Here is a 72,089-nt window from a genome sequence, read left to right as displayed (position 1 = left end):
GTGTGTGTGAGATTCTGGATGTGTGTGTGAGATTCTGGATGTGTGTGTGTGTGATTCTGGATGTGTGTGTGTGTGTGAGATTCTGGATGTGTGTGTGAGATTCTGGATGTGTGTGTGAGATTATGGATGTGTGTGTGTGTGTGAGATTCTGGATGCGTGTGTGTGTGAGATTCTGGATGTGTGTGTGTGTGTGTGTGAGATTCCAGATGTGTGTGTGTGTGTGAGAGGTTCTGGATGTGTGTGTGTGTGCGAGATTCAGCATGCGTGTGTGTGTGAGATTCTGGATGTGTGTGTGTGAAATTCTGGATGTGCATGAGATTCTGGATGTGTGTGTGTGAGATTCTAGATGTGTGTGTGAGATTATGGATGTGTGTGTGTGTGAGATTGTGGATGTGTGTGTGTGAGATTGTGGGTGTGTGTGTGAGATTCTGGATGTGTGTGTGTGATTCTGGATGTGTGTGTGTGAGATTCTGGATGTGTGTGTGAGATTCTGTACGTGTGTGTGTGAGATTCTGGATGTGTGTGTGTGTGAGATTCTGGATGTGTGTGTGTGTGAAATTCTGGATGTGCATGAGATTCTGGATGTGTGTGTGTGAGATTCTAGATGTGTGTGTGTGAGATTATGGATGTGTGTGTGTGAGATTGTGGATGTGTGTGTGTGAGATTGTGGGTGTGTGTGTGAGATTCTGGATGTGTGTGTGTGATTCTGGATGTGTGTGTGTGAGATTCTGGATGTGTGTGTGTGAGATTCTGGATGTGTGTGTGTGTGACATTCTGGATGTGTGTGTGAGATTCTGTACGTGTGTGTGTGAGATTCTGGATGTGTGTGTGTGTGAGATTCTGGATGTGTGTGTGTGAGATTCTGGATGTGTGTGTGTGAGATTCTAGATGTGTGTGTGTGTGATTCTGGATGTGTGTGTGTGATTTAGGATGTGTGTATGAGATTATGGATGTGTGTGTGTGAGATTCTGGATGTGTGTGTGAGAGATTCTGGATGTGTGTGTGTGTGTGAGATTCTGGATGTGTGTGTGAGATTCTGGATGTGTGTGTGTGAGATTCTGGATGTGTGTGTGTGTGACATTCTGGATGTGTGTGTGAGAGATTCTGGATGTGTGTGCGAGATTCTGGATGTGTGTGTGTGAGATTCTTGATGTGTGTGTGAGATTCTGGATGTGTGTGTATGAGATTCTGGATGTGTGTGTGTGAGATTCTGGATGTGTGTGTGTGAGATTCTGGATGTGTGTGTGTGTGAGAGATTCTGCATGCGTGTGTGTGTGAGATTCTGGATGTGTGTGTGTGAGATTCTGGATGTGTGTGTGTGTGAGATTGTGGATGTGTGTGTGTGTGAGATTCTGGATGTGTGTGTGTGTGTGAGAGATTCTGCATGCGTGTGTGTGTGAGATTCTGGATGCGTGTGTGTGTGATATTCTGGATGTGTGAGAGATTCTGGATGTGTGTGTGTGAGATTCTGGATGTGTGTGTGTGTGAGATTCTGGATGTGTGTGTGTGAGATTCTGAATGTGTGCGTGTGTGAGATTGTGGATGTATGTGTGAGATTCTGGATGTGTGTGTGTGTGTGAGATTCTGGATGTATGTGTGTGTGTGTGTGAGATTCTAGATGTGTGTGTGTGTGTGATTCTGGATGTGTGTGTGTGAGATTCTGGATGTGGGTGTGTGTGAGATTCTGGATGTGTGTGTGTGTACCAATGATGGTTCGTATCCACAGACAAGGAAGCTGCCGGTGTTGGGCGCCAACACACAATGTCACATCAACACAACAACAACAACCGCCATTCGCCACCAAGTGGCGGTGACATCACCACGGCGCTTGTGCCAGGCTATGTACATGTTAAGGCCACGTGAAGTGTCGAACGCCCGCTGGCAGGAGGTCACGGGACAGACCCAGCAGGTGACATAGATGGACCGACTGAGATGACTGGTAGATGCAGACCAGCTGTACCCCCAACTGTGCCAACTTGCTGCATTTTATCCATCCGGCGCTCCGCTCATTGTTGTGAGCGTCGCCCCTCTGCCCTCCGTTGTTGCTGAAGGGCGACTGCCTGCAACTGCCTAGTAGCAGCATCCTTCACGAGCCTCCTTCTTAGAGGCCGATGTTGACACCGCTGGTACCAGTCGTCGGCAAATTCACTCCGCCCCACATCCTCTCGTGCCGCATCAGTCCATCTCTTCTTCAGCCCATGCCGTGACCGTTTAGCCCCCTCTATACAGCCAAACAGAAGCTGCTTGGGCATGCAGTTTATATGACTCAGCCAACGCAGCCTTGCCTGCCGGAGGGGCTCACTCAGGAATGTGTCCAGATATTTCAAGGATTTGTGAGCTCCTCACACAATCCAGCCTGATTAAACCCCGGATGGATCGTAGGCATGCCAGCCTGAATATTTCTAAACGGCGGAGAATTTTCATTAGAGGGGTCCACGTTTCATAAGCATAGAGAAGGGAGGGCATGTCTGTGACCGAAGAAGCTTCCACACAACATTGCGCCGCCGATGAAGAAATAATGCCGACTGAGTGATTCGGATAGAGACTTCCTGCTGCCAAACCGAAGCTGGTCATAAACATACTGCCCAGGTATGGGACATTCTCTCCATAAATGCTCCATTACCAATGGGGAGCTGAGGGGGTGGAGTGTTTGGTGGCACCAAATACCCAGGCAGGTGCTAAGTTTTGGTGGGGCTGATGGTAAGACCCCACCTCTTGGTGGCACACTCGAGGTTCAGCAGCAGCGCCTCCAACTCCTCCTCTGATCGACACAGCCACACGCATACCATCACGCCAGCTCACACCATAAGGCCGATACACAATCAATATACACACGATCATGCCAGCTCATACCATACGGCCAACACAACAACCGTGGTGGTGACGTCACCACGACGCTTGTGCCAGGCTATGTGCACGTTGAGGCCACGTGAAGTGTCGAAGGCCCGCTGGCAGGAGCTCACGGGACAGACCCAGGTGCCACGGGTCGACTGACTGAGATGACTGCCTGATGCACCACCTGTGCTCCCTAATGTGCAAACTTGCTGTGCTTTAGCCACCTGGCGCTCCGCTCGTTGTTGTGAGCGTCGCTCCTCCGCCCTCCGTTGTTGTTGGAGGGCGACTGCCTCCAACTGCCCGGTAGCATCATTCACTAGCCTCCTCCACAGAGGCCAATCTTGAAACCACTGATACCAGTCATCGGCAAGTACACTCAGCTCCACGTCCTCCTGTACCAGATCACTCCATCTCTTCTTTAGCCCGTGCTGCGCCCATTTAGCCCCCTCGATCTGGCTGAACAAAAGCTGTTTAGGAATGCGGTGGCTGGGCATGCGGGCTACATGACCCAGCCAATGCAGCCTTGCCTGCCAGAGGAGCTCACCAATGGGACTTTGTCCAGATCTTTCAAGGATTTGTGAGCTCCTCACACAATCCAGCCTGATTAAACCCAGGATGGATCGTAGGCAGGCCAGCCTAAATGTTTCTAACCGGTGAAGATATTCCATTAGGAGGGTCCACGTTTCGCAAGCGTAGAAGCATAGAGAAGGGAGGGAATGACCGTGGCCGAGAAGGCCTGAAGCTTTGTGTGGAGCAACAGACCAGGTAACTTCCACACAGTGTTATGTGACCGATGAAAAGATAATGCCGCTCGACTTATTCGGAGTGAGACCTCTGCTGTTAAATCGGAGCCAGTCATGAGCACACTGCCCAGGTATGGAAACTCTCCACTCTTTCCACAACTGCCCCATCACCAATTGGGAGTTGTGGGGGTGGAGTGTCCGCTGGTACAAAATACCCAGGCAGGTGCTTAGTTTTGGTGGGGCTGATGGTTAGGCCCCCACCTCTTAGTGGCAAGCTCCTGGTTCAGCAGCAGCGCCTCCAACTCCTCTTCTGAGTGAGCAGCAATTACCAGATCATCGGCATACATAACGTGGTTGAGCAATAGGGAGCCATCCCTTGACCGCACCTAGGCATCGATCAGCTTCCCATTGTATCTGTCCCAGATGGAATTTCCTCCAGTACAGCCATCGACGGCTTCACGAACTACATGGTCAAAAAAGATGTTAAATAATGTGGGAGCCAGAGGACATCCCTGTCGCACCCCAAGGTGTACAGGGAATGGCTCCGACTCCCGGCCATGTAGTATTACCTGGGCCCGCTCACCATCATGAAGGTCCTTAATGATCGTGAGCAGAGGGTCAGGGACTCCGAAAGCACGAAGAACAACCCAGAGCCCAGGCCTACTGATGGTATCATAGGACTTGACCAGGTCAATAAAGCAGAGATGTAGGTTTTGTTGGAATTCCCTACACCTCTGCTGTAGCATACGGACAGAAAATATGGCATCTGTGTAGGACCGCCCTTTCCTGAAACCACATTGGGGCTCCGCAAGCCTCTCCTCAGCGGGCCTGGCAAGGCGATGTTGAATAATCCTTGCCAGGACTTTTCCCGTCATGCTGAGGAGTGAGATGCCCCTGTAGTTGTTACAGTCTGTGCGGGGGACCACCAGGGCATCCTTCCAATCCTGCGGAACTCGTTCAGTGGTGCAGAATGTTGTTCTGATGTCATGTAGGGCAGTCTGTGCACAAACGCCACCCTCCGTCAACATCCATAATAGAGGTTTTTGGGTTAGATCGCGTAAATGTATAAATGTGTTGTTTAAACCCGCCACCACCCGACACAGCCAACTAGTAAGGGTTACCAAGTAAAAGAACATACCAATTCGTCACTAGTACAGCATACCGGTGTGTTGGAGAGCCAAGCCACAACATTTACAATCCCTCAGCATGTCGCTTGGGAGATCATCTCTGTCCGGTGCCTTTCCTGGTCTCAGACTCTGGATCGCCTTCCGTACTTCCTCAACAGATGGCACCTCAGCCAGCCACTCACAGGGGGTGACTTCTTCCAATATTTGAGACACCGCAGCCTCAGCAGGGTCATCCCCACTTCGTCCCTTAATGTTTTCCAGGCTGAGGGATTTCCCCTCCCCCAGGACCTCACAGAAATGCTCAGCAAATCTGCAAACCTGTTCCTAGGGGTCGGAGATTGGATCACCGTTCTTTCCCCTAATGATGGTAATAGGCGTGGCGCTGCAGGTTACTTTTTATGGAGTTAAATAGCGATTTGTTATCGCGAGCCATTGAGGCAGACTCCATCTCCTCAGCAACCCACGACCACCGCCCATCCTTGCAGCACCTCACGGCTCTCCGAACCTCCGAGCAAAGGCTGCGGTAAGCCTCCTCATTCTCTGACGTGGGATGCTGTAGACAATGAGAGTGGGCCTGTCGCTTTTTCTCAGCCAGCCTGAACATCTTCTCTGTCAGCCAGGGTCTCTGGGAGATCTGGACCGTGTACCCAAAACTGCATGAGCCACAGTCCTAAACCTCACCTCTTTCCCTTCAACATCTGGAGAAGTGGGGGATGATGAAATTCTCGCTTGCAACTTTCATCAGCTAGCTGAGACCATACCACTATGGATTTAAATGGGGTCCTGGGTGTACACCCACCATCGGAGTGGAAGAATGGCAGGCGCATCTTTTAGATGACAAGTCGATGGTCAGTGGGCAGATCAGCTCCACGGTAGGTCCTGGTGTCAAGGACATGGGCCGGCATTCGCTGTTCTGTCACTATGCAGTCCAGCAGATGTTCTTGCTTGGACCCGACATGCATTCATGATGTTGTGTGGATGCGCTGATGCTGGAACAGCATGTTGGTAATTACAAGCCCATGGGCTGCACAAAAATCTAGCAGCCTCCTACCGTTGTTATTGAGCTGATCTAGCCCATGCCTTCCAATCACGCCAGACCAGGTGCCAGCATCATGACCAACTCGGGCATTGAAGTTGCCCAACAAGATGACTCTAGGAATAGGTTTTACCCTTTTAACTGGCACAAAAACTGACACCTTTATTCAAGGCATCATGTTGGTTTTTGCAAACATAGGTAAAACCTATTCCTATATCTTGTTTCTGGCAAAGGAGGTCTCATAATGTAAGATGACTCTACCAGAGGGGCCACTTTAGCTAGCACCTGTGACAGGAGGTCATAGAAGGCATCTGACTCATCAGCCTTGCCTGCATCCCTCCACGGATGGTTCGTCTTCGGTGGTGGCATAAGTAACCACGACCACCACTCCTCGCCTCCGGTTGATGGGAAGGCGAGCCCAAAGTAGCTTGGGGCTTACAGCTTCCCCCACCTCACCACCACACTCCTACGCCCCCTTCATTCTTTTATTCAGAAGAAGAGCCACTCCTTGTTGTTGGCAGCCTCCTGCCCCGAATAGAGGACTGTCTACCCCTCATGGTGGCAGAAGCCAGAGCCGGTCCACCAGCCCTCCTGAATATCACAGAGATCCAGGCGGTACCGGTCCAGCTCCCGACAGAGGAGTGGCAGCCTCTCCTCCGCAGTGAGCGTTCGAACATTCCACGTGGCCACCCGCAGTGGTTTTTTCTTGTTTCTGGAGGAGCCCCCAGTGTAAGGATTCAGTCTCCTGGCTCCGCCAAATGGGGCTTGGCCAGGAGACGCCTGTCCCCCGGGGCCTCCGGCACAAGCTTAATTAGATATTTTTGACGTGTTTTGTGGTAATTAATTGAAGGTGGAGGGGTTACAGTGAGGGAAAAAAGTATTTGATCCCCTGCTGATTGTGTACGTTTGCCAACTGACAAAGAAATGATCAGTCTATAATTTTAATGGGAGGTTTATTTGAACAGTGAGAGACAGAATAACAACACAAAAATCCTGAAAAACGCATGTCAAAAATGTTATAAATTGTTTTGCTTTTTAATGATGGAAATAAGTATTTGACCCCCTCTCAATCAGAAATATTTCTGGCTCCCAGGTGTCTTTTATACAGGTAACGAGCTGAGATTAGGAGCACACTCTTAAAGGGAGTGCTCCTAATCTCAGTTTGTTACATGTATAAAAAACATCTGTCCAGAGAAGCAATCAATCAGATTCTAAACTCTCCACCATGGCCAAGACCAAAGAGCTCTCCAAGGATGTCAGGGACACGATTGTAGACCTACACAAGGCTGGAATGGGCTACAAGACCATTGCCAAGCAGCTTGGTGAGAAGGTGACAACAGTTTGTGCGATTATTCGCAAATGGAAGAAACACAAAAGAACTGTCAATCTCCCTCGGCCTGGGGCTCCATGCAAGATCTCACCTCGTGGAGTTGCAATGATCATGATAACGGTGAGGAATCAGCCCAGAACTTTGTCAATGATCTCAAGGCAGCTGGGACCATTGTCACCAAGAAAACGATTGGTAACACACTACGCCGTGATGGACTGAAATCCTCCAGCGCCCTCAAGGTCCCCCTGCTCAAGAAAGCACATATACATGCCCGTCTGAAGTTTGCCAATGAACATCTGAATGATTCAGAGGACAACTCGGTGAAAGTGTTGTGGTCAGATTAGACCAAAATTGAGCTCTTTGGCATCAACTTGGAGGAAGAGGAATGCTGCCTATGACCCCAAGAACACCATCCCCACCGTCAAACATGGAGGTGGAAACATTATGCTTTGGGGGTGTTTTTTTGCTAAGGGGGTAGGACAACTTCACCGCATCAAAGGGACGATGGACGGGGCCATGTACCTTCAACCCTTGGGTGAGAACCTCCTTCCCTCAGCCAGGGCATTGAAAATGGGTCGTGGATGGGTATTCCAACATGACAATGACCCAAAACACACGGCCAAGGCAACAAAGGAGTGGCTCAAGAAGAAGCACATTAAGGTCCTGGAGTGGCCTAGCCAGTCTCCAGACCTTTATCCCATAGAAAATCTGTAGAGGGAGCTGAAGGTTCGAGCTGCCAAACATCAGCCTCGAAACCGTAATGACTTCACGAAGATCTGCAAAGAGGAGTGGGACAAAATCCCTCCTGAGATGTGTGCAAACCTGGTGGCCAACTACAAGAAACGTATGACCTCTGTGATTGCCAACAAGGGTTTTGCCACCAAGTACTAAGTCATGTCTTGCAGAGGGGTCAAATACGTATTTCCCTAATTAAAATGCAAATCAATTTATAACATTATTGACATCCGTTTTTCTGGATTTTTGTTGTTGTTATTCTGTCTCTCACTGTTCAAATAAACCTAGCATTAAAATTATAGACTGATCATTTCTTTGTCAGTGGGCAAACGTACAAAATCAGCAGGGGATCAAATACTTTTTTCCCCTCACTGTATCAGCCCCTCGCATCGGTCCAGAGCCCACATTTGGCCGCTGTGGTGGTTACAAACGCCATGAGAGGAATGGCCAATCTAAAGAGGACCTCCTCCCCACGGCACTGCTCACCACAGCATTGCCGTCTGGCACCAACGAGGAGATTGGGGGTTGTTTTTTTGTCGGCCAACACACACACACAAACACCATCATGCCAGCTCAGCCCATAACGCCGCCACACCCGCACACACACCACGATCATGCCGGCTCACAGCACGAGGGTGATACGTGTCACCACAGTATTTGTGCGGTCCCGTGGCATTGTTATTGAGGGCGTCCAGCGAGAAGGGTCCCGTTGGGCGTTCAACGATCGGGATGAAAATGAGAACCAGAAGCGCGAGGAATCGCTCGGGACGCGTTGCTCGCCGCATCCTCCCCGGGCTTGGTGGCAACGGCGAGGTCGCGCTGACGCGGATCAGGCTGAGAGAGAGAGAGATAAAGAGAGAGCTCACAACAACGCAGACACCACAGACAAAGATTTCCCTCCCCCAACTTATGGTAGCCTTAACAGACTGTTGGGGCAAGTGCTGTGAGCGAGTAGCACCTATGAAGGTCGGCACTGTGGCACAGGAGGAAGGGAGGGAGGGGGGTTGGTGTCCGGCAACACGCCACGGCCGCTTTTGTCTCCCCAGTGGCGATGTTTACACACTCACGCCAGGCACTCATTTGAGGATGAGTCGATCTAGGGAATGCCCAGGACCGATTCAGATAATAGTCACTGTTGGTGTTGGCCGTGAACGGGAATCGAGCTCTGGTTCCCCTGGTTAGTAGCGCAGTGCGCTACTCCTCCATTCAGTGGCGGTGACGTCACCACGGCGCTTGTGCCAGGGTAGGTGCACCTTGTCGAAGGCACGCTGCTGGCATAAGGTCACGGGCACAAATCCAGGTGCCATGGGGTGACCGAGATGACTAACAAGATGCGCCACCTGTGCTCCCCACTGTGCAACACACACACACAAATGTAAAGACAAAGATCACCCGTATAGCCCTAACATACTTTCGCGACAAGTGCTGCTCACTCACATCTCTACGTGGTAAGCGTTCACACGAATATTCACTGAACCTCCCCACTCATTCCTCTCTCTGCTTTGTGCTTCCAGTGTTCAGGGGCCTGCTCAAGGCGCGGCTCCGGCTGGAGCAGGCATACCACACACACATGTCGGTGATGTGCAGCACGTCTTCTTCGAACGCTGGGGAGCCGGAAAAGCCCTCTGTACTAGCGTGGACGGCACCCTCATGTTCACCTTCTGAAGCACTCGCTCGTCACCGTGGCGTGCGCGATGACCACCACCACCACCACGTGACTTTTCTTTCGTGTGTTGCATGTAGCGCCACAGCGCGTGGATTTATAGCGTGTATTCGTTTGTTTGATGGTCACTGTGTATTTCATATCGGAATCGCCGCCAGTGCTGTTGCTGCTGGCGGCAATAAAAGTTGTTTAAAAGTCAAAAGTCTCTCTGCACTCCGTCTCTGCCTCTCTGTTTCTCTCCTCTCCCCCATCAGCTCTCTCTCCCCACCCTTCTCACCCCGCTCCGCTTCCCCGCATCTTGATCCCAGCTCCTCATTCCTGCGGCTTCGCGGTTTGGACGCGGCGTCTGAGACCCCCGCTTCTGTTTGTGGGATTGGCCCGGGCTACAAAGTGGGGGGAGGGGGGGGGGATTTGAAGCGGAGGATTTGTGGGAGGAAGGGATAGCGTTGGTAAGGGGGGGGGGGGATCTCTCGCGATGATTGAGGTGGTGGGGGTGGTGGGGTGAGCGATCCCTCTTATCACGCTCCAGGGATGTACCGTATCTCCATGCTCGAATCGAACCAGGGTCGAGCCCAACTCCGCGGCCCGAGAACCCAGGACCAGAGATCAGTTGCACGAATCAACTTAAGTTCAACATTATCTTACCACCTCTTTAAATCGGTGTTGATTAAGAGAGGGAGAGTTTAACTTTTCGGCAGGTTTTTAATTAATTTATATTACACATAGATAGTAGGGGGTTCCACAAACGTTCCCGACTCACGGCCCACCTGAGTAGCCAGATCATCTTCGCCACCCATAAGCACGGGGAGCGGAGACACGAGACAAAGTCGTCTGGACACGTCTGTAGGCATCTCAGGGGCTGCTCTCTGTTGGCTAACGTCACGCTTGTCCAACAGCGGGCCATTTGTCTCAATGGGCGACTGTCCCATCGGTTCGTGGTTTAATGTCCTCGGGAATTCCACAGGGCTCAATTGTTCGGGCCTCTGTTGCTCAGCCTGTTTATAAACTACCGCTTGGTCAAACGTGTCGTCGTCATGGCTGAAATGTTCACTTTGATGCTGACTCACAGGCTTATCTCAAGGTTTATGACTTGACACCAAAGTAGCGGTCTCCGCACGATTACGTTGCCTTGCTGAGATCCAGTCGTGGATGCAACGAAACTTTCTTTAATTAAATTGTGATAAGACAGATTAGGCTGCCGGGCTCTCCACTTCAAGTGCGTTAATTGTATGGTTTTAGTTTGACCATAGACGGGACCGTTATTTGGTCTTCCTCTGAGGTCAGAAACTATCCTAGACCTCTGTTTGACGTTTGAAGCCCACGTGCGTAATATTGCCAAAATGTCGTTATTTTCATTTAGCCAACATAGCCCGACTAAGACCTATTGCTCTCCCTTCCTGATGCCGAGAGGATGCTGCATGCCTTTATTTCATCTCGGTTGGATAACCGTAATGCGTTGCTTGCTGCCGTTTCAAAAAGCGTTTTCAATGGATTACAAATATATTCAAAATTCAGCTGCCAGGGGTTTTAACCAGATCCATATCGTGTGACCGTATTACTCAGATTCTCTCGTTCCTGCACTGGCGCCCTGTACAGTGCAGATAGCGTCTTCAAGATTATGCCTCACAGTTGAAGGCCTTGCATGGGCTGGCTCCTAAATATATCGCCCATCTGCTCACGTTTTATGTGGCACTGCGAAGACGTACATCAGCTGGTTTTTGGGTCTACTCATGACTCCAAAGAAAAGACTGCGGTGCCGATGTTCTACGGGAGACAGAGCCTTCCCGCAGCCAGGGCTCCGAGACTGTGGAATAACTCTTCCTCGGTCCGTTAGGGACTCCGAGTCTCTTTAAGGGGCCGTCCATAAATGACGTCACGTACCTGGGGGGGGGGGGGATGTTAGACATTTGTGACGATGTGTGACGAGGGGGGGGGGGGGTTGAGAAATGTGACGCCACATCAAAATGCGCAACTTTAAATAAATATAGACAACACGTTCTACTGAATTAAATAGACTTTATAATAAATGTTTTCTCCCACAACATCAAAGTGCAGCGCCACCTTAAATATGCACTACAATGACAATAGTGTAAAGCGATTTGAAGCATGTTTTATTTTCAAAATAGAAATATGGTTTGGGGGGGGGGCAGAGCTTTGTGACGTCATATTTCAGGGGGGGTCTGACTTTTTGTGACGCCGTGTGACTCGGGGGGGGGGGGGGGGTCAAAAATCGTCCAAAATCGAGTGACGTCATTTATGGACGGCCCCTAACTTTTTAAATCACTGTCTTAAAACTCACCTATTTGTACGACGTGCGTATCCTGCAACTTAATATTTGAAAAGCAAAAATTGTATGATTGGATTACTCCGTAACCATTACTCCTGTTCTTCTTTGGTTCTTTCGGTAAAGTCACGTAGAATGAGAATAAACTAATAAAATAAAACAATGAAATTCTCACGACGTTTCGGCCACAACACAAGTAGCCGTCCTCAGGTGAAGAAACAGGACTGTCCAGAAGACAGCGCTTGAGTGAACCCTGTCAAGCTTGACAGCGTCTTTTAAGCTGTGTGGGAGGAACAGATAGCCTTGACAAAGGAGCATTAACTGGGAGATTAGCATTGCGGAGAGCGAACGAGCTGGGACTGGAGGAGGAGGGAGGGGGAGTTTACATATAATTTAGCATGTAACTGGGGGATCAGCATGATGTTGGTGTGAGGGATTAGCACTACGGCGAACGACGAGCTCGGACCGGGGGACGGGGTGAGAGGAGTTTACATATAAATTAGCATGTAACTGGGGGATCAGCGTTGGTGCTACTGTTATTATTCGCTTTTATCATAGTTCTTAATTTTAAAGGAATTGTGATTTTGTTATGATCAGCTTTCAATTTCGCTTAGATTGTATCTATACTTGTGAGTGTAGTGTTATGTTTACGTACAGCGCTTTGAGATACTTCGATGTGAAAGGCGCTTTATAAAACAGCGGTTATTATAATTTCTCATGAAGAGCAGTGGGCGCAGTAGTGGTGGAACGTCGATAAGACGACCACTGGCTCCATCCCACGTGGTGCAGACTCGAGCGTCGGGCGCAGAGCACGTGGCCGTAGTTGAGCTGTTGTGGAGGAGCTGTAGCCGAGGGGACACGTGGGGATATGGTTGTAGTTTAACTCCCATCTAATTCTACATCCACCCGTGTCCACTTCGTGCCAAATCATCTTTCTCTCTGTCCCTCCTTCTCCCTGTGCCCTATCACGTTGTCTCCCTACTTGCACCCCTCCACTGGAATAAAATTCGCCTGTATATTGAGCAGCACTGCCCATGGACTAAATACTGCCTGTAGACTCAACACTGCCTGTAGACAATATTGCCCATAGACTCAACAATGCCCATATATATGAGAATAGGTTTCCCCCTTTTTCTGGCAACAAAACAGCTGTGTTGAGATGTTAAAACACCAAACTGAAACCTTTTACAAGGAATCGTGTCTGCATTAACCACAACACTTGTGGTCAGAAAGCAAACAAAAATACATACTCTGATAATATATGCATTGTCATTGAAACTGATTGGTCCATACCAGAGACAGCTTCCTTTTGAGCCTCGTCTCAAAACGGTGTTAGACCAGAGGACGCCAAAAGGCGAACAGCACAAAAACAACGCCACTATCAGGACAATGAGGGCTCGGGTTGAGCAGCTACATCATGGGACCTCCTTTGCCAGAACCAACATATTAGAATAGGGTTTCCCCTGTTTTGTTGCCAGAAAAAAGGGGAAAACCTATTTTCATTTTTTGGTACTGATGGCAAAGGAGGTACCATGAAAAAATACCCATAGACTCAACACTGCACATAGACTCAACACTGCCCATAGACTCAACACTGCACATAGACTCAACACTGCCCATAGACTAAACACTGCCCATAGACTCAACACTGCACATAGACTCAACACTGCCCATAGACTCAACACTGCCCATTGACTCAACACTGCCCATAGACTCAACACCACCCATAGACTCAACACTTCCCATAGACTCAACACTGCACATAGACTCAACACTGCCCACAGACTCAACACTGCCCATAGACTCAACACCGCACACAGACTCAACACTTCGATTTAAAGCTTTCGTGACTGCAGGGATTCATCTTCTGGGTTCTTTCGGTAAAGTCACGTAGAATGGAGATAAAATAATAATAAAAATAATAATAACGGAATAAAATTCTCACGACGTTTGGGCCACAACACAAGTAGCCTTCCTCAGGTGAAGAAACAGGACTGTGTGAAGTGGGGGGCAATAGCCCCTACAGCCCCCCCCCCCCCCCCAGTGTGCGAAGTGTGGGGCAATAGCCCCTGCAGCCCTCCCACAGTGTGCAAAGTGGGGAGCTATAGCCCTATAGCCCCCCCCCCCCTCCGTGTCTGTCTGTGTGTCTCTTTGTGTGTGTGTATTCCTGTGTCTGTGTGTGTCTCTTTGTCAGTGTGTGTCTCCGTGTCTGTGTGTCTCTTTGTGCGTGTGTATTTCTGTCTGCTGTGTGTGCGTTCGTCTGTCCGTGTCTGTCGCTTTGTATGTGTGTGTCTTTCTCTCTCTCTCTGTCTGTGTGTGTCTCCGTGTCTGTGTGTGTCTTTCTGTGTCTGTCTGTCCGTGTCTGTGTGTGTCTCTCTGTCTGTCTCCATGTCTGCGTGTGTCTTCGTCTGTCCGTGTATGTGTGTGTGTCTCGTTGTCTGTGTGTGTCTCAGACTGTGTGTGTTCGTCTGTCCGTGTCTGTGTGTGTCTCGTTCTCTGTGCGTGTCTCCGTGTCTGTGTGTGTCTCTTTGTGTTTATGTCTTTCTGTGTCTGTTTGTCTCTCCGTGTTTGTGTATGTCTCTCTGTCTGTGTCTGCGTGTGTGTTCGTCTGTCCGTGTCTGCGTGTGTCTCAGACTGTGTGTGTGGTCGTCTGTCCGTGTCTTTGTGTGTCTCGTTGTCTGTGCGTGTCTTCGTGTCTCTGTGTGTGTCTCTTTGTGTTCATGTCTTTCTGTGTCTGTTTGTCTCTCCGTGTCTGTGTGTGTCTCTCTGTCTGTGTCCGTGTCTGCGTGTGTGTTCGTCTGTCCGTGTCTGCGTGTCTCTGACTGTGTGTCTCTCCCTGTCGGTCTGTGTGTATGTACGTATTTCTGTCTCCGGGTCTCCCTTACCACCTCATTGTCTTTGTCTCTATACAGTATATATCTCTCTCTGTCTGTGTCTGTGCGTGTCTGTATTTTGTTTCGTGTGCCTGTCTCTCTCTCCTCTCTGTGTGACACTCCAAGCCTCCGTGTCCCGTCTCTATCTGCAAGGTCTGCCTCGTGCCACCTCGTGCCACACACTGGGGGTGGTGGGGGTTAGGTGGAAGACGGGGGGTGGAGGTGGGGTGGAGGAAGATGGGGGGTGGAGGAAGATGGGAGGGGGGTTGGAGGGGGGGGTGGTGGAAGATGGGGGAGGGGGGGGTTGGAGGGGGGGGTGGTGGAAGATGGGAGAGGGGGGGTTGGAGGGGGGGTGGTGGAAGATGGGGGAGGGGGGGGTTGGAGGGGGGGTGGTGGAAGATGGGGGAGGGGGGGTTTGAGGGGGGTGGTGGAAGATGGGGGAGGGGGGGTTGGAGGGGGGGTGGTGGAAGATGGGGGAGGGGGGGGTTTGAGGGGGGTGGTGGAAGATGGGGGAGGGGGGGGGGGTGCTTGGGGTGGCTGCGGGCGCGCGAGCTCGCGGAGCCGCTAGGAGGAGCCACGCCCACGCGAAACCCAAACGCAGCAGCAGGCAGCAAGCAGCAGCAGCAGACAGCAGCAGCAGGTAGCAAGCAGCCAGCTGCAGCAGGCAGTAGCAGCAGGTAGCAAGCAGCCAGCTGCAGCAGGCAGTAGCAGCAGGCAGTAGCAGCAGGTAGCAAGCAGCCAGCAGGCAGCTGCAGCAAGCAGCAGGCAGCTGCAGCAGGTAGTAAGCAGCAGCAGGCAGCAGCAGCAGGTAGTAAGCAGCAGCAGCAGCAGGCAGCAGCAGCAGGTAGTAAGCAGCAGCAGGCAGACTCGAGACGACAGATACAAAATCCCCCCCGGTGTAGCCTGTTTGGGGGCCAGTGGTGTTGAGCGAGGCGCACACACGCAGAGTCATGCACAGCCATACAAAGACAAGGGCGGTTGGGCAAGTGCTGTTGGAGAGCATCGAGTTAAGGCCGGCACGTCTTGGCGAGGCGGTAGTGCGGCCGTTATACCACCCCCCCGTCCGCCTTTGTCTCCCAACCCCCCCCCCCCCCCCCCAAAAAAAATGTTTATTTTTTTTACCAGCTATATACAGCTCTTTTTCAGAAAGCGACCTGGCCACAAATGATCGCCCAACGAAGTGGCTTATGTCGTTTTGGAGATTCCATAGCAGCCAAATAATCTCAACGCACGTTTCTAAATGTGCAGGGGAAAACCGGAGGACCCGGATAAAAAAAATCCACGCGACCACGGCGAGAGAGACACCGCAAACTACAAATATCCAGCAGCAGGCGTCAGGGTCGGGTTCGAATCCACGACCTACTGTATACCAGGCGAGGGAGTTAACATTTCGCCACCAGTCATCTGGCAGATGGACCGCCTGTGCTCCACACTGCGCCAACACGCATGTACGCGTCTGTATGTGTAAAGTGATGTGTACACACACAATGTTAAGTGTATAATGATGTGTGCTCATTTATAACGAGTACTAAATGGTATGGACAATGCTATGTGGATATGCACTTACACATAGAGGTGCGTGTATAATGATACGTGCATAACGATTTGCACATGCTATGCGTATATATTATATACACAATCGCATGTGCACATGTGACATGTGCATAATGATATGTACAGACTAAGGGCATATACGCACACACATTATACATCCACGTGTGTATTTAAATATACCTTTATAAAATACGTACTTAATGCTGTGTACGTAATAATAACATTTAGGCCGATATATGATACCTGCATAATACATGCATACTGCTATGTACATATTAAGAGCATATAGGCATATATACATACATGGGTGCATATCATGGTACCATTATAATACGTGCATAACGTTATGTAATGTACATACTAAGAACATGCAGGCCTATATACATACACGTGTGTGTATATACGATACCTGTATAATAATGTGTGCATAATGATATGTACATACTAAGAGCATGTAGGCCTTTATACATGCACGTGTGCGTGTATAATAATGCAGTACCAGCATAATGACATGTGCATGTTTAATACGATGAGAGAGCAGACTATGGGTGAATTGTTATATTGGAGGAATGTCGGTGTAGGGGAGGGTCTTTAGTCCAGCAGTGGATGGATCAAGACCGACGACGACGATGATGACAATGATGATCGTGTGTACGTGCACCCATAGAATGGGGGGGGGGGGGAGGGTGGAGGGGTGGACTCGGCCCATCATCTCTCGGTGGTAGATAAAATGTATACCACTTTGTGGGGAAGTTCTAGGGTGGTTTTCCTTTGGATAGACTCTACCCCGCCATGGGAATGTGGAAACATCACTTGCATTGTAAGTAGACATTGCAGGTATTACCGATGTACGTGGGGATAATGGGGGGGGGGGGGGGCTTCATCCAGCGGTAGATTGAGAATGGCTGGAATGAATATATGCACACCATTCATATGCAAGTGGTGTTTGAATACGTATCGGGCTATCCTTAGGTGGACTCAGTCTAAAATAGGTACCTGGTGTACAGGAGAGATAACGGCGGCCAGGCACGGTGCTGACCCTCGCTTGCAGCACTCAGACACACACATACAATGACAAAGCATCACCGCATAGCCTTGAAAGAATGTTGTGGCAAGTGCTGTTTGCGAATATCACCTGTGAAAGCCGGCACGGCACACGAGGGGGTGGGTGGCAGGCACCGGCGATGTTTACACACTCAGACCAGGTACTCATTTGATGCTGAGTCGACCTACGGTAGTCCCAGGACCCATGGAGACAATCGTCACTGGTGTCGGCCGTGAGCGGTAATTGAACTCAGGTCGCCGGTTTCGAGGTGCAGACAAAGATATCCCATTTCACATTTCCGCACGCTCATACTCACACACTCCATTTCACACACACACACTCATACTCACACTCCATTTCACACACTCACTCATACACACACTCTATTTCACACACACGCTCATACTCACACTCCATTTCACACACTCACACACTCATACTCCATTTCACACACACTCATACTCACACTCCATTTCACACACTCACATTCACACTCCATTTCACACACACTCATACCCACACTACATTTCACACACTCACAGACCTCAATTTCACACACTCACACCCTCCCACATTCTCACACACTACTCTGCCACACGGTTACACACACAGACCCCACAACCATGCACCACCCGTACACTATCACACCAAACAAACATCCCCCGTATAGCCTTGACAGACTGTTGAGGCAAGTGCTGTTAGCGAGCACCTATGAAGGCCGGCACGGCACACCAGAGGGTGGGTGGGCAACACCACGCCCGGCCGCCTTTGTCTCCCTAGTAGCAATGTGTTTTTTTACATATAGCACTAGGTACTCAATTGGGGCTGAGTCGACCTATGGGAGGCCCAAGACCGGTTCAGATAATCGTCACTGGTGTTGGCCGTCAGCGGGAATTGAACTCGGGGTCGCTGGGTTCGTAGCCAAGCGCGCTAACCGCTCCCCACGACGTGACGATCAATTTACACACACACCTACACACACACACACCTACACACACACCTACACACACACCTAACACACACACACACACACCTACACACACACACCTACACACACACCTACACACACACCTACACACACCTACACACACACACCTACACACACACACCTACACACACATACACACTCACACCTTCACACACATACCTACATACACACTCACACACACCTACACACACACACCTACACACACCTACACACACACAACAGCCGCACGCGTTCACCCCTCCCCTCGAGCCCGGAGTCGTGACGCCATACGCAGCGCGCGCGTCCACACTCACCGTGCCGCGCTCTCCGCTCTCTCACTCCGCACGCTCCCTCACTCCGCACGCTCTCCACTCTCTCACTCCGCACGCCTCTCACTCCGCACGCTCTCCACTCTCTCACTCCGCACGCTCTCTCACTCCGCACGCTCTCTCACTCCGCACGCTCCCTCACTCCGCACGCTCTCCGCTCTCTCACTCCGCACGCTCTCTCACTCCGCACGCTCTCCACTCTCTCACTCCGCACGCTCTCTCACTCCGCACGCTCTCTCACTCCGCACACTCTCTCACTCCGCACGCTCTCCGCTCCCTCACTCCGCACGCTCTCCACTCTCTCACTCCGCACGCTCCCTCACTCCGCACGCTCTCTCACTCCGCACGCTCCCTCACTCCGCACGCTCTCCGCTCTCTCACTCCGCACGCTCTCCGCTCTCTCACTCCGCACGCTCCCTCACTCCGCACGCTCCCTCACTCCGCACGCTCCCTCATTCCGCACGCTCCCTCACTCCGCACGCTCTCCGCTCTCTCACTCCGCACGCTCTCCGCTCTCTCACTCCGCACGCTCTCCGCTCTCTCACTCCGCACGCACTCTCTCACTCCGCACGCTCTCTCACTCCGCACGCTCTCTCACTCCGCACGCTCTCCGCTCTCTCACTCCGCACGCTCTCTCACTCCGCACGCTCTCCGCTCTCTCACTCCGCACGCTCCCTCACTCCGTACGCTCCCTCACTCCGCACGCTCCCTCATTCCGCACGCTCCCTCACTCCGCACGCTCTCCGCTCTCTCACTCCGCACGCTCTCCGTCCTCTCACTCCGCACGCTCTCCGCTCTCTCACTCCGCACGCTCTCTCACTCCGCACGCTCTCCACTCTCTCACTCCGCACGCTCTCCGCTCTCTCACTCCGCACGCCCTCTCACCGCACATCGCTCTCCGCTCACTCGCGCGCTCTCCGCACTCTCCGCGCGCGCTCAACGCGCTCTCGGCAAGAGCAGCCGCCGTCTCCGATCTCGGCTCTCTGTTGCTGCCGCTGCTACTGCTGCTGTTGTTGGCGGTGCTGTAGCTGCTGCTGTAGCTGCAGGTGCTGCCCCTGTTGCCGCTACTTCTGCTGCTGGTGGCGGTGCTGGTGGCGGTGCTGGTGCCGTAGCTAGCTGCGGGTGCTGCTGTAGCTGCAGGTGCTGCTGTAGCTGCAGGTGCTGCTGTAGCTGCAGGTGCTGCTGTAGCTGCAGGTGCTGCTGTAGCTGCAGGTGCTGCTGTAGCTGCAGGTGCTGCTGTAGCTGCAGGTGCTGCTGTAGCTGCAGGTGCTGCTGTAGCTGCAGGTGCTGCTGTAGCTGCAGGTGCTGCTGTAGCTGCAGGTGCTGCTGTAGCTGCAGGTGCTGCTGTAGCTGCAGGTGCTGCCCCCGTTGCAGCTTCTCACATGCATCGCATCCTTCGCATACACAACGAGCAGATCCTGATCCGGAATCGAGACGAGATCGAATCCCCCTCCCCCCGCCTCCCCCCCTAACCCCCTCCCTCCCACCCCCCCCTAACCCCCCCCCCTTCCTCCACCCCTCCACCCAACTTCCCCCGAACCAGCGCGTCGAGTGACAGGAGCGAGGGAGGGAGCGAGGGAGGGAGGGAGGGACACCCCCTCGTAGGCACGGGGATCTGGGGACCCCCACCCCCCCACACCCCTGCACCCCACGCGGACCCCAAGACCCCCGCCGTCATCAGCGGGCGAGGGGATGGGGAGGGCGGCGGGCTGCGATGCCCGGCAAAGACGACGCCGGCTGGGGCCGGGGCGTTGATGGATGCGGTCGCTGTTCGGTGCTGCGCTCCTCCTCCTCCTGCTACTGCTACCATATCTCCCTCCTCCTCCTGCTACCACGCATCTCCCTCCTCCTCCTCCTGCTACCACATCTCCCTCCTCCTCCTGCTACCACATCTCCCTCCTCCTCCTCCTCCTGCATCTCCCTCCTCTAACATCTCCCGCCTCCTCCTACGCCTCGATGTCCTCTACTTAAGAGCGGCACTCCCCCCTCCACTCACCCACTGGAGTTCCGTGCAGAGCGGCGCGCGGCTGGTGGCGAGTCGGCGGGACTGGTTCGCCTGCGAGAGGGGTTGCGTGCGTGGCGTCGTCGTCATGAGCCAGGGTCTATCCACTGCTGGATGAAGGCCTCCTTCTCGTGCTCCTCCTCCTCCTCCCCACGCTCATCGCCGTCTTTCGCCGCGCTGCGATGTCGCAACCCCCCTCGCTCGCGTCCGTCACGTACGATTCACGACAATCGCTGCAATCGTCGCGTTATACAAAGATAAAATAATATCGTCGTCGTCGTCGTCATCATCATCATCATCATTGTTATCGCGCAGTAGCAAGCACCAATCGAGACCACCGCGTAATCACCACCACCATCGCACTTGAAACAACTACGACAGCACGCTCCGTGTGCGACGACTCGTACTACTAGCAGCACTACACACACGCACAGTACGATAGCAGTAACACTACCAACACCACCACCACCACCACGACCGTGCAGCAAAATCGTATCGCGATCACACCCCGGGACTGCCCGCGCGTCCGCGAGGCCGCATGCGGCCGGTGCCTTTCGCCGGCGGGGGCAGCGCCATGCCCCGCTGCCCCTCGGCTGCCCGGGGCCACCCTCGCCACCGCCTGGTCCCCGGCACCCCTACAGGGCAGCATGGAGGCTCCTAGCGCGGCTCTCCCGCACGTCAAGATTCGCCGGACCCTGCTCGCCTGCGCCTCCAGCATGCTGCTCCTCCTGCTGCCCGCGTACCTCTTCTACTGCCTCGCCTGCTGCTGCTGCCCGCCCCTGCAGCCCGGAGGAGCGCTCCCGGAGGGGGGAGACACCGGGGAGGAGAGCTACGAGCGCACTCAGCTGCGCTTACACGAACGCCGAGATCAGCAGAAGCAGCAGCAGCAGCAGACGACGGGGGATGTATCTCAGCTGCTGCTGTTGCAGCATCAGCAGAATCAGCAGCAGCAGCATCGGCATCAGCAGCTCCTCGAAGACCCTAACACGAGGTGGGGCGTGCGGGAATCCGCAGGCTCGGCGGGCAATGACGATGATGATGGTGGCGGTGGTGATGGAGGAGGAGGTGGAGGAGGCGGTGGTGGTGCTGGTGCTGAAGAGGTGTTATTGGACGAAGAGGTGGAGGATAGGAAGAATAGGAAGAGGAACATCGCCAACAACATCAACAAAGAGGAAGCGCAAGCGCTGGGCGCCGCCACGCGTCCTGCACCAGCTCCGGCGCCCAGCCTCATCAACGGCAGCAGCGGCGGCGGCAGCAGCAGCAGCAGCTTCAGTAGCTTCGGGACGAAGAAGCTCCCTGACGCCATCATCATCGGCGTGAAGAAGGGGGGCACGCGCGCCCTGCTCGAGTTCATCCGCGTGCACCCCGACGTCCGTGCCGTGGGCGCCGAGCCGCACTTCTTCGATCGCAACTACGACCGGGGCCTCGAGTGGTACCGGTGAGCAGCAGCAGCAGCAGCACGTGGGGCTGGCTGGGTGGTGGTGCTGGTGGTGGTCGTGGTAGGAGAGGGGGGAGGGCATCGGAGTTGGGGGGCATGGCCCGTGTTGGGGAAGTGGTGGAACGGACGCTGTGGGTTTGGAATCGGTGGGGGGGGGGGGGCGGCGGTGGTTACGGGAGTGGGGGGCATGGCTCGTGTTGGGGGAGGGGGGGCTATATGTTGTGGAGTTGGGTTGGGGGGGCACGAAAGAGGGGGCATTGCTCGGTATGGGTGCGCGTTGGGGGGGGGGGCTAGAGGGCACGTGGGCAGAGAGATATCGAGGGAGGCTCGATTAGGGTCTCTACCCCTTACCGCCCCCCACTCACTGCTGGGAGGCTTGGCCCCACTTTTAATTTTGTACAGCCAAGTCGGAGTTGTTGTTGATATAAATTTACACGGAGGGGAGGGGGTGAAATCTGGAGAGAAATGCGCGACAGACGCGGGAAGACATCGCGTCGCTGCTCGTTCCGTTTCTGGTTGAACGTTTGTGTAAAGTTTGTTTAACATCGACCGTGTCGTACCGCCCCCCACCATCCCGCTTGTGAGTTTTATTTATATATTGATATGTCCCCTCCCCCGCATCCATCCCCCCCCCCCTTAAAGCACGGTCACGCTACAGGGGTTGCCTCTAACGAGACAAGGCAGGCACCGTAACGCGATTGTTTTATCTTGAACCATCCCCCCTCTCCCCACATACACAGAACAGAGGGGGTTGACCTATTCGGAGTTCTGGAGCCCTCGAGGGAACAGGGGTCTCGTGTCTCGTGCAAGGGTTCTGGGGGTTGGGGTCTTGGGGTACCCACGGAACTGGGCCCGGGTTGTGTGGATCTGCTCTCTCCACCAGGGGCGATAAAGCGAGTACCACTTTGCGGGACATCGCCCGGCGTAGAGATGGAGACAACGGGGAGACCGCGGGAATGGGAGGGGGAGGAGGATGAGGAGAGGGGGAGGAGAGCAAAGCACGAGGAGGCTGGGGATACTTAGAGACAGGGAGACAGAGGCACAGGGAGAGCGGGAGACGGGGACACTGAGAGACAGGGAGAGTGGGAGACGGGGACACTGGGGAGGTGAGACAGGGAGAGTGGGAGACGGAGACACTGGGGTAGTGAGACAGGGAGAGTGGGAGACGGAGACACTGGGGAGGTGGGACAGGGAGAGTGGGAGACGGAGACACTGGGGAGGTGAGGCAGGGAGAGCGGGAGACGGGGACACTGGGGAGGTGAGACAGGGAGAGCGGGAGACGGGGACACTGGGGTAGTGAGACAGGGAGAGTGGGAGACGGGGACACTGGGGTAGTGAGACAGGGAGAGTGGGAGACGGGGACACTGGGGAGGTGAGGCAGGGAGAGTGGGAGACGGGGACACTGGGGTAGTGAGACAGGGACAGTGGGAGACGGGGACACTGGGGAGGTGAGACAGGGAGAGCGGGAGACGGGGACACTGGGGTAGTGAGACAGGGAGAGTGGGAGACGGGGACACTGGGGAGGTGAGACAGGGAGAGCGGGAGACGGTGACACTGGGGAGGTGAGACAGGGAGAGTGGGAGACGGGGACACTGGGGTAGTGAGACAGGGAGAGCGGGAGACGGGGACACTGGGGAGGTGAGACAGGGAGAGCGGGAGACGGTGACACTGGGGAGGTGAGACAGGGAGAGTGGGAGACGGGGACACTGGGGAGGTGAGACAGGGAGAGTGGGAGACGGGGACACTGGGGTAGTGAGACAGGGAGAGCGGGAGACGGGGACACTGGGGAGGTGAGACAGGGAGAGCGGGAGACGGTGACACTGGGGAGGTGAGACAGGGAGAGTGGGAGACGGGGACACTGGGGAGGTGAGACAGGGAGAGTGGGAGACGGGGACACTGGGGAGGTGAGACAGGGAGAGTGGGAGACGGGGACACTGGGGTAGTGAGACAGGGAGAGTGGGAGACGGGGACACTGGGGAAGTGAGACAGGAACAGTGGGAGACGGGGACACTGGGGTAGTGAGACAGGGAGAGCGGGAGACGGTGACACTGGGGAGGTGAGACAGGGAGAGTGGGAGACGGGGACACTGGGGTAGTGAGACAGGGAGAGCGGGAGACGGGGACACTGGGGAGGTGAGACAGGGAGAGTGGGAGACGGGGACACTGGGGTAGTGAGACAGGGAGAGCGGGAGACGGGGACACTGGGGTAGTGAGACAGGGAGAGTGGGAGACGGGGACACTGGGGTAGTGAGACAGGGAGAGTGGGAGACGGGGACACTGGGGTAGTGAGACAGGGAGAGTGGGAGACGGGGACACTGGGGTAGTGAGACAGGGAGAGTGGGAGACGGGGACACTGGGGTAGTGAGACAGGGAGAGTGGGAGACGGGGACACTGGGGAAGTGAGACAGGAACAGTGGGAGACGGGGACACTGGGGTGGTGAGACAGGGAGAGCGGGAGACGGTGACACTGGGGAGGTGAGACAGGGAGAGTGGGAGACGGGGACACTGGGGTAGTGAGACAGGGAGAGCGGGAGACGGTGACACTGGGGAGGTGAGACAGGGAGAGTGGGAGACGGGGACACTGGGGTAGTGAGACAGGGAGAGCGGGAGACGGGGACACTGGGGAGGTGAGGCAGGGAGAGCGGGAGATAAATTCGCCGTCGCTGCTGCTCTTCTCGCTCTCTCGAGCAGCCGACTCGTCCCAACCATTTCCTCTCCTTTGACGATACGGTCTCCCGCCATGGCAATGAAATTTCTCCACTGGTTTCCTTCCCCCCCCCCCACCACGGAGATGATCGCCACGACGTGGACTGTGCGTGGTGTCCCCTCTTCCACCCCACCCCTCACCACTCCTCACACGGCCTATCCAGAGCCGCTGCTGGGAAATTCCACATTCCTATGGCGCGGGCACCAATGATCTCCGACGAACAAAAACAGGCCTCGTGTGGGAGGGAACTCGTGCGGCGTGAGATGAGCGGCGCAGAGAATGAGATTGTGTATTTATACTGCAGGAGGAATCCGATGAGCTATAAAACTCTTTGTTCCGACATATGTCCAGTCGGGGCACGGTAAGAACGTAACAACAACAAGCAATACGAAAAAACCCCACGATAGTCGTGCAAATAGTACAAGAAAGGTAAAACTAATTCACCAAAGCACATACAAATACAACGAAAGCATCCTCATTGTAGAGCCAGGCTCTCCGATGCGAGAGAGGCGAACGACTCGGTTAATCGGTGACGGGGTTTAAATCGCATGCACGTGTCCAATGCTTACCACGTGTCCAATGCTTATCACGTGTCCCTATGTTAATGTACAACTGGAGGCTCACTCTACGCTATGAGAGATCAACATTTTTCTTTTGGAGGTGTGTGGCGGAGGGGCGACGTGGATGGGGGGGGGGGGGGTCGGACTAATTTTTTTTAATTGGAGGGTGGCGGGGTATGTGGTGCGGGGGGACGGACTAAAATTGAAAACAAAAATATTTTTGTTTGTAGATTCTGAGTAATGACAAATCGAAGGCCGCGTCGTTTCATTGTGCTCCGAGTTCAGCGGCTCTTCACGCCGTCTGTAACGCTGTGTCTTGAGCACACGGCAGGCGTCGGATGCGCGGTTGCCTCGGAGCGTGCGAGGAGTATCTGCAACGCGTGACGGGTTCACTACTCGCACGGCGAGTGGGGGTTTTGGCTGTCACCTGGGAAGAGGAGGAGAGATCTCAACGTTTCGGCCGACTGGCCTAGTTCAGGAAAATATTGAGGCCTGTAGCGAGACTTTCTTCAATGTATTGTCCACTGGAGAGGAAGGATGGATGATCAGTGGATGGGTGGGATTTGCTTCATATTGGATAATGATGATGATGACGATGGAGAGAATGGATGATGACGATGGTGATGATGGCGAGAGGATGATAATGATGAGAGGGCGAGGACGAGTTGACGTTGGATGATGGTGATGATGATGGTCAGAGGATGGGTGTGGTTCATGATGATGATGATGATGGGGATAGATGACGATGTTGATGATGAGAGGGCGAGGTAGGGTTGACGTCGTCAGTACAGCAGGACCCGTCTGTGCACGTGCGTGTCCATGCGTGTGGGGAGCGGTAGTGTCGCGGTGAGCGCGCTGCGCCTACGAACCCCGCGACCCCAGTTCGATTCCCCCTCACGGCCAACACGAGTGGCGATTATCTGAACCCGGCTCTTTTTTGGCCCTCCCCGAGGGCGACTCGGCCTCGAATTCGTACCCGCCGCGACGTGTCAACATCGCCGCGGCGGAGACACAAAGACGGGCGGCCGGGCGCGGTGTTGGCCACCCGTTCCGCACTTCATAGCCCGGGGTCTGTCAAGGCTACAACGTGTGGACCTTTCTTTGCCTGTGTACGTCCAGAGGTCGCGATGGGTCTCGCCACGGGGCGCTCGGACACTGAACATTCCCGAGAGGCGTTGCGAAGGGGCCGCGAGGCAGTAGTTGTGAGATGATGCGCGGAGCGTGTCCGTGTTACGCGAAACCGATTTAGCGTAACTTCAACAACAACATCAATGAAATCGATTGTTTTTTTTTCTTTCTCAAAGTGTTTGTTTGTGTTAGCAAGACGATTCAGGTACACAACGCAGAGGATATGAAAGGGGGGTTGACACCAGCCCGACACATTACGGATTACAGTGCAAATGGAAAGCTATTTAAACCGCATGTTTCAATAAACTATTTCAATATACTCTACATCTCTGGTGGCTTCCTAAGCTCTGATAGCCCTGTAGGAGTAAAAAAGGGGAGTGGGGGGGAGGGCTAAATGTCCTAATGAATGTTCTTACGAATAAATGTCCACAGGAGGAGAGGTAGTGGAGGGGTTCCATGTTTGGTGGTGAGTTGCCTTGCCTGCCCCTTAATGTCGCGCTTAGATGCTCGAGGGCGCCAATTGTTGACACTTTATTGGCTGTTGTCTCGCAGCCACACACGAGGGGTTGCTAAAAACCGGTAATCGGTTCTAAAACCGGTTACCGCTTTACCGGTTACCGTATCGCCACCATACTCACGACGCTCCTTGGGGGCAGTGCCTCTTCGACTGTTCGACTCAGCTTTGAATCTACCTCGGCTCGTGGAGAGAGTACAGGTTAAAAAAAAAAATACTTTAAGGTTACCAGGTAAGGCCCACAGAGCTATGTACAGTAGCTCTGTTTCAGAAGCCACCAGGCCATCACAAATGATAGCCCAATGAAATCACGTGGAAATGCATAGCGGCCGAATACTCTGAACGCGTGACGTTGATTCTAAACGTGGAAGGGAAAACTGGAGGACCCGGAGAAAAATCCACGCGACCACGGGGAGAGAGAGAGAGAGCCCACAACCTCCTGCATGCCAGGCGAGACAGTTAACATCTCCACACCGCGGCACCTCCTGAATAAACCAGGAGGCTGATTACGTGCTTGAGCCAGCTGGATCAGGATTGGGGTGAAAAAAAAAACTTGGCCCAATTTTTAATAGACCTATGGACTAAAACGTCGGTCCAGTGCTTGTTGTTGTCGTGGTAACACAGACCCTCATATGATGTCCGTCTCCCCCCTCCCCCCTCTAAGTATATATTTGTTCCCGCTCCTCTCTGTAGCTGTCTGTTTATGGACGTTTATAATTGCGTATTTCCCCAACGAACCTCGCAGATACAGCGTGCAATCATTACCCACGGCAGGGGCTTTACTGGTTGACACGTGAAATTATAATAATTATTATATATAAATAGCCATAGTAGTAGTGGTGGTGGTGGTGGTAAAACATTATAATCATAGCAGCATCCCTAGCGCAGGATTTCGTCCTAGCGATTCTCCCATCACAGCTGTCGCCTCGTTAAGTTAATTGAGCCGTGATGGGGTGAAACCCCGCAACTCTAATTGACGCCTTCCCTCGTCACACTCGGAGTCGTTTGAGATGTTTTTTTTTTCAACTCTCCCTTTCTATCTATCTCTCTCTGTGTTATTTGCCTCTCGGGATCAAACATTTCTGATCTCTTTGGAAGCCAGGACTCTGACACGAAACGTCAATCAACGGCTGTGATCTTTAACTTCTCCACTCCCCCCCCCCTGCCGCTCCCATACCAAGTCTCGGTGTTGAGACAGTGATCCCGAGACCTTGGTCTCCTCCCGGAGTCACCTTGCACCTTGCGAGACACTTGATCACTGAACATCAAGAATCAAGCATGCACTCTCGGCCCATCCCCTCCTCCTCACTGCCGCTGGGGTGTCGGTCTGAATGACGTCACACGTCATCGTGATCTTCACCGTTATCAGCAGTAGCAGTTGCCTCATAAACATCATGATCTTCACCGTTATCAGCAGTCGCAGTTGCGTCATGATCATCATGATCTTCACCGTTATCAGCAGTTGCAGTTGCGTCATGATCATCATGATCTTCACCGTTATCAGCAGCAGCTCCCATACCAAGTCTCGGTGGCTGCTGGTACGTCATCACCATCATGATCTTCATCGTTATCACCAGCAGCAGTTGCGTCATCACCATCATGATCTTCACCGTTATGAGCAGCAGCTACGTCATGTCTATCGTCGTCGTCATCATCATCGTGTTACAATCGGCAAATGCAACAATAGCATCCCCAGCAGCCTGTGTAATCATCGTCACCACCGTATCATCAGTCACATTATCATCATCGTTGAGCAGCATCGGCATCGATAGCAGCAGTAGCATCAGCAGCTTGTGAAAATGGTTGGTATCGTTATCAGCAACTACAAGATCATCATCATCAGCAGTGCCAGCCAACTGCATCGTCATAATCATTACAGTCGCCAACATCACCATCACACAACTACTGACAGCCGAATGAGACGTTAGTAATGGTGACGTTAGCAACAGCTGACACCATCACAATCATCACTGTGACTTGACATCATCACAGTCATATCACCATCGGCGTCATCATCGTCGTCATCATTCCCATTCCGATCGTCATCGCAGTCACCATCATCTCCATCATCACCATCATCATCCTCACCATCATCACCATCATCTCCATCATCACCATCATCATCATCTCATCTCCACCATCATCATCACCATCATCATCTCTTACCATCATCATCTCTCACCATCATCACCATCATCATCTCTCACCATCATCACCATCATCATCTCCATCATCATCACCATCATCATCATCTCTCACCATCATCACCATCATCATGTCTTACCATCATCATCTCTCACCATCATCACCATCATCTCTCACCATCATCACCATCATCTCTCACCATCATCACCATCACCAACATCACCATAATCATCTCTCACCATCATCACCATCACCAACATCACCATCATCATCTCTCACCATCATCACCAACATCACCATCATCATTCTCACCATCATCACCATCACCAACATCACCATCATCATCATCTTTCACCATCATCACCATCACCAACATCACCATCATCATCATCTCTCACCATCATCACCATCACCAACATCACCATCATCATCATCTCTCACCATCATCACCTCTCATCATCATCACCATCACCAACATCACCATCATCATCATCTCTCACCATCATCACCATCACCAACATCACCATCATCACCTCTCATCATCATCACCATCACCAACATCACCATCATCACCTCTCATCATCATCACCATCACCAACATCACCATCATCATCATCTCTCACCATCGTTGTCGACCCACGCTCTCAGCCGCCCTCTGCCGCCCCCATCCCCACCCGCGGCTCCCCGGGCACCTCGTCATTAATTCATTAACGAGGGAACCCCTCCGCTCCCCTCCCCCACATCCTCGCCGCCTCCCCCCCCACACCCCCCCCCCCCCCCCCGCGCTAATGGGTTTGGCTGCACGTGACTTTAATCAGGTCGCCGCCACAGGAACCCCCCCCCCCATAGTCTCAGTGCCGGCCGGGTTTGTAGGTTGGGGGGGGGGGGAGGGGATGAAAGAGGGGGGAGCCGGGGGGGGGGGGTTGGGTAACGTCGCGTCATCAACAAAGAGGGTGTCGTGATTGCTCCATTAAGCTTTGGCGATCACGTGTCTCAATTAATGGTGCGCGGCCTTGTTTGATATGCAAATTAAGATAATCACGCGGTGTGGGGGGGGGGGGGGGGGCGATGGAGTTTCCGCTCCGAGCCCCTCAACCTATTGTATCAATCAAGCGACAATTCTAACCTCGTCTGCAACGCTGAATCAGTGGGTGCTCATGTCGCTAGCAGTAGAAGCCTGAGGAGCGACCACCGCTGGCCATTCCACGTTCCCAAATTAGAGTCCAGTCTAGTTCTTAGGTCACCCCCACTCCGCACCACCACCCCCAAAACCATATTTACGTCGAACAAAGAAGTTCTCGTGTTATATGACGCCTCGCTCGGAGGGTGGACACTAATGATGATGATGGTGAGGATGCTTTGAGTTGAACCCCGGGAGCGGGGACTGCGTGTCGCTGTCCACGCCGTGGTGGTGCTGAATGCGGTGGGTGAGAGGCGGCCCCGGGGTAAGAGCTGCATTCGGTAACAAGCCAACTTGGGTCATTAAATACGGCAGGAACGCCTTGGTGGCACGATAAAAAAGGCTCCCGTTAGCAAACGAGCAACAACTCCCAGCCACCGCCCGGTAACACCCTGCAGCGCCCTGCTGTTCACAGCAACCAAGACTCGCACACACTACCCCGCTCACCCCTCCCCCCCAGACCCCCGGGGGAAGGCGATGGTCAGAGACAAGACCCCTGACGGGAAGCACAGACGATTCACAGCGAGCGAGGATAAAGCCTGGAACATCATCAGAGAGATTCGTCTGGCCTTTGTTTTTGAGATTTGTAACGTCTGTGTGGTTAGAAATGTGCTGAATTATATGGTGTGGGTTATTGAGATGTATGGGTGAGGTTATACGATTTTTCTAAAAATATTATGGTGTGTTTTTTTTGCTGTTCCTATTTATGTGCGGTGTGAGATTTATAGGGGTGGTTGTATAGAGAGAGATTTTTTTAAAAGATAATAATCATATGATGTGGTAAAAAAAAATATATATAAACATATGGGAGTGGTTTTTTTGGTGTTATATTTATAGTGTGGCTGTAAGATTGATGGGTTTTGAGATGGTTCTAATGACGGGGGTATGTTTTGTGATTTATAGGCTGTTTTTTAATTATTTGGAGCGTGGCTGAGATGTTTTTAATTATAGACTGCCAGTTTGAGAGTCACCTGAAGGTGCGCTTATATATTTATACACTCACGTAATTATTGGCTGTGGTTTTGAGATTTATGTGGGTGTAGTTTTAAAATGTACTTGGGGTAGTTGTGAGATTTCCATTGTGTGGCGAGGGGTTGCGTGGTCATTATTGTGGAGGTTAGTATTGTGTGTTTTAGGGGGGGGTGGGATATGTGATGTTAACGAATATCTGAAACAAGGATCTCCTGTTTAGATTCGCAGGCTAAAAGGGAACACCTCTGATTAGCACAGAGGACTACGTACGGTGCGAAAGAAGTTAAACATACATATGAACATGCTTTTAGCGAACACCTATAAAGGCCAGCACAGCGCTTTAGAGGTGTGGGCAGATCCACGCCCGGCCGCCTTTGTCTCCCTAGTAGCGAAGTTTACACAACGCAGCAGGTACTCATTTGAGGCTGAGTCGACCTAGGGGACGCCCAGGCCCGGCTCAGATAATCGTCACACTGTTGTTGGCCGTGAGCGGTAATCGAACTCGGCTCGCTGGGTTCGTATCGCAGCGCGCTAACCGCTGCACTACCGCTCCCCGCACGCAAACACCCACTCGCACACTGGTATACCCTCACCAACCTACACACATTTTTGAGATAATCCCGACACCACATACACGCGCGCACAGATAGATACACACATCCACACACTAACAAATGCTATTCGGGCACTAGCTGGCAGTGACGTCGGAACGGCGCTTGTGCCAGGTTAGGTGCACTTTGAGGTGGTCACGCGAAGTGCCGCAGGCTACTCAGCCCCCAGTATCCGGTCAAAGGGAAGCTTCTTGGGCGCGCGGTAGCTGGACGTGCGGGCCACATCAACCGGAGGAACATCCTCATGGGACCGTGTCTAGTGCTCTTCCGAAGATCCGTGAGCTCCTCGCATCGCACAATCGATTCGGGTTAAGCCCAGGATGGAACGTAGGCAGGCACGGGCCTGACTCGGATGTAGCCGGTGCCAGAAAATACCCTCGCCGTGTTTGTAACACGTGGTTCGCGAAGCAACTCCGCGCTAGCACGGTTGGCTACGTACGGTGGGAAAGAAGTTCAGCATGCGTGCATACGAAGCCTTCTATTTCTCCATGAAACTGATTGACGCTCTTCGAAAGACAAATATTTTTTTTTTCCCGTACAGCCTTTAACATGCTGTTGAGGGCAAGTGCTGTTTACAAGCACCTACTATTGCCCGGTGCCGCACATTGGAGGGAGGGGTGGGGGGTGGCCAACACCACGCCCGACCGCCTTTGTCTCCCCAGTGTTGATGTTTGCATACACCACCAGGTACTCATTGAGGTTGAGTCGACATTAGAGGTGGACCGAGACCGGTTCAGTTAATCGTCACCGATCTTGGCTGTGAGCTGGAATCGAGCTCGGGTCGCCGGGTTTGTAGCGCAGTGCGATCACCACAGCGCCAACGCTTCCCACACACAAAGACAAACACCCCCCGTGTAGCCTTAACAGACTGTTGGGGCAGGTGCTGTTAGCGAGCACCTATGAAGGCTGGCACGGCACATGAGGGGGTGGGTGGCCAGCACCACGCCCAGCCGCCTTTGTCTCCCCAGCGGCGATGTTTTCACACACCGCACCAGATTGCTCATTTGAGGCTGAGTCGACCTAGGGGAGGCCCAAGGACCGGTTCAGATAATCGTCGCTGATTTTGGCCGTGAGCTACGCCTCCGCCCCCCACACACACACAGAGACGCATGCACGCACTGTGTTGTGTTCTGAGCAATACCACAGGGTGAGTGGGGTGGGTTTGGGGGAGAGAGGGGGGGGGATAGGTTGACGTTAGGCGGCTGATTACCCCCGTGGCTCGCTCGCATCCATCACAGCGGCAGACGGGGCCTCAGGTTCGGTGTGTGGGAGGAGAGGGGGGGGGGGGGTGACCCCTCCTCCTTAAATTTAACTACAAGAGGAGGACGAGGGTTGTAAAAAATAAAAGCCCCCCCACCCCACCCCCCCCCCCGTGGGGCAGCCCACGACGTCCCCAGGCCACAAACCACGTTTGGGGTAACAGCCGTAGTGGGGTGGGGGAGGGGGGGTGGGGGTTGAGACCCCCCTCCACCCACCCCTTAACTCGGCAGTGCCTCCAGAAACAGCCGGGAGGAGGAAGAGACTCTGCCCTTCTTGTGCTGGAGGCTCGACCGCTACCGCCTGGATCGCTTCTGTTGAATAAAGGAAGCCCACACTCCCACCACCCCGCCGCCCAGGTGGACTGATTCTGGCTCACCGTCTCACCACAGAGGGAGGTGGTGGGGGCAGCCCTTCTGCGTAGGTCAGCAACACGTCAAGCAGCAGGGAGTGACTCTCTTGAACTGAAGAATGAAGGGTGCGGTGAGGTGTGTGACGCCGTGAGTTGCAGGATATTGTGCTCCCCCCCCCCCCTCTGCTCCCCATGAACAGCAGATGAGGGATGGGCGGTCGTGGTTTACGCTCCCTACCGAAGGTGCCAATACCCGCGGAGGTGCGCACGCGCCGCACGTGACCTCCTGTCGTAGGTGTTGGCTAAAGTGACCCCTCGGGACGTAGAGTTATCTTATTGCGTGACTTTAATGCCCGAGTGGGTCATGACGCTAGCACTTGGACAGCATTGATCGGAAGGCATGGGCCCATATCAGCTCAATAACAGTTGCCCGCTAACATTCCGCGCAGCCCGTGAGCTTGCAATCGCTAAAACACGCCGTTCCATCACGGATGCGTCCACACGACATCCTCGGTGCATGCCAGATCCGATCAAGAACATGGTCTGCACTATGTAGAGAGGGAACAGCAAATAATGGCCCATGTCCTTGACAAGATGCGCCTGCCGCTCTTCCACTGTGGAGGGCATCCGTATAAGTACGACCCCATTCACACCAAAATATCCTGGTCCCAGCTATGGCTGTTGAAAGTGGCAAGCAGCGGAAATGGTCATTACGTGCGGCTGGAAACCGGCAGCGTCCGTCTTCCTCCACGCCTTCTGATGCTCATGCAGCTGAGCTGGACATCCAGTCCAGACCTCTGCAGAATCCGTGGCTGATGGAGGAGGTGTCTCAAGCCGGTTGAAAGTGGCCCGCCCATCCTCACATTCGGCAAACATTCAACTTGCAGCGATATCCGATCCCCACGGATAGGTTTGTAGATTTTGGTGAAAATTTATGTGGGGTGGTATCATGGGGCGTGGTGGGGTTGACCTTGCTGGGCCTGCGGAGCCTCAGATATCGGAGGAAGTAGCCCCCCCCCCCCCCCCCCGCCGTGAGTAGCTCGCTTACGAGCCATCTAAGCTGTCTTATGAGCCATCCGATACCAGGTAAAGCGCCGGACAGAGAGGACTTCCTGAGCGAACTGCCGAGGAAGGGTAGCGACTCTGCGTAGGCAACTGCAACTGCCTTGATCACAGGAGCACGAAAGGATGACAAATCAGAATACATTCACACATATTCAACAACAGCCGCCATGCGCCACTCAGTGCCGGCGGGGACGTCACCACGACGCTTGTGCCAGGCTAGGTGTACTCCGAGGCCACGTGAAGTGTCGAAGGCTCGCTGCTGGCAGGAGGTCACGTGGACACCACCCAGGTGCCATGACTGAGATGACCGGCAGATGCGTCACCTGTGCCTCCGATTGCCCTCTTGCTGTATACTCAGATTGTAAATGTTGTGGCTTTGCTCTCCAACACACCGGTGTTGCTGTACTAGTAACGAATTGGCACGTTCTGTTTACGTGACAAACCTAATGGGTTGTGTCGGGTGGTGGCGGGTTTTACGACACATTTATATATTTACGCGATCTTACTAGGGCTGAACGATTTGGGGAAACTATCTAATTGCGATTTTTCTGACAGATATTGCGATTGCGATTTGATTTGCGATGACATTTTTTTAAGTCAAGCTTCAGTTCAATATTCACTGTGTAATAGATTTAAAACATGTGATGGAGCATTACCGCATGAAACCATCAAAATATGAACTGCGCTATATATTCTAATGCAAGGATGAGAACTTAAAAGATATGAATTGCTTCCAACATGTATTTATTAAAATATTTTAATTTAAATAGAACAATCAAACGTAGAACAATTGTAAAGTTAAATAAATAAAGTTATAATAAAAAAAAACAATTCCAATATTATGGAAGTATTTTATCTGCCCGGTGCTCCGCTCGTTGTTGTTAGCGTCGCTCCTCTCACGCATGCACATAAACGCACAGCCAAAGATCCCCCGTATAGCCTTGGCAGATTGTTGGGGCAAGTGCTGTTAGCGAGTAGCACCCATGAAGGCCGGCACGGCACACGAGGGGGTGGGTGGCCAGAACCATAACCAGGCCGCCTTTGTCTCCCTCGTGGCGATGTTTACACACAGCATCAGGGTACTCATTTGAGGCCGAGTCGATACACACACACACACACAGTACACACATACACACGAGCGAGCGGGGTTGTACGTTATCCGTGTGAATCCAAAACACTTGAGTAACTCAATACGGATAAAAATAGTCGTTTATCAATTTCTCTCTCTCTCTCTCTCTCGTTGCCCCCGCCGCCGCCGCCGCCGCCGCCTCTGCTGCTGCTGCTTCTGGGGAGGCCGCGGCTTGTTGAGGAGGCCCGAATTGTGCTGCCGACTCGGGGAGAGAGCAGCTCCGGGCAGAGCGAGCGGGCGGGCGGTGTGGGGAGGTGTCGAGTAACCCGCTTCCCACTGCCCGTCTCCACCCCCCCCCCCCCCCCGTCCCGATCGAACCCCCGAACACGCGACATCGAACGGCGCCGGGTAAAAAAAAAAAAAATTATACCCAAAAAACGGCAGCTCCATCAATAAACGAAACTCCCTTGGGGGGTGGTGTGGAGCAGGGGGAGGGAGGGGGAGGAAGGAGGGGGAGGAGGGAGTGGGGAGAAGGGGGAGCAGCAGGACTAACAGGAGAGAGAGAGAGAGATGGGGATGGCTGACAGCGAGATGAGACTAAACCCAGCGCCGGATGATCCTCGTAGCAAAAGGAGATACGTATGTAGCTACATATGCGGTAGCTACGTAAGCGGTAGCTACGTATGCGGTAGCTACAAAAGTAGTAGCTACATATGTAGTCGCTACGGGCCCAGCACTTTCAAGGGCCCTGCGCTAAATGCTTTCAATTCATCAATTGAGGTTCAGTGATTCTGCACTTGCTCTATTACTATAGTACTATAGCGCCTTCAACTTTTACGAACGAATGGGTGTTTAAGGTTAGCGATTTGTCGTATTATCTGGCTGTATAACGAATGAAAAAATACAATTACTTTACTATGCAAGTTAAAAATGCGTGTTTTAATATTGAAGTTTAAAAAAAAAAATGTAGGGCTCCTTTATAACATGTGCTACAGGCCCCGCACTAGCTTAATCCGGCACTGACCAAACTAAACTAATAAACTTATTTTTATTTTACCAGGTAATGCCCTCTGAGATATTCGTCTTTCTTTTCTTTTCTCAGAAGCGACCTGGCCACGAATGATAGCTCAACGAAGTGGCTCATCATCGCGTGTATAACTATTGCAGACAAATAATCTCAATAATGGCAAACGCATGTTTAGGCGAGAAGTTGACAGGGGAAGTGTTGTGGTCTGCCCTGTGGGGTGGGTGAGTGGTTGAGTGGTCGAGTGGATGAGTGAGTGAGTGAGTTCTTGTAAACGCACGTTGATTCTGAACGTGGAGGGAAAAACCGGAGGATCCTGAAAAAAAAATCCACGCGACCACGGGGAGAGAGAGAACATCCGAATTACAAGAATACAGCAGGCGTCAGGGTTGGGATCGAACCCACGATCTCCTGCATACCCTGCGAGGTAGTTAACACCCCGCCACCGTGGCGCCCACGAGGGGAGGCAGGGGAATGAGAGATGCAGCCATTGAGGTAGGGACGGAGAGAGAGAGAGAGAGAACGGGAGGGAACGGATGGACGAATGAGCGGATGAGTGATTGAATGAAGGGAAAGGAGTGGGTGGGTGGAGTAGGTGAGCGAGCGAGTGCATGAGTTAGCGGTCGGGTGAGTGAGTGAGCGGATAAGTTAATGAGTGAGTGGTTGAGTGACCAGACGGTTGGTTGGGTGAGTGGAAATATGAGTGATATGGGCAGCAGACGGTTAGGTGAGTGGTTGAGCAAGTGCTTGAGTGAGTGAGTGGCTGGGTCAGTAAATGGGTGAGTGGGTGGATAAGTGAATGAGTGGTTGAGTGAGTAATGAGTGAGGGGATAGTTGGATGAGTAGTTGAGCGGTTGGGTGAGTAAGTGGTTGGGTGGGGTGAGCAGATGGTTTGGTGAGTGGGTGATGGGAGAAGCTGGTGTTTGGGTGAGTGGTAGGGTGGGTGAGCGGGTGATTTGATGATTGAGCGGATGAGTGAGTGGTGGGATGAGCTGTTCGTTTGGTGAGTGAGTGGTGGGGTTAGCATGTGATGTGGTGAGTGATGGGGTAAGCTGGTGTTTGGGTGAGTGGTAGGGTGGATGAGCGGGTGGTTTGATGATTGAGCGGGTGAGCGAGTGGTGGGGTGAGCACACTATAATAAGAATCCCTGCGCATTGTATATACTGTGTACATATTAATATCAACATTGCTTACAACGTAATCCCTTGAAAGACGAGCCGGGGTCGTGCCGCACTCGCTTGTGATTCGTGTTGAGTTCGTAACCGCTTACGCATCGCGCATTTACGCGCTTCCACATGAGTCCGTGGAATGTGCGCGCGCGCGTATGGCACAGCAGGGGGGTGGGGGGGGGGGGGTGCACAGGTGGTGCATCTGCCCGCCGTCTCAGTCATTCAAGCCACGGCACCTTGGGTCTGTTTGTTCCCCCGTGACCTCCTTGCCAGCGGGGGGACTCCGACACCTCAGTGGCGGCCTCAACGTTATCTCTCCCGGCCTGCCACGAGGCACGGTGGTAACGTCACCGCCACGGAGTTGCGTATTGAGGTTATCGTTGTTGATGTTGATGTTGTTGGTGATGTTGTCTGGGTGTCTTGTCTCACCCTTAAATGAACATTGTACCTGGCGCGGTGTCTAATTAACCATGCCGGGCCTGGTTCTTGCTCACACCTACCCATAGTGCGCCGTGCCGGCCTTTAAAGGTGCTCGGCTCATAGCACTGTGGCGCCTGCAGCCCTCCCGAGTTCAATTCCCTGCTGTGATGCAAATCAGTTTCAAGTGAAAATTTTGATTCAGCATCGGGTTTCCCGTAGGTCGATGCAGCCTTGAATGAGTGCCTGGCGAAGCGTGTGAACATCGACACTGGAGAGACAAAGGCGGCCGGGAGGTTCGTGGTGCTATTTAAGCCCCCGTGCCCCCCTCCCCCGCCAATTGTGCCGTGCCGACCTTAATAGGCGCTCGCTAACGCTATTCTCCCCTTGCAGCGTTATCCACCCCTAGCTCTGTCCTCCCTTAGGTCGCCGGAGCCTAGGATCACGACCCCGGGTGAGGTTATGAAAGAGCAGTGGGGAGACAAAGACGGCCGGGCGCACGCCACGTTTGGCTGCGCATCATTAAGGCATCATTAAGGCCTTGGCGCCCTCAACGGACTTGAATAGGCACTCGCAAACACACCACACGACTAGCGGGGCAGCACTTTTTCACATCCCCCTCCCCTCCACAGCTCCACAGCTCCACGATCCATTCCCGGCGGCAGTTTGGACCGTGTGGATTCACGTGGGCGCGGGGAGGGAGGCTAGGGGAGGGGGGCTAGGGGAGGGGGGCTAGGGGAGGGGGGCTAGGGGAGGGGGGCTAGGGGAGGGGGCTAGGGGAGGGGGGCTAGGGGAGGGGGCTAGGGGAGGGGGCTAGGGGAGGGGGCTAGGGGAGGGGGGCTAGGGGAGGGGTCTAGGGGAGTGGGGCTAGGGGAGGGGGCTAGGGGAGGGGGGCTAGGGGAGGGGGCTAGGGGAGGGGGCTAGGGGAGGGCGGCTAGGGGAGGGGGCTAGGGGAGGGGGGCTAGGGGAGGGGTGCTAGGGGAGGGGGCTAGGGGAGGGGGTCTAGGGGAGGGGGCTAGGGGAGGGGGGCTAGGGGACGGGGGCTAGGGGACGGGGGCTAGGGGAGGGGGGGACGGGGGCTAGGGGAGGGAGGGCCGGCCCTAAAGTTCCGCCCCCTCCTCCTCCTCACCTCCCCCCTTCCCCCCTTCCCCCATTGCCCTCCGCCGCTTTCTGTTAACGTTGAACTCCTTTGCAAGTCCACCCGCGATGTGATGGTTCTCATTCGCTGCGTACGATTGGCCGCGATAATGGTTCTGGGTTTACCGTGCGGTCCGTAGTTCGGGTTGCATGGCCACCTTGGCACGACCGTGGCTTGCCTCGAAGGCATCTCTATGGATCTCTATGTATCTGTATTCGTATTTATGTCTCTGTGTGTCGCTTATGAGTTTACTCAGTCGGCCATGCGGCACATTGTTGAGGTCTTGGTTCATGTATGTAGTGTATGTTGAACTTATTTCGCACCGCGTTACTCGGAGGTGCCGGGGAAGGACCACGAACTAAACACAACAACAAGAAGTTCTAAATAAATTAGTTTTCAATCTAAATTTGAAAGTGCATAGCTCCAGTGGCTTCCGAATATCATATCGAGATATTCGTAACCACAGTAAAAACGCGAATCTGCTCGGCGCAGAAATCTTAAATGAGGTGTCACGGAACGGCTCTGGAACCTAGCTGGCAAAGGAGGCATCGGCTACGTCCGGTTTAATTTTCCATCTCAAAGCCTCCGCCTTCACTCTTGCTGTACACACCACACATTTCGGCCTGCAGCGCCCGGTTCCGACCTCATTGGATTTTACAGGTTCCAGTGTAGAGCAGTTAGCGTAAGCGATGATCCAGCGCTCGCTGACTCGCTCCAAGCACTCGCCTGCTGTCAGTCGTTTCCTGATTTACTCTTCTATCGCTACTACCACCATGGCGACTGTTCCCGTGAACTTCAATCATCGATTCTTCCACCCATGTCGAGGACTCGGTCCACCGGATTCTGACTGTTCCATCTCATCCCGCACATTGTGTTCACTGCAGGTCACAACAACTCACCCACTCACTCAACCACTCACCCACTCACTCACTCACCCACTCACTCCTCCACTCAACCACTCACTCACCCACTCACTCAACCACTCACCCACTCACTCACTCCTCCACTCAACCATTTACTCACTCACCCACTCACTCGCTCACCCACTCAACCACTCACTCACTCATCCACTCAACCACTCACTCATCCACTCAACCACCCACTCACTCACCCGCTCACTCACTTACTCACTCACTTACTCACCCGCTCACTCACTCACCCGCTCACTCACTCACTCACCCACTCATTCACTCACTCACCCACTCACCCGCTCACTCACTCACTCACCCGCTCACTCACTTACTCACTCACCCGCTCACTCACTTACTCACCCGCTCACTCACTCACCCGCTCACTCACTCACCCACTCACTCACTCACTCACCCATTCACTCACCCACTCACCCGCTCACTCACTCACTCGCTCACTCACTCACTCACCCATTCACTCACCCACTCACTCACCTGCTCACTCACCCACTCACTCACTCACCCACCCACTCACTCACCCATGATCTCGGGGTGACAACCTCGGTCAAAATCCAGAAACGCGTAGTCAAATCGGTTTCGGTTACATCTTTGAGAAATTAAACAAATAGACAAACAAAAACGGTGCTGTTTGTGGCTCGCCGCATGACGTTTCGATCCGCCCCCCCCCCCCCCCCCTTGTACCGTCCGTGTGTGCCGCTCGGCAACCGTGGGTTTAACCCCCCCGCCACCCCACACACACAAATAAATTTGTTAACATCTTTTGCTCCCCCCTTCCGCCCCTCCCCTCCCGCCGCCTCCCACCCCTCCCCCCTTCATTTGCTCCACGAAATTGGATCTCGCGAGGTCCACGCGCCTGCCCACGCACTCGCGCGGCCCCGTGTTGTGTAAACAAAGGCTGCCCATTTCGGGGGGTTGGGGTGGGGGGAGGTCACGGTAGTGTGACCCCCCGCGACAGGAATTTTAATCGGGGGGGGGGGTGGGGGGAGGAGAGGCTGCATCACCACCAGCAGCAAACCCCGGCGCGCTTACTCACAGATGGACCTGTCACGCGGACGAATGAGATATTTTCAAAATGAGGTCTGAGCGGAGGGAAAGGGCAGCGGGAGGGGGTTGGGGGGGGGAAGGGGGGGGCTCAGTTGATCGATCGATCCAGGGACTCAGGACCCCAGAAACGGGGTACTGTGTGCCTGGAAGAGATGAGCGCTGATTAACCAGGGATGGATGTGGATGGATGTTGGGGATAGGCGCAAGGGAGGGAGGGAGGGGGGAGCGAAGGAGGGATGGAGGGAGGGGAGGCGAGGGAGCGAGGGATGTAGGGAGGGAGGGGGGAGCGAGAGAGGGGGGAGCGAGGGAGGGAGGAGCGAGGGGGAGGCGAGGGAGGGAGGGAGATGTCGATGTGGATGCAAGCGAGACGAGGGAGTGATGGGTGCGATTTGGGAGAGGGGATGAGAGAGATAATACATAGTCATGCTGAAATGACTGCTGCTGATGCTGATATTATTGATGCTGCGTTTGCTAATGGTTCTGCCGCCCGTCAAGCTGCAGCTGCTGCTGATATTGCTGCTCCTATTGCCACTGCCGATGCTGATACATCACTGATACCACTGCTAATGCTGATACCGCTGCTACTGATAATACCGATACCACTGCTTCTGGTGATACATCCTAACACCACTGATACCGACAGAACTGCTGATATTGCCCTGCTTCACAATGGTACCACTGCTGTTGCTATGAATGCGACCGATTTCCCTGGCACTGCTGCAGCTGCTGCTGCGAGTAGGAGTGGGAGATTTAGAGGAGGGGGAGTAGAGGAGGAGGAGTAGAGGAGTGGAGGAGGAGGAGGAGTAGAGGAGGAGTAGAGGAGGAGGAGGAGTAGAGGAGGAGGAGTAGAGGAGGAGGAGTAGAGGAGGAGGAGTCGAGGAGGAGGAGTAGAGGAGGAATAGAGGAGGAGTAGAGGAGGAGGAGTAGAGGAGGAGTAGAGGAGGGGTAGAGGAGGGGTAGAGGAGGAGTCGAGGAGGAGGAGGCGCCGGCTCAGGGAGGGAGAATTCCCACTGGAGACAGCGAATCCCGACCTCGGCCACGCGGGGGGGGGGGGGGGGGGGTGGAGGAGGGGCTGGGGGGGGGATCAAGACCCCCGTACCGGATCGATGTCTCCTAAACGCGGCTGTGATCACAGCCAAGCCCCGGCGTGAAGCGTTCACTCCGAGCGAGCGGGGTCCGCGGGGGTAGGGGAGGTGCGGGAGGGAGGGGGGGCGGTGGTGGAGGGGGTGGTGGGGGTAGAGTGAATGGAGGTCGCGTTAATAATGCATCTGTATGAGAGTGAGGGGATGGTGGGGATGTGGTGGGGGTGGGGGGCTTTGCCAGCGCTGCTGAACGTGCGCTCACCGCGGGGCGCCAGTCCCTCTCACCATCATCGGCTCACGACTCTTCTCATCAGCAGCATTAGCAGCATCAGCATAATCATCAGCATCAGCAGCATTGGCAGTAGCATCGCCATCAGCAGCAGTAGCATCGCCATCAGCAGCATCATCGGCATCAGCAGCATTATAAGTAGCATCGCCATCAGCAGCAGTAGCATCATCAGCATAGTCATCAGCATCATCGGCATCAGCAGCATTAGCAGTAGCATCGCCATCAGCAGCAGCAACAGCAGAAGCAGCATCATCAGCATCACCATCATTGAAGCAATCAGCGTCGTCAGAATTAAAAGCCATTATCACCATCGTCATCAACTCATAATGGTAATAACTCACGGCCATCGTTTACACCATCGTCAGTGCTACCACTTCCTTCATCGTCAACATCATCAAAACCACCAGAACCACGAGTACCATCATCATCATCATCACAATCTTCATTGTCGCGTCGCCATCGTCATCATCATCATCGCCTTAACACCACCACCATCAGCAATCCCCATCATCATTAAAACAATCACCACAGGCAAGCACCATCACAACTACAACGACCACCCCCCCACCATCACCTAACCTTGGCCCCCCCCGCCCCCGTGAAGACCACGTGCTCTGTTTTGTCTCCACACTTGCGGCGTTAGAGATTCATTCTCATTCAGTCCGTCTTTTCTTCTTAGACGCCCACGCGTACACAGACACACGGACATACACAACCATACACAGACGAACACTGTCACACGTACCCCCCAACCACACACAGACACACTCAACCACACACACACCCAACCACATACAACCACACACAGACCCAACCACACATACACACCCAAACACACAGACACACCCAACCACACACACACTCAACCACACATAGACACCCAACCACACACAGACACACCCAACCACACACACACACAACCACACACAGACCCAACCACACACATACACCCAAACACACAGACACACCCAACCACACACACACTCAACCACACATAGACACCCAACCACACACACACACACAACCACACACACACAACCACACACAGACCCAACCACACACACACACCCAACCACACACACACACACACACAACCACACACAGACCCAACCACACACACACACCCAACCACACAGACACACCCAACCACTCACAGACACACCCAACCACATACACTCAACCACACATAGACACCCAACCACACACAGACACACCCAACCACACACACACAACCACACACAGACCCAACCACACACACACACCCAACCACACACACACTCAACCACACATACACACCCAACCACACACAGACACACCCAACCACACACACAGACACACCCAACTACACACACACACACAACTACACACACACAACCACACACACACACAACCAACTGCACACACACAACCACACACACACACAACCAACTGCACACACACAACCACACACACACACAACCAACTGCACACACACAACCAACTGCACACAGACACACCCAACCACACGCAGACGAACACAGCCACCCCCCTCCCCCCACACAACCACACTCAACAATTTATATTCACACACACAAAGACAAGACCATACTCAGCCAAACGTGCACGCTCGCAGTACACAACAGCAGTCGTTCGCCACGAACGACTGCGGACATCACGGCGACTTGTGCCAGGCTAGGTGCACCTTGATGCCAAGTGAAGTGTCGAAGGTTCGCTGCTGGCAGGAGGTTACGGCACAAACCAAGGTGCCATGGGTCGACTGACTGAGACGACCGGCAGATGCACCACCTGTGCCCCCTGCTGTGCCAACCTGCTGCGTTTTTATCCACCCGGCGTTCCGCTCGTTGTTGTGAGCGTCGCTCCTCTGCCCTTCGCCATTGCTGCAGGGCCACTGCCTCCAACCTCCCTGTAGCGGCGGCGTCCTTCACGAACCTCTTTCTCACGGAGGCCGATCCTGACACAGGGTTGGTAGCGGCAAGTCGACTCAGCTCCACATCCTCCTGTAGCAGCGCATCAGCCCCGTCTCTCTTCTAGCCCGTGCCGCGCCCTTTTAGCATCCTTCATCCTCCTTTAACATTGAGCGCGCGCGCGTGCGTGCGTGTGCGGTTCACGCGCGCGTGCAGTTCACGCGCGCACTCCCACGCGCAGGCACACTCGTGCCTCACGTGACTCACCAAAGACAAAGGTCACCCGTATAGCCTTTTAACAGACTGTTGGGGCAAGTGCCGTTGGCGAGAGCCTATGAAGGCCGGCACTGTGGCACACGAGGGGGTGGGTGGCCAAGCACCACGCCCGACCGCCTTTGTCTCCCCAGTGACGATGTTTTACGACACACCGCAGCAGGTACTCATTTGAGGCTGAGTCGACCTAGCAGAGGCTCAGAAGTGGCACAGAGAATCGTCGCCGGTGTTGGTTGGCCGTGAGCGGGAATCGAACTCGGGTCGCCGGGTTCGTCGTGCAGAGCGGTAACCGCGAACACAACCGCTCCCCACAACAAAGAGAAAGATAAAGACCCCCCGTGTAGCCTGTAACAGATTGTTGGGGCAAGTGCTGTTAGCGAGAAACCTATGAAAGCCGGAATGGCACACTAGGGAGTGGGTGGCCAACACCACGCCCGGTCGCCTTTGTCTCCCCAGTGGCGATGTTTATGTATCGCACCAGGTACTCATTTGAGGCCGAGTCGACCTAGGGGAGGCCCAGAACCGGTTCAGATAATCGCCACTGGTGTTGGCCATGAGCGGGAATCGAACCCGGGTGGCCAGGTTCGTAGCGCAGCGCGCTAAACGCTACACTACCGCTCCCCACAGACACACGTAGACACACACATACACAGGCACACAGGCACACACACACAAAGACACACACACATACACACACAGGCACATACACAAAGACACACACACATAAACACATTACACACACAGGCACACACACAAAGACACACACACATAAACACATTACACACACACAGGCACACACACAAAGACACACACACATAGATACACACACAGGCACACACACACACAGACACACACACAGGCACACACACAGACACGCAGACGCGCACACGTGCGACAAAGGCACGCGTCCTTGGTGAGTGTTCACAATGGTGGGCACGTTCCTTGTTCCCCCCCCCCCAGCCGCCCCACACACACAACACACAAAGCACAAAGGATCCTCAAAAAAGCACGACAGATAGACTTGTTGTGGCAAGTGCCGTTAGCGAGCGCCTACGAATGCGCGTTACGGGACACGTGGGGGTGTGTTGGTCAGCACCACACCCGGCCGCCTTTGTCTTCCAAGCGGCGATGTTTACACACCACACCGGGTATAGTACTCATTTCAGGCTGAGTAGACCTACGGGGATGCCCAGCGCCGGTTCTGATATCACGCGCCACTGATGTTCGCCGTGGTGGGAAACCAAACGGAGGTCATCACCGGGTTTGTAGGGCAGTGGCGACGTCACCACGGCGCTTGTGCCAGGCTAGGTGCACTTTGAGGCCGTCACCTGAAGCGTCGAAGGTCCGCTTGGCAGGAGGTCACGGGACAGACCCAGGTGGTGCCATGGGTTGACCGACTGAGATGGGACTGGCTGATGCACCACCTGTGCCCCCTTACTGTGCCAACTTGCTGTGTTTTAGCCACCCGGCGCTCCGCTCGTTGTTGTGAGCGTCGCTCCTCCGCCCTCCGTTGTTGTTGGAGGGCGACTGCCTCCAACTGCCCAGTAGCGTCCTTCACGAGCCTCCTCCTCCACAGAGGCCGATCTTGACACCGCTGGTACCAGTCATGGGCAAGTCCACTCAGCTCCAGATCCTCCTGCACCACATCTCTCCATCTCTTCTCTAGCCCACCTCTCTCCCCCCCCCCCACACACACAAAGACAAAGATCCCCCGTACAGCCTATAACAGGCTGTTGCAACAAGTGCTGTTAGAGAGCACCTATGTTTACCTATATACATACAAACAGACTGTATTCATACATACAACATGCGCATCTACATACATACAAATATACTCAAACATGCATACAACATGCGTACCTACATACGTATAGACATTCCCAAACATACATACAACATACATATCTACATGCATACACATACTCAGGCATACAGCATGCTTACTTACACACATACTCAAACATCCATACAACATGCATACCTACATACGAATATAATATTTAAACACACGTACAATATGCCTACCTACACGCGCACAGCCATACTCATACATACAACACGCGTGCAAACATACATACGACATGTAATCACACGTACTCAAACATAGGTGCTGGTACCCAGACCGTGTCCGCTACCGTGACAAAAGCGAGGGCGATTGCGAGGACGTGGAGCGGAGTTTCACAATTTCATCAGCGCCCTCCTCCTCCCTCGAGTCTCTCGCTCTCTCTCTCGCTCTCTGACTCCATCGCTCCGTCTCCCCCTTGAGCTGAACCCTCTTACAATCTCCCCCTGCACCCCCCGCCTCGTCTCCCCTCCCCCCTCACGTCTCCCCCTCCACCCCCTCACGTCTCCCCTTCCACACTCTCACGTCTCCCCTCCACCTCCTCACGTCTCCCCTCCACCCCCGCCTCGTCTCCCCCTCCACCCCCAGCCTCGTCTCCCCTTCCCCCTCACGTCTCCCCACCACCCCCTTATGTCTCCCCTCCCTCCCTCTCCCCTCCCCCTCCACCCCAGCCGCGTTTCCCCTCCCCCCTCACGTTTCCCTCCACCCCCTCACGTCTCCCCTCCCTGGTTGTCGTTCCATCTTCACCTTCCACTGGCCCGGCCAACAGCCACCACCCACTTTGTAGCCACGAGTGTCAGTGGTGAGTGTCTCAGTGGTGAGTGTCTCAGTGGTGAGTGTCTCAGTGGTGAGTGTCTCAGTGGTAAGTGTCTAGGTGGTGAGTGTCTAGGTGGTGAGTGTCTAGGTGGTGAGTGTCTAGGTGGTGAGTGTCTCAGTGGTGAGTGTCTAGGTGGTGAGTGTCTAGGTGGTGAGTGTCTCAGTGGTGAGTGTCTCAGTGGTGAGTGTCTCAGTGGTGAGTGTCTAGGTGGTGAGTGTCTCAGTGGTGAGTGTCTAGGTGGTGAGTGTCTCAGTGGTGAGTGTCTAGGTGGTGAGTGTCTAGGTGGTGAGTGTCTCAGTGGTGAGTGTCTAGGTGGTGAGTGTCTAGGTGGTGAGTGTCTCAGTGGTGAGTGTCTCAGTGGTGAGTGTCTAGGTGGTGAGTGTCTCAGTGGTGAGTGTCTCAGTGGTGAGTGTCTAGGTGGTGAGTGTCTCAGTGGTGAGTGTCTAGGTGGTGAGTGTCTAGGTGGTGAGTGTCTAGGTGGTGAGTGTCTAGGTGGTGAGTGTCTCAGTGGTGAGTGTCTAGGTGGTGAGTGTCTCAGTGGTGAGTGTCTAGGTGGTGAGTGTCTAGGTGGTGAGTGTCTAGGTGGTGAGTGTCTAGGTGGTGAGTGTCTCAGTGGTGAGTGTCTCAGTTGTGAGTGTCTAGGTGGTGAGTGTCTCAGTGGTGAGTGTCTAGGTGGTGAGTGTCTAGGTGGTGAGTGTCTAGGTGGTGAGTGTCTCAGTGGTGAGTGTCTCAGTGGTGAGTGTCTCAGTGGTGAGTGTCTAGGTGGTGAGCGTCTGAGTAGTGAGTGTCTCAGTGGTGAGTGTCTCATTGGTGAGTGTCTAGGTGGTGAGTGTCTCAGTGGTGAGTGTTTCAGTGGTGAGTGTCTAGGTGGTGAGTGTCTCAGTGGTGAGTGTCTCAGTGGTGAGTGTCTAGGTGTTGAGCGTCTGAGTGGTGAGTGTCTCAGTGGTGAGTGTCTCAGTGGTGAGTGTCTAGGTGGTGAGTGTCTCAGTGGTGAGTGTCTCAGTGGTGAGTGTCTAGGTGGTGAGTGTCTCAGTGGTGAGTGTCTCAGTGGTGAGTGTCTAGGTGGTGAGCGTCTGAGTGGTGAGTGTTTCAGTGGTGAGTGTCTAGGTGGTGAGTGTCTCAGTGGTGAGTGTCTCAGTGGTGAGTGTCTAGGTGGTGAGTGTCTCAGTGGTGAGTGTCTCAGTGGTGAGTGTCTAGGTGGTGAGTGTCTCAGTGGTGAGTGTCTCAGTGGTGAGTGTCTAGGTGGTGAGTGTCTCAGTGGTGAGTGTCTCAGTGGTGAGTGTCTCAGTGGTGAGTGTCTAGGTGGTGAGTGTCTCAGTGGTGAGTGTCTCAGTGGTGAGTGTCTCAGTGGTGAGTGTCTAGGTGGTGAGTGTCTAGGTGGTGAGTGTCTAGGTGGTGAGTGTCTAGGTGGTGAGTGTCTCAGTGGTGAGTGTCTCAGTGCTGAGTGTTTAGGTGGTGAGTGTCTAGGTGGTGAGTGTCTCAGTGGTGAGTGTCTGAGTGGTGAGTGTCTTAGTGGTGAGTGTCTAGGTGGTGAGTGTCTAGGTGGTGAGTGTCTAGGTGGTGAGTGTCTCAGTGGTGAGTGTCTAGGTGGTGAGTGTCTCAGTGGTGAGTGTCTCAGTGGTGAGTGTTTAGGTGGTGAGTGTCTAGGTGGTGAGTGTCTAGGTGGTGAGTGTCTCAGTGGTGAGTGTCTCAGTGGTGAGTGTCTGGGTGGTGAGTGTCTAGGTGGTGAGTGTCTAGGTGGTGAGTGTCTCAGTGGTGAGTGTCTCAGTGGTGAGTGTTTAGGTGGTGAGTGTCTAGGTGGTGAGTGTCTCAGTGGTGAGTGTCTAGGTGGTGAGTGTCTAGGTGGTGAGTGTCTAGGTGGTGAGTGTCTAGGTGGTGAGTGTCTCAGTGGTGAGTGTCTCAGTGGTGAGTGTCTCAGTGGTGAGTGTCTAGGTGGTGAGTGTCTAGGTGGTGAGTGTCTAGGTGGTGAGTGTCTCAGTGGTGAGTGTTTAGGTGGTGAGTGTCTAGGTGGTGAGTGTCTCAGTGGTGAGTGTCTGAGTGGTGAGTGTCTTAGTGGTGAGTGTCTAGGTGGTGAGTGTCTAGGTGGTGAGTGTCTCAGTGGTGAGTGTCTAGGTGGTGAGTGTCTCAGTGGTGAGTGTCTAGGTGGTGAGTGTCTGAGTGGTGAGTGTCTCAGTGGTGAGTGTCTAGGTGGTGAGTATCTAGGTGGTGAGTGTCTAGGTGGTGAGTGTCTAGGTGGTGAGTGTCTCAGTGGTGAGTGTCTCAGTGGTGAGTGTTTAGGTGGTGAGTGTCTCAGTGGTGAGTGTCTAGGTGGTGAGTGTCTCAGTGGTGAGTGTCTCAGTGGTGAGTGTTTAGGTGGTGAGTGTCTAGGTGGTGAGTGTCTGAGTGGTGAGTGTCTCAGTGGTGAGTGTCTCAGTGGTGAGTGTCTGAGTGGTGAGTGTCTCAGTGGTGTCTAGGTGGTGAGTGTCTAGGTGGTGAGTGTCTGAGTGGTGAGTGTCTCAGTGGTGAGTGTCTAGGTGGTGAGTGTCTAGGTGGTGAGTGTCTAGGTGGTGAGTGTCTGAGTGGTGAGTGTCTCAGTGGTGAGTGTCTCAGTGGTGAGTGTCTAGGTGGTGAGTGTCTGAGTGGTGAGTGTCTGAGTGGTGAGTGTCTAGGTGGTGAGTGTCTAGGTGGTGAGTGTCTCAGTGGTGAGTGTCTCAGTGGTGAGTGTCTAGGTGGTGAGTGTCTCAGTGGTGAGTGTCTAGGTGGTGAGTGTCTAGGTGGTGAGTGTCTGAGTGGTGAGTGTCTGAGTGGTGAGTGTCTCATTGGTGAGTGTCTCAGTGGTGAGTGTCTCAGTGGTGAGTGATGCGTCTCTCACACAGCCGCGTGTGCTCACAGCTCCGCGCGTTCCCGATCAGCGATGCCCCCGGCACGGCGCGCAGAGACAGCGGGAGGGTGGTGGCGGTGTTTGTGGTGGTGGTGATTGTGGTGGCGGTGGTGGTGTTTGTGGTGGTGGTGTTTGTGGTGTTTGTGGTGGTGGTGTTTGTGGTGTTTGTTGTGGTGGTGTTTGTGGTGGTGGTGGTGTTTGTGGTGGTGGTGGTGGCGGTGGTGGTGTTTGTGGTGGTGGTGTTTGTGGTGGTGGTGTTTGTGGTGGTGTTTGTGGTGGTGGTGTTTGTGGTGGTGGTGTTTGTGGTGGTTGTGGTGGTGGTGTTTGTGGTGGTGGTGTTGCTGGTGGTGGTTGTGGTGGCGGTGTTTGTGGTGTTTGTGGTGGTGGTGATTGTGGCGGTGGTGGTGTTTGTGGTGGTGGTGTTTGTGGTGGTGGTGTTTGTGGTGGTGGTGGTGATTGTGGCGGTGGTAGTGGTGGTGGTGTTTGTGGTGGTGTTTGTGGTGGTGGTGTTTGTGGTGGTGGTGTTTGTGGTGGTGGTGTTTCTGGTGGCGGTGGTGGTGTTTGTGGTGGTGGTGTTTGTGGTGGTGGTGTTTGTGGTGGTGTTTGTGGTGGTGTTTGTGGTGGTTGTGGTGGTGGTGTTTGTGGTAGTGGTGTTTGTGGTGGTGGTGTTTGTGGTGGTGGTGTTTGTGGTGGTTGTGGTGGTGGTGTTTGTTGTAGTGGTGTTTGTGGTGGTGGTGTTTGTGGTGGTGTTTGTGGTGGTTATGGTGGTTGTGGTGGTGGTGTTTGTGGTGGTGGTGTTTGTGGTGGTGGTGTTTGTGGTGGTGTTTATGGTGGTGGTGTTTGTGGTGGTTGTGGTGGTGGTGTTTGTGGTGGTGGTGTTTGTGGCGGTGGTGATTGTGGCGGTGGTGGTGGTGTTTGTGGTGTTTGTGGTGGTGGTATTTGTGTGTGTGGTGTTTGTGGTGGTGGTGTTTGTGGTGGTGGTGTTTGTGGTGGTTGTGGTGGTGTTTGTGGTGGTGGTGTTTGTGGCGGTGGTGTTTGTGGTGGTGGTGTCTGCGGTGGTGGTGTTTGTGGTGGTGGGTGAATGTTAAGACCGTAACGGCTGAGAGTTGTGCAGCCTGAGTGATCGATGTGCGAGAGGCCGGGGGGGGGGGCACGATTGGCCGAAGAGCGGCGGGAGCTGCGAGGGGGGTGAGAGAGGCGATGTCGGGGGTGCTGGTGGGGGTGGTGGTGGAGATGCGCGCAGAGATAGTGTGGATGGAGTGGGAGAGAGGACAGGGCGTGCGAGAGCGGAAAGAATGGAAAGAGACAGAGAGAGAGAGAGAGCGAAGAGAGAGGAAAGAGAGTGTCTATAGATGGGAAAGAGATGACAGACGCGGGAACGGGGAGAGACGAAGAGTGGGAGAGGGGGGCGAGACAGAGAGAGAGATAGAGAGCAGGGAGTAAGATGGGGTGGAGAGAGAGACGCGCAGGAAAGAGATAAGGGAGTGAGAGCGAAGCGAGGGCAAAGTAAGAGTAGACGTGGGGGGGGGGGGGGCGCGGGGGGGAGTGTGTGGAGCACGGGGCAGTGGAGGTTATTCCACGAGGGAGAGAAGGGAGAGAGAGGGGAGATGCACGGGCCGAGAGGGGGGAGATGGACGGGGAGAGAGGGGGGAGGTGCACGGGGGAGAGAGGAGAGGGATGAACGGGGAGAGATGCACGGGGAGAGCGGGGGGAGATGGACGGGGGAGAGAGGTGGGAGAGATGGACGGGGAGAGAGGGGGGAGAGCGGGGGGAGATGCACGGGGGAGAGAGGCCAGGAAGGTGGCGATGAGAGGTCGGGACGTGGAAGGGTCGCGTCTGAACGCCGCCACGCTAGCGAGGTGTGGACCCACTCGTAACACCGTCCGTGATCACCTCCTGACCTTGTGCCCCCCCCCCTACTCCGCGCGAGGGGGAGATGGAGCGAATAAATCCGCTCGCGTGCGCCAGACCGCCTTCTGGACGATAACCATCGCGAGATCGTGAGCAGTGGCGGCGGATAGAGGGAGGACTTCATCCAGCAGTGGATAGGGCCTTGGGCGAAGGTTGTGATGATGATTAACTGACCTGAAGTGACCTGAGCTGACCCGATCCACGTGACCAGCCCGAGTCACACAGGCTGTGTCCGCATCACGCGGGAACTTCACGCGAACAAAAAGTGAAATAAAAATACTTCAAAAGGGAACGTTCATCCTCGCGCTCTCGAGTGATGACACTGTGGTGACGCCAGAGTGACGTCACTGAAGCGTATTGCCAGGGGGGGGGGGGCACAACAGGTAACCGTTCTGACCCGCTCCTTACTGGACATCTGTGTTAAAGAGCTTCATAGCTCATCGGATTTCTCCAGTAGAAATACATAATTCTAGGGTCGCACTCTTGCGGCGGGGAGGGGGTGGGGAGCATAGGGGGGGGGGGGTGTTGGCGCAGAGAGAGGTGGACGGGTGGGGGGCTATCCCCCCACCCACCCACCTCTCTCCAGTCAGCCCCCACCCCCCCACTCCCACCCCTAATCGCCCTCCACTCTTCAATTGTGACGTTGGCCCCACCACCCACACGCGTCTCTAGCGATGACATTCCCCGTTGTTCCACCCCGACAATCTCGCCCTCCCCCCTCTCTCTCTCTCTCCTTGTCACTAATGCCCCCCTCTCCCACCTCTACCGCCCCCTCCCTCCCCCACAACTACATGGCCCCCTCTGTTCCCCTATAACGGAGGAAGGGGGGGGGGTCAGGCAGTCTGAGCGTGGCATTGTGGGTTGCTGTGGCACAGGAGGACAACCCCGCCGTGCGTGCCAGGGGTCTTGACGCTCAGCTCACTGCCAATTCACGGCGACCTTGCAGCTCCCCTACTGCAACATCATCATCACCAACATCATCACCAACATCATCACCAACATCATCACCAACATCATCATCAACATTATCAACATCATCACCAAAATCACCAACATCAATATCATCTCCAACGTCATCAACATCATCACCAAAATCACCAACGTCATCATCAACATCAACATCATCACCAAAATCATCAACATCACCATCATCATCAACATTTTTAACATCATCACCAACATCATCACCAAAATCACCATGAACATCATCACCACCACCAATATCATCAATCATCAACATCATCATCCACCATCATCAGCAGCAGCATCATCACCAATAAGCTTCATCATCCATGCCGTTATTAGTCTATGTATCATAATCGCCACCACCGCTAATCAATCACTATGTATCTCACGATCATCAATCACCATCATCTATCTCTCAAGAGTACCACTTTGTGGAAAGTCAGCAGTGCTTCTCGCATCATATGAATATTCCGACCCCCGCGATGGGAACGTGGAATGTTCACACCCTGACTCTTGGAAGCCAAACGAACGAGAAAATATGAATACACCCCCGCAACGGGGAACGTGGAATGTCCACACACTGGTTCCTTGCAGCCAAAAAAAAATATAACAAATAGGGTGGAGTAGCTCCCGTCACGGGGAGGTGGAGTTTCCACACACTATAGCTCCTGGCAGCCAAACGAAAGGGAAGGTATGGATAGGGTAGATCTCGCCACGGGAACGTGGAATTTACACCGAGGGAGCAGAGGCCGTGCTGCCTCCCTCCGTCACGTGAGCGCCACGTGGAGCGTGCAGGGCATGAAATATAAAAGAGCCCAAACACGTGTCAAGGTTGAAATCCATGTATATTTGATGCGTGTAATTAATTTATAGTGTAGTGTATTAAATACGTGGTTATTAGTTCATCATACATTATGGATGTCCTTAAAGGTTAGTGTTTTTAGCGCGTGTCTATCTTGGTTTTGTCTGAGTGTGTGTGTCTGTGTCTATCTTGAATCGGTGTCTAGCCTAGGTAGACTCAGCCTAAGATAAGCGCCATGGTGCAATGTGTGAACATCGCCACCCGGGAGACAAAGGCGGCCGGGCGTGGTGCTGGCCACCCACCTCCTCGTGTGCCGTAACGGCATTTAATTTGTGCTACTCGCTAACAGCACTTGCCCAAATAATCTGTCAATTCTCTACGGGGGATCTTTGTCTTTGTAGTGTCTCTCTGAGTTAGCGATGCTCACAACAACGATCGGAACGCCGGGCGGCTAAAAAAGCAGAGAGTTGGCACAGTGAGGGGTCGCAGCTGGTGCATCTGCCAGTAGTCTCAGTCAGTCTACACATGGCACCTGGAGTCTGTTCCGTGACCTGCCTGCCACCAGCGGGCTTTCCACACTTCACGTGGCCTCAAAGTGCACCGAGCCTGGCACAAGCGCTGTGATGACGTCACCGCCGCTTAGTAGCGAATGGCGATTGTTGTTGTAGTTGTTGCTGCTGTGCCTTGGAAGGCGCTCGCCAACAGCACTTGCCCCCTGCAGTCCGTCAAAGCCTATACGGGTGATCTTTGTCTTGTTTGTGTGTATTGTGGGAGGCAGCGGGTGGCGCGAGGGGGGGGTAAGTGGGGGGAGGGGGGTAGGTAGGGGGGGGGGGTCTCGGGGGGAGGTTGGGGGTGATACCTGCGTGGCCCACGTGACCACAGCTTACACAACCACCAGGCGGTGATGATGCCCTTACACAATCGCCCGAGATTTCAGAAAGAGAAAAAAACCGATTTCAAAAGGAGACGAAATGCAACGCACATTTAGCGAGCTCGCTGCTGCCAAACATCCCCCCCCCCACCACCCCCCCCCCCACCAACCTCCCCCCCACCTCTCGCTCGATCAGAGACTCGGGGTAGGGGGTAGTGGAGCCCTCGCGTCAAATCAAAGCCAAAAAGCAAGAATGTCCCCCCCCACCCCCGCTCCAACGAACGTGGCGCCGCACCGAAGCTGTCGTCGGTGTCGAGTGGCCCGACTCAGAAGCCGGCGGTGGAATTTCCACGTTGCTATGACGGGGTCCGTCATTCCTCGGGATGGCCACGCTTGAATTTCTTGCTTTGAAAAAATTTAAAAGGCGTTTTATCGACCCCAGATCAATGATGGTGATGATGATCGTGAAAGTGGTGATGTTGATGGTTTAATGATAATTCGTTTATGGATGATGCTGATTGGCGGTGACGATGGTAGTGATGGCGATGTTCATGATGATGATGGTGGTGGTGGTGGCGACGTTGGTGGTGTGATGATGATGCATCTTATCTCGCCTCTCTCATCTCCTTCCATGTCACCTCCTCTCGTCCTCTTCGTCCCCAATATTCCCTCTCTCTCTCTCTGTCCCTCCTTCTCCCTGTGTCCAATCACGTTTTCGATCCTTCTACCTCCTTGCTCCATTCCACGAGAATAAACTTACCCTTGTGCATTAAGCACCACTGCCCATAGACTCAACACTGTCCAGAGACTCAACACTGTCCAGAGACTCAACACTGCCCATAGACTCAACACTGTCCAGAGACTCAACACTGTCCAGAGACTCAACACTGCCCAGAGACTCAACACTGACCAGAGACTCAACACTGCCCATAGACTCAACACTGCACATAGACTCAACACTGCCCAGATACTCAACACTGCCCATAGACTCAACACTGCCCAGAGACTCAACACTGCCCATAGACTCAACACTGCCCATAGACTCAACACTGCTCATAAACTCAACACTGACCACATACTCAACACTGACCAGAGACTCAACACTGACCACATACTCAACACTGCCCAGAGACTCAACACTGCCCATACACTCAACACTGCCCATAGACTCAACACTGCCCATAGACTCAACACTGCCCATAGACTCAACACTGCCCATAGACTCAACACTGCCCATAGACTCAACACTTCCCCATAGATACAACACTGCCCATAGACTCAACACTGCCCATAGACTCAACACTGCCCATAGACTCAACACTGCACCATAGACTCAACACTGCACATAGACTCAACACTGCCCATAGACTCAACACTGCCCATAGACTCAACACTGCCCATAGACTCAACACTGCACCATAGACTCCCCTTCCCTCCCCTTGCCCCTCCACCTCATCCCTCCTCTAAAGCCCCCTTCGTGACACCCCCCCCCCCCCCCCCCCACAGTGTGCCCTCTGTTATGGTAACTCATTCCTCGGCTCTTGCACTGCCCCTCGCCATCTAGATCACTACATTTTTGTTGCCGCTTCTGGGTTATGTACAGCGCATTAAGCAAAGGCACTCTATAAATATCAAATAAGATGAATGTGATGATGATGCTGAAGACATGAGTCGAACCCAACATCTGACACCTGAACTCTATAAACTAGTAAACAAAAATGTTTTTTACCAGGTAAGGCCCACTGAGCTATGTAGCTCTTTTTAGAAGAAACCTGGCCACAAATGATAGCTCAGCAAAGTGGATTATTACGTGGAGATTTATAGCAGCCAAATACTCAAAACGCATGTTAATTTCAAATGTGGATAAAAATCCACGCGACGAGAGGGGGAGATGCAAATTCCCAATATACAGCAGCAGGCGTCAGGGTTGGGATCGAACCCACGACCTCCTGTGTACCAGGCGATGGAGTTAACATCTCATAGCCACCACCTTACTGCGACACCTTTCTTTTGGAATCTCTTCGGGACCGAAGATTTCCAACGGCAGTCCTGGCTGCCTCCCCCCACCCACCCGTCCGTCCCATCTCTCCCGTGATGGAAATTCATCCACTGCGCATTGCACGCGCCCGATGATTGGTAATCACAGGACGCAGGGGTGGGGAGTGGGGAGGGGGGTGTGAATGCTCTAACTGCCCGACAGCAATCATAATCACGCAAATTCAATGTGTTTGCCCCGCTCTCTCTCTCCAGGTCAGGTCACGTGCTCTCTCTCAAAAAATTAAGCCACGTGTATTTGTGTAATATTAAATATATATTTAATGCTTGCCTGATTTTGCTTGCCGAACTTTGGTCGCCATTTGTGCTCGGAATATAATTTTGATTCGCCTTGCTTTGTCCGCACACATTTGGAAATCAGTGCACACACGATTCTAACATTCTCGAAAAATAAAATCAAGACAGATCCGCGGGAGATACTGCAACTTATAAATCTGATGCCTCTGCTGCTGCGTTTTTGCAGTGGTGCCATACATAATGAAGACACACACGTAACTCACCAATTTAAGTGGGTTCCTGGTACTGCTCTACTTAGGAAGGAGCTAGGTTCCAGAGGTCTTTTCTTAAGTCGATTTGTTCGTAAGTAAATAATTTTACTTCTTCTTCTTCTTGGTTCTTTCGGTAAAGTCACGTAGAATGGAAATAAAATGATAAAAATAAAACATCATAAAACAAGATTATCACGACGTTTTGGCCACGAAACAAGTAGCCTTCTTCAGGTGAATAAACAGGACTGTCCAGAAGACAGCGCTCGAGTGAACATTGCCAAGCCTGGACCGCGTCTTTTTTTAAGCTGTTTGGGCGGAATTAACATCTGAATTAGCGTGTTACCCAGCACCACCACCGGATCGGGGGAGGGTGGCGGCGGGTACACGGAAAAAAGGAAAGAAAAAAGGAATAGGATAGGCTGCTCTGTCCTGTGTTGCGTTAATAACTATGCTATAAACTGGACTACTCTACAATGTAACATTATACCTTCCAATATAAACTACATGGTATAATATCATATCCATAGACAAAAAATTCCACCTTTGAATTATGCAATGCGTTACTCTACACTGCCCTATACTTTAGACTATTAAATATTAGACTTGTAATTTTACACTATGTCTGATTTTATCAACCCCACTATATGCCACACTGCTGTATATTCACTATACAATTACGATACTATATATTGCCATATGAATTGTGTTAAACATTACGATGTTATACTATTTATTATTATACCACATGCTATAAACTATACCATTGACCGTCGTGTGAAAGGTATTAAGAGGCAGTGCCAACGAATGGACTTCGGTCTGAAGGTCACCGTAAAATACAATCAATTAAGAACCGAAATGGTTTATAACATATTTCCAATGGTTACTAAGCCAGAATCCATCTTCTCGGTTGAAATTGTCTCTGTGTTTGTATATGTGGATGGCCTCATGAACAAATCTCTCATGGTAGCCGGATGGCTTGCAGAGAACCTCCGTCTTGGAGAAGTCAATGTCATGTGAGCCCACTGAATTATAACAGTGATCTGCCACGGCTGAGGAGTTCGTCCTACCATGTTTCAGGTCTGCTTTATGTTCGCGGATGCGGTCCGAGATATGTCGTTTGGTTTCTCCAATGTAGCTGCTACCACAGAGGCAACTTAGTTTGTAAACGCCCGGGTACTGTATGTCTGGAACAGCATATTTTACAGATGGAACCAGATCACGGATTTTATGTACTGTGTTGAATCGGACCTGGATCTTGTGTTTATTCAAGATTTTGGAGATATTTTTTGTGACCCCCGCAATGTAGGGTAAGGTGATGGTTTTGAATGGCTCCTCAAGAGGATCCTTCTTCGTGACTGGAGTGATGGCCTTGCGGATTGTGTAGTCGGAGTAACCATTAGCCTTGAGAGCTTGGTGTACGTGCTTGAGTTAACTGGCAATGTGTTCCTGGTCGGAAATGCATTGGGCTCTATGGTATGTCTTGATGAGGGAGTTCTTCTGGGATGGATGGTGGTGGGAATCCGGTTTTAAGTAAACATCCGTATGGGTAGCTTTCCTGTAGACAGAGTGGCTCATTGAACCATCAGGTCTCCTTTTAATTAAGGCATCCAAAAAGGGTAAATTGCCATCTTTTTTGACCTCCATGGTAAATCTGATGGCTGGGTGTGTGGAATTGATGTGGTCGAGGAATTGGTCTAGAGCAGGTCGGCCATGTGGCCAGATGACAAAAGTGTCATCCTCGTACCTCTTCCATAAGGTCGGGCGTAGAGTGGCAGTCTGGATGGCGTCAGTTTCAAATGATTTTTCATGAACACGTTGGCTACAACCGTAGATAGGGGGGAGCCTATTGGGGTGCCCTCAATTTGTTTGTAGAAAGTTCCATTCCAGGTGAAGTATGTGTTGGTTAAACAGTGTCTCACCAGGGGGGGTACATCAGTATGCAGTCCTTGATGAACCAAGTCTTCAATGATTGCGATGGTGGGCTCCCCCCTATCTCCGGTTGTAGCCAACGTGTTCATGAAAAAACATTTGAAACTGATGCCATCCAGACTGCCACTCTACGCCCGACCTTATGTAAGAGGTACGTGGATGACACTTTTGTCATCTGGCCACATGGCCGACCTGCTCTGGACCACACACCCAGCCATCAGATTTACCATGGAGGTCGAGAAAGATGGCAAGTTACCCTTTTTGGATGTCTTAATTAAAAGGAGACCTGATGGTTCAATGAGCCACTCTGTCTACAGGAAAGCTACCCATACGGATGCTTACTTAAAACCGGATTCCCACCACTCTCCATCCCAGAAGAACTCCCTCATCAAGACATACCATAGAGCCCAATGCATTTCCGACCAGGAACACATTGCCAGTGAACTCAAGCACGTACACCAAGCTCTCAAGGCTAATGGTTACTCCGACTGCACAATCGGCAAAGCCATCACTCCAGTCACGAAGAAGGATCCTCTTGAGGAGCCTTTCAAAACCATCACTTTACCCTACATTGCGGGGGTCACAAAAAAGATCTCCAAAATCCTGAATAAACACAAGATCCAGGTCTGATTCAACACAGTACATAAAATCCGTGATCTGGTTCCGTCTGTAAAAGATGTGGTCCCAGACATACAGTACCCGGGCGTTTACAAACTAAGTTGTCTCTGTGGTAGCAGCTACATTGGAGAAACCAAACGACATATCTCGGACCGCATCCGCGAACATAAAGCAGACCTGAAACATGGTAGGACGAACTCCTCAGCCGTGGCAGATCACTGTTATAATTCAGTGGGCTCACATGACATTGACTTCTCCAAGACGGAGGTTCTCTGCAAGCCATCCGGCTACCATGAGAGATTTGTTCATGAGGCCATCCACATATACAAACACAGAGACAATTTCAACCGAGAAGATGGATTCTGGCTTAGTAACCATTGGAAAGATGTTATAAACCATTTCGGTTCTTAATTGATTGTATTTTACGGTGACCTTCAGACCGAAGTCTATTCGTTGGCACTGCCTCTTAATACCTTTCACACGACGGTCAATGGTATAGTTTATAGCATGTGGTATAATAATAATAATAAATAGTATAACATCGTAATGTTTAACACAATTCACATGACAATATATAGTATCGTAATTGTACAGTGAATATACAGCAGTGTGGCATATAGTGGGGTTGATAAAATCAGACAGTGTAAAATTACAAGTCTAATATTTAATAGTCTGAAGTATAGGGCAGTGTAGAGTAACGCATTGTATAATTCAAAGGTGGAATTTTTTGTCTATGGATATGATATTATACCATGTAGTTTATATTGGAAGGTATAATGTTACATTGTAGAGTAGTCCAGTTTATAGCATAGTTATTAACGCAACACAGGACAGAGCAGCCTATCCTATTCCGTTTTTCTTTCCTTTTTTCCGTGTACCCGCCGCCACCCTCCCCCGATCCGGTGGTGGTGCTGGGTAACACGCTAATTCATATGTTAATTCCGCCCAAACAGCTTAAAAAAAGACGCGGTCCAGGCTTGGTAATGTTCACTCGAGCGCTGTCTTCTGGACAGTCCTGTTTATTCACCTGAAGAAGGCTACTTGTTTCGTGGCCGAAACGTCGTGAGAATCTTATTTTATTACGTTTTATTTTTATTATTTTATTTCCATTCTACGTGACTTTACCGAAAGAACCAAGATAATGAATCCCTGCAGTCACGAAAGCTTTAAATCGAAATTTTACTTCTGTAGATTCCAAACATGTTGTACGGAATGTACATTAAACACGGGAATTCCTTTAAAAGTTATATAATCTCCTGCAGATGCAGATGCCACTGGTTCTTCATGCTCTGCAGATGTAGATGCCACCATCGCCATCTATTGCGGGGCGGTTGAACTTTCGACTCTCGGTCCGAACAGGCTGGACATACGGTTTGTTCGTATCTCTGAAGGTTCGTAAGTCGAATGTTCGTAAGTAGAGGAGTCCCTATCCTGATACTCGCTGTTTTTACCGTGACCGATGTAACCAGGATTGTAATACTCAGATCTGTAACTGTCCCGACATCTGCACCGTCGCAGATGATGTAGAGAGCCGACCTAACGTCTCAATGGGCCCTCTCTGCTGCAATACATACAAAGCTATTCATCATCATCATCATCATCAATAGCACTGGCATCCATTGTACATTGAGAAAGGACCATTGCCCGAAACGTTACCAAATGTATATATAATTTTAAGGCCACAATATAATAGTGACGTCCATGTGTTTGATTTATGCTTTATTTAAATTCGTCACACTGTTCAGGAACGTGTCAAAAATTGAAGATACTGTTGGTGCCAGAATAGAACCGATCGCAATGGAACGAAATGGAATAGAGGGACGTCCACCGGAGGGAGATGGAGCGATGGAGTTTAGTTCGTGTGTGTTGATCTACGTATGCGTGCTGAGCTTTCTTCGCAACGTACGTTGCCAACCGTGCTAATCGGTGGTGCGGGAGAGGGACAACAAACTAAAGACAAAGAGCGGTTCTAAAGTAACGAGCTTTCAATCTGGATGGTTTAACAATGCACAGCCCCAGTGGCTTCCTGATATCGGAAGGAAGAGCGTTCCAGGCGGCCGCAGAGTTCCCACATCTGAAATCGCGCGACGCGGCGACCGCCTTCGTTCGACGGCTGAGCCAAAAGCCGCCGTGCGGGTCAGCACGAATTGATACGGCGCAGGATCGTGAAACAATAAGGGGAGTGTCTTACCCTTTCTGGCAATAAAAAAAAATAGGATGCGTCAATATTTTTAAACACCAAATGGATACCTTTTGGTGTTTCTGCATCAACAGCACGCACTCGTGGCAAAACATGGCGACACGCATGCCCTCATAATGTGTGCATTACCTTTGAAACTTAATTGGCATACACCAGAGACAGCCTTCTTCATGGCCTTGTCTCACCGGCGTTGGAACAGAGAACGCCAAAAGGTTAACTGCACAAAGACAATGCAAGTATCAGAACATTGATATATATTGGACCTTTATTTGCAAGAATGGATGGCCGGTGGCAGGCGGGCGGCTTGGGAGAGCCTCTCATCCAGCGGTGGATTGACCATGCCTGACAATGATGATGCTGACGGCGCCTGAAACATTCAGGCGGACTACCTGAATATTGAGACGCTCTCTTCCGTTCATGCGTATAGCGGGCCATCTGGTTCAGGTGCTCTTTACGCGATCCAACACCCCCCCACCCCCACAAAACAAACCTTTATTGTGGATAATATTTGGCCGCGAAAGCCTACTACATGTTAAACTAAATGGCATTGTCGAGGTTTCCTGCTGCTGCTCGCCACGACGAGAGGGCATCAGCACAGATAGAGAGAGAGAAAGGAGTGCGTGTGGTCTCTGCTGTTCATCTTCTCCCCTCGTTAAAAGAGCGCAGACCACAGTGGTTTTACCCTGTGGCCCATAGTTTGGGTGGCATGGCCACAATCGCATTACTGCGGTTTGTCGTTCATGTACGAGTCTGTATTGATATCTGTGTCTCTATGGGTCTCTGTGAATAAAGCAGGCGTCAGTGCACATTGCAACATTACAACATTATTCTACGTGTCTCGATGATAATCGATGTGTTTATATGGGTATCTCTGGCTTTACTTATGCGGTCCATAGTTTCCATTGTATGGCCACAATTACACTCCTGTGGCATGCCCCTAATGCATCCCTATTTGTCTCTGCGTCTGGGCGAGCCTTTATGTATTATTTTTCATTCTCTACATATCTCTGCTCGTCTCTCTGCGTCTGTTTGTATCTCTCCGTGCCTCGATGGGTCAAACTAGTCGGTCCATAGTTTGTATTGTATGGCCACAATCGCACTGTTTGTGGCTTGTTATTCTTTTTTTCGTATTCAGACAATATCCATTCAGATGGTTGGTTTAGGAGTGGTTAATAGATTTGGCCTTCTGGAGAATAGCCCTTCAGAAGTTACCAGGATGCACCGCGAGGAGGTTATCGATTGGAAGCAAATCGTGGACCATCTCCCGAGATGACCTGCGGCAACGCAATGCACTCAGCAAGATTTTGGCAACGCCAGCACCAGAAGCGGTGGCCTGTGCAGAATATTGGGGAAAGACCATAGAGGTTGGACAGGAGACACAACGAAAAATACGAAGATCCATTCAGATGGCCTGAACATTCAAAAGAGACCAGAGGGTCTGCCTGAGCGCTTGTGTGGATGCTGCACCCTTCAGAGTTAAATGCCCGAGGGATGAAAGCAGACTGGTCAGGGAGCTAAACTAAACTACTTAAAGTTTGTATTTACTTTCTCGGGTAAAGTTATAAGAGCTATGTAGCTCTTTTTCAGAAGCAATCTGGCCACAAAAGATAGCTCAGCGAAGTGGCTTATCACGTGGAAATGTATAGCAGCCAAATACTCTAAACGCACGTTAATTCTAAATGTGGAGAAAAATCCACACGACCACGCGGGGAGAGAGGCAGATGCAAATTCCAAATATACAGCAGCAGGCGTCAGGGTCGGGATCGAACCCACGAGCCTCCTGTATACCAGGCGAGGGAGTTAACATCTCACCACCACTTTACTGCAACACTTTCTCTTGGAATCTCTTCGGGACCGGAGATTCTCAACTCCAGACCTCGCTGCCTCCCTCCACCCACCCGTTCCATCTTACCCGAGATGGAAAAAATGCATCCACTGCGCACTGCACGCAGCGCCGCAGGCAGTTGCTGTGATCCAACTCATGGCTCGGATTCCATCGTGAACAACAGCGTACGCGTGTCTGTGCGAGAGTGTGGCGGGAGGGGGGAGCGGTGGCGCAGCGGTTAGCCTCACTGCGCTACGAACCCGCCCACCCGAGTTCGATTGTCCGCTCACGGCCACCAACACCGGTGATGGTTATTTGAATCGTGCCTGGGTCTCCCCCCTCGGTAGACGCAGCCTCAAATGAGTACCTGGTGCGGTGTGTGTGTGTGTACATCGTCAGCAGAGAGGAAAATGAAATGTGTCTGAGCGTGGCGCTGGCCACCCACCTCTTCGTGTGCCGTTCCGGCCTTCATAGGTGCTACTCGCTAACAGCACTTGCCCCAACAGTGTGTTAAGTCTAGACGGGGGATCTTTGTGTCAGAATCAGAATATGTATTTATAGTTGAGCAATCCGATGAGCTACAAAGCTTTTTTTCCCCACAGATGTCCAGTAGGGTCGGGTCAGAACGTTACAACAAACAAACATTACACAACCACGATCGGAGTATAGGAGAGGTAAACTAATCACTTAAAAATATACACAATTTAAACTCAACTTTATATTTGTAATTATACCAGGTAGAGCCCACTGAGGTATTATCTTATTCTTCAGAAGCGACCTGGCCACAAATGAGAGCTCAACAAAGTGGCTTATTACGTGCAAATGTTTAGCACGCAAAATCATCAAAATACTGTGATTTAAATTCATGTTTCTAAAATGTGGAGGGGAAAAAAGCGGAGGGAAAATAATCCACGCGACCACGGGGAGAGAGAGACACGCAAAATTAAAAAATGTCTCGTGTGGTGTGATGCGTGGGGAGCGGTGGTGCAGCGGTTAGCGCGCTTCCATAAGAACCCATTGACCCGAGTTCGATTCCCGCTCACGGCCAACACCAGTGTCGATTATCTGAACCAGTCCAGGGCCTCTCCTAGGTTGACTCAGCCCTAAAATTGTGTGAACATTGCACACTCGGGAGAAAAAAGGCGTTCGGGCTTGGGGCTGGCCACCCACCCCCTCGTGTGCCCTACCGGTCTTCATAGTTGCTCGCTAACAGCACTTGCCCCAACCAATCGGTTAAGGCTATAAGGGGGGCGGGGCGGGGGATCTTTTGCATTTGCCTTCTGGTGTGTGACGCGCGCCCCGCGCTGCTGTGTCGGTGACGTTTCAAGGAGCCTGATGCCGCGCACGCTGGACGGCCAGATCACGATGGAGAAGACTCCCAGCTACTACGTGACGGCCGACGCCCCGGCGCTCATCCGCGCCATGTCGCCCAGCACGCGACTCATCGTGGTGGTGCGCGACCCCGTGACGCGCGCCATCTCCGACTACACGCAGACGCTCACCAAGTCGCCGCGCCTGCCCAGCTTCGCGAGCCTCGCCTTCCACAACCGCTCGGCGGGCGGCGGCGGTGGCGGCGGCGTCGACTCCTCGTGGAGCGCCGTGCGCATCGGCCTCTACGCGAAGCACCTCGAGGCGTGGCGGAGACACTTCCCGCTCGAGCAGATGCTCTTCGTGAGCGGCGAGCGGCTCGTGCTCGACCCGGCCGGCGAGCTGGCGCGCGTGCAGGACTTCCTGGGGCTCAAGCGCATCATCTCGGACAAGCACTTCTACTTCAACCAGACCAAAGGGTTCCCCTGCCTCAAGAAGCCCGAGGGCAGCAGCCTCCCGCACTGCCTCGGCAAGAGCAAGGGCCGCAGGCACCCGGCCATCCAGCCGGCGGTGGTGCGCAGTTTGCGCGAGTTCTACCGCCCCTTCAACTACAAGTTCTACCAGATGGTGGGTCACGACTTCGGGTGGGACTGATTTGAGGAGATGGGGGAGGGGATTGGGGTGGGGGGGGGGCTAGGGTAATGGGAGAGGCCGGATGAGAGGTGCATTTATTGATGACTGGATGGAACTCTCTCTTTCTCGCTCGCTCTCTCTCTTTCTCTCTCTCTCTCCCTCTCTCTCTCGGCTCGGTTGGTTTATTTGAAGAGTCGCCGACACGTGCCGGTTGACGTTCAAGCGCTGTGAGCGACGACTCTCGGCGATGCTCGCCAGAGCTCACTGAAGCTCATCGATGACCGCCGAAGTTCACCGATACTCCTGAGAGCTCATCGATGTGCGTGCGCTCTCAATGATTGTTCGGTTTATTCCCGGCGGGGGGGGAGGGGTGGGGGTGCGTTCGGGGGAGCTGGCCGAGGCGCTCCTTATAAAGTCGCCGAAGCTCCCTCGCCCTCAGCGGCTCCCCTGACCCCGATCAGCTCCGCGAGGACGGAGCTCAGTGTGGGTGTAAAGGGAGGGGGTCGCTCTGTCGGTCGCCCCCTGTGGTGTCTCACGCGGGCTCCTCGTGTCTGGAGACGGGGGACCGGGCCATGTGTACCCCCCCCGCGCCACCCCCCCTCCACCCCCCCCTCCACCCACCCTGGCCCAAGGCCTCCACGGTTGCATCCAATTGGGGGGAGAGAGGGGGGGGGGGAGCTGCGTCAATTGACAGACGCCAACTCTCTGTGCGTGTCTCGTATCCCCACTCCTCCTCCCCCCACGCAGCCACCTTCACCCGCTCGCTTAACGAACTCTGCGCGCGCTTCGCTCGCTGATGTAAACTTCTTCTTGATAATTGAGATGCGGGGGGGGAGGGGAGTGGGGGGCGGGGCGGTGGTTGGAGGGGAGAGGGGGCTGGAGAAGCACCTCGCTGCTCCACTCCGCCTTCCCACCACATCCACCAACAATGACACTTTTGCCCTGACCGCCCCCGCAACCTTCGCCGCTGCCCCCCCCCCTAACTCTATAATGTTTACAAAGATTATGCACAAGCAGACGGCGCGCCACGCTGAAGAAATCTCATAAAAATGCTGATGATAATCTATTTTGGGCTGTGCGCGTGTGTGGTGTGCGCGCCTGTGTGCGCGCGTGGATCGGCATGTGTCTGCTGTGGTGTGTGTTGGTGCGTGAGTTGTGTGTGTGTGTTTGTGTGTGTCTGGGTGATGTTGTGTGTCTGTGTGTGTCTGCTGTGGTATGTGTGTGTGTTGGTGCGTGTGGTGTGTGTGTGTGTGTTTGTGTGTGTAAGGGTGATGTTGTGTGTCTGCTGTGGTGTGTGTTGGTGCGTGAGTTGTGTGTGTTTGTGTGTGTCTGGGTGATGTTGTGTGTCTGTATGTGTCTGCTGCTGTGGTGTGTGTGTGTGTTGGTGCGTGAGGTGTGTGTGTTTGTGTCTGGGTGATGTTGTGTGTACATGTGTGTCTGCTGTGGTGTGTGTGTGTTGGTGCGTGAGTTGTGTGTGTTTGTGTGTGTCTGGGTGATGTTGTGTGTCTGTATGTGTCTGCTGCTATGGTGTGTGTGTTGGTGCGTGAGGTGTGTGTGTTTGTGTCTGGGTGATGTTGTGTGTACATGTGTGTCTGCTGTGGTGTGTGTGTGTGTGTTGGTGCGTGAGTTGTGTGTGTGTGTCTGGGTGATGTTGTGTGTCTGTATGTGTCTGCTGCTGTGGTGTGTGTGTGTGTGTTGGAGCGTGAGGTGTGTGTGTTTGTGTGTGTCTGGGTGATGTTGTGTGTCTGCTGTGGTGTGTGTGTTGGTGCGTGAGTTGTGTGTGTTTGTGTGTGTCTTGGTGATGTTGTGTGTCTGTATGTGTCTGCTGCTGTGGTGTGTGTGTGTGTTGGAGCGTGAGGTGTGTGTGTTTGTGTCTGGGTGATGTTGTGTGTACATGTGTGTCTGCTGTGGTGTGTGTGTGTGTTGGTGCGTGAGTTGTGTGTGTTTGTGTGTGTCTGGGTGATGTTGTGTGTCTGCGTGTGTTTTGCGGTGTGTGTGTGTACATGTGTGCGTGGCTGTGTGTATCTCTATGTATGTACGTGTATGTGTATATGAACGTGTATCTCTGTGCGTATATCTCTCTATGTATATGTGTACGTGTGTGTCTTTGTCTTGTATGAACGTGTATCTCTGTGTGTATATATCTGAATAGATGTGTGTGTACAAACGTGTATCTCTGTGTATATCTCTGTATATATTTTGTGTACGAACGTGTATCTCCGTGTGTATATCTCTGTATAGATGTGTGTGTGTGTGCTTGTGTGGCTGTGGAGTGTCTCTGCTTGTGTGTGTGCCTGTGCTTCTGGTGCGTGTGTGCGTGTGTCTTTGCCTGTGCGCAGCTGTGTGATTGTGTGTGTGTTTGCATATGTGTGTCCCTTGTGTGTGTTGTGGAGTGTTTGCCTGTGCGTGTGTAGTGTGTGTGCCTCTGCGTGTGCAGTGTGTGTGCCTGTGCGTTTGTTGCGAGTGTGCGTGAATGTGTGTTGTGGTGTGTGTGCTGCTCGCTAACAGCACTTGCCCCAACACCCTGAAAAAGGTGAAACGGGGAATATTGTTTTTTTGGTGTGTCTATCCCAATGTGTCTATTCCAATGTGTGCCTGTGCGTGTGCTTGTGTGTGTGTGTACCTGTGCGCACATGTGTGTGTGTGCCTATGCGTGTCTACCTTTGCGTGTGTACCTATGCGTGTGTACCTGTGTGTGCTCGCTAACAGCACTTGCCCCTACAGTCTTTTAAGGCTATCCCGGGGATCTTTGTCTTTGTGTACTTGTGTGTGTGTACCTGTGTGCGTGTGTGTGTACCTGTGTGTGTGGGGGGGGGGAGTTCTAGTGTAGTTTAGTGGTTAGCGCGCTGGACTACGAACCCGGCCACCTGAGTTCGATTCCCATTCACGGCCAACACCAGTGATGATGATCGGAATCGGCCCTGGGCCTACCCTGGGTCGACTCAGCCTCAAATTAGTACCTGCTGCGGTGTGTTTACCCGTGTGTGTGTATCTGTGTGTATGTACCCATGTGTGTGTGTATCTGCGTGTATGTACACGTGTGTGTGTATCTGCGTGTATGTACGCGTGTGTGTGTGTATCTGCGTGTATGTACGCGTGTGTGTGTGTGTATCTGCGTGTATGTACACGTGTGTGTGTGCGCGCGCGCACTGTGCGATGCTTTCGCGATCTGTAAAGTCTCGCGGCAGAAGGAGTCGAATGCCTTTTGTGACAAAAAAAAGACAAAATTAATAAATCTATTTTTAACTTTTTTCAAGCCTCGCGTCGTTATTCTCTGATGTCCGTGTGACCAAAAATCACCACCACGACAAAATCACCACCACCACGACAAAATCACCACCACCACCACGACAAAATCACCACCACCACCACGACAAAATCACCACCACCACCACCACCACGACAAAATCACCACCACCACCACCACGACAAAATCACCACCACCATCACGACAAAATCGATGCATTGTGAGATGTTTGCCTGTCTGTCACTCGGCGTGTTGTACTCGAGAGGGAGAGAAAGAGCGGTGTAACGAGCGCGAAGTGAATCACCACTCACACAGCGCTTCCGACATGCAGGGTCGAGCGGTGTGTGTCACTGTGTGTGTGGTGTGCGCGCGCCTGTGTGTCTGTGTGTGGGGAGCGGTAGTGTAGCGGTTAGCGCGCTGCGCTACGAACCCAGCGACCCGAGTTCGATTCCCTCTCACGGCCAACACCAATGATCATTATTTGAACCGGTCCTGTGCCTCCCATCGATCGACTCAGCCTCAAATGAGTAGCTGGTGCGGTGTGTAATCATTGTCACGAGGGAGACAAAGGCGGCCGGGCGTGGTGCTGGGCACCCACACCCTCGTGCGCCGTTCCGGTCTTCGTAGGTCCTCGCTAACAGCACTTGCCCCAAAATCCCGTTAAGGCTATACGGGGGATCTTTGTCTTTACGCGTGCGTGCAAACGCAGTATGTCTTTGTGTGAATGTGTTCAGATATCACCTGCCACTGATGTTATCCGTGGCCGGGAAATGAACTCGGGTTTGGTCGCGCAAACCACTGCGCTACCGCTCCCCACAACAAAATATGCACGCAGGACAAAGCCACAGAGATCCCCCTACAAAGTCTGGCACGGCGCACAGTTCGGGGCGGTGTGGTCAGCACAGCCGCATCTGTCTCCCCATCCAAAAAAAATGTACACACCGCACCAGATCCTCATTTAAGGCTGAGTAGTTCAAATATTCACTTAATCACTGATGTTGGCCATGAGCTCGAATCGAGCTCGGGTTACCGGTTTAATAGCGCAGCGCGCGAACCGTTACACGATCGCTCACCCACGGACACACACGAAGATCCCCGGTATAACCTTTAACAGACTGTTGGGGTAAGTGCTGTTAGCGAGTGGCACATGTGAAGGTCGGAACGTCATAACAAGGGGGTGGGTGGCCAACACCACGCCCGGCCGCCTTTGTCTCAGCATACGCATGTATAAGTATGCATGTTGAAATTATTTCGCACCGTACGTAGCCAACCCTGCCAATCAGAGGTGCGAATATGTACGCAGAAACAAAGACAAAGATCCCCCGTATAGCCTTAACAGACTGTTGGGGCACGTGCTGTTAGCGAGCACCTATGAAGGCCGGCACGGCACACGAGGGGGTGGGTGGCCAACACCACGCCCGGCCGCCTTTGTCTCCCTAGTGACGATGTTTACTACACACCCCTAGGTCTCCTCCCCTAGGTTGAGTAGACCTAGGGGAGGAGACCCAGGACCGGTTCAGATAATTGGCCGTGAGCGGGAATCGACGGCGGGGACTCCAGGTTCGTAGCGCGGCGTAGCGCTCACCGCTACAACAACAACAACCGCCATTCGCCACTAAGTGGCGGAGACGTCAACACGACGCCTGTGCCAGGCTACGTGCACGTTGAGGCCACGTGAAGTGTCGAACGCTCGCTGGCAGGAGGTCACGGGGCAGACCCAGGTGCCACGGGTCGACTGACTGAGACGACTGGCCGATGCACCACCTGTGCCCCCTACTGTGCCAACTTGCTGTGCTCACCCCTACACCACCGATCTCACACACACACACAGGGACGGTGCCGTGTGACCATGAAGTCAGTCCACGGTTGCCTAACACAGGAGGTGGACTGTGTCGCGGCCTCGCGGTAGCCAGAAGTTCGCGATTCTAAACCAGCGGGTGCCGCCGCCCTGGTTAATACTGCCGGGTGGGTGGGTGGCGCTCAAGATCCCGTGGCGACCACTTCTCCAAGTACAGGGTGCTCCGAATAAAATGTTAACGCTTGTCTGGGACTATCGTTTTTAATGGAAAAGGAACGGATAATAATACACTGCAACATGACAACAAATGTATAATAATGGCTTCAAAAAGTCAAAGAGTCTCCACTCGTTCGCCATCATCGTCATCGCGTTGCCGGGGATCTTCTCGGGTGGTCTCCAGAGCCCGGAGGCAGGGCGGAGCCAGGGGGGGTGACAGGGGGGGGGGGGGGTGACACTCTGCGTGTAAGTGTACGACACTCCGTCTGGTGGACTCCGTGCAACTGCATTGTCAGAGTGTGTCCGCCAACCGATGGCGTCTAGTTCAACAGCCTGACTCTCCAATAATAATTCTTGAAATTAAAATTTGTTGAATGTCACCCCGGCCTGAAATCCTGGCTCCGCTCCTGCTGGCAGGAGGCACAACATTTCTTGCGGTGTTTGTTGCAAATTTCTCAGAAGTGTCAACAATTTTTTTTTAAGCACCCATGTAATATGGCCAAAGTTGAAACTTTAGCCGCAAGTGAGCCAGCTGGGAATGATGGACGGGGAGGGAGACTCATCCTTTGCTGCACAAACTGAGAGAACAAAATAAACCCCCACCCCCACCCCACCCCACTGAGTGGTTTACTGTGCGGGATCTGGCACAATGATGGAAGGAGGCGATGGCGCGGTTCGGAAGCCATCCGAGCGTGATCTTTGGGCTCAACTACGAGAGAAACGCAAGGGGGAAAAAATCCGTGGACTCCGGCATCGTTTATTTAAGAATGGAGGCGCGGGGAGGAGGAGGGGGGTTGAGGGGTGGCTGTTTTCTCTCTCCCGTTGTTTGTAAATTACTCTCTGCTGGCTTCTCTCTCCCCTACGACTCCACTCGCATTTCTCTCCTCCTCCTCCACACTCCTCCCCCTCCCCT

At 53.0% G+C, this 72,089-nt stretch overlaps 1 protein-coding gene and 1 long non-coding RNA gene across 3 annotated transcripts; one reads left to right on the top strand and one right to left on the bottom strand.

Moving 5' to 3' along the window:
• Window positions 1-19,824: 19,824 nt before the first annotated feature.
• LOC142905427 (uncharacterized) lies at window positions 19,825-21,404 on the bottom strand. The gene is made up of 3 exons (XR_012929595.1): window positions 21,267-21,404; window positions 20,518-20,756; window positions 19,825-19,915 (listed from the first exon to the last, which is right to left on the bottom strand). It is a non-coding gene; the product is annotated as an uncharacterized LOC142905427 (long non-coding RNA).
• Window positions 20,753-69,166, top strand: LOC116956103 (heparan sulfate glucosamine 3-O-sulfotransferase 6-like). Of its 2 annotated transcripts, XR_012929592.1 has the most exons (3): window positions 20,753-21,961; window positions 65,303-67,159; window positions 67,225-69,166. XR_012929592.1 is itself a non-coding variant. In XM_032977558.2 (2 exons), the coding sequence occupies exons 1-2, from the start codon at window positions 21,171-21,173 to the stop codon at window positions 65,934-65,936; spliced, it is 1,425 nt and encodes a 474-aa protein (XP_032833449.2). In that variant the 5' UTR covers window positions 20,753-21,170; the 3' UTR covers window positions 65,937-69,166. The 2 variants fall into 2 exon arrangements, 1 of the variants encoding a protein (XP_032833449.2); XM_032977558.2 differs by having other exon boundaries at window positions 65,303-69,166.
• The last annotated feature ends 2,923 nt before the right edge of the window (window positions 69,167-72,089 follow it).

Source organism: Petromyzon marinus, chromosome 3 (genome assembly GCF_048934315.1).
Source record: "Petromyzon marinus isolate PM22_M1 ecotype Great Lakes invasive population chromosome 3, UKy_Petmar_22M1.pri1.0, whole genome shotgun sequence".
NCBI classification, from domain to species: domain Eukaryota; kingdom Metazoa; phylum Chordata; class Hyperoartia; order Petromyzontiformes; family Petromyzontidae; genus Petromyzon; species Petromyzon marinus.
The sequence above is the reverse complement of the archived record's forward strand: the minus strand, read 5'-3'. Positions and strand labels throughout refer to the sequence as shown.

Bases quoted from the DNA above. Each gene is read 5' to 3' on its own strand.
- LOC116956103 (XM_032977558.2), top strand. From the start codon at position 21,171: ATGGAGGCTCCTAGCGCGGCTCTCCCGCACGTCAAGATTCGCCGGACC. The intron at 21,962-65,302 runs GTGAGCAGCAGC...TGACGTTTCAAG, and splicing joins CGGGGCCTCGAGTGGTACCG to GAGCCTGATGCCGCGCACGC.